Source organism: Anser anser, assembly GCF_964211835.1.
Source record: "Anser anser genome assembly, chromosome: 4".
In the NCBI taxonomy this organism is placed as follows: Eukaryota; Metazoa; Chordata; class Aves; order Anseriformes; family Anatidae; genus Anser; species Anser anser.
The window spans coordinates 19195718-19267806 of NC_139724.1; positions in this window are offsets into that span (position 1 = coordinate 19195718).

Genomic DNA, 72089 nt, shown 5'->3' on the forward strand with positions numbered 1-72089 from the left:
AGAAAATTGGGATTGCATTGTTTTGGCAAGTTGAATCAACCCAAAATTATGTGTGATGGGTGGAAGAAGACAAAATAATTTCTTTACCAATATTGAAAGAACATAGTATAACGAGAGAAGGAAGAGCAGTTAATGTGTCAAGAAATAGAGAGCTGGATCCTCTGTTGGTAGAAATAAACTTACTTCACTGATTTAGGTGAGGTCTGTCTGATTACTTTAGCAGTGAAACCTGCTCTTAAATGGAGATTCTTGTTTAATTTCCTTGCATCATACAGAATAATTGCCTAGTGATCTCAAAGTGCCTCTATTAAAAGCCTGGGAATTAGTGAAGAGGAAAAAGTTTGCATATTCTAGCTTATCTCCCTGCCAATACAGATTTTGTCTCCATGGTATGGCTTCTAAGTCCTTGTCCAGCTGTACTGGACACTGTACTGCATTTCACGTGTCATTTGCTTCTGAGACAGGAAAACTGTGCCAGACACAAAATTAAAGATTATTGGCAATAAGGTTCTTTCCTAGTATTAAGTACATATATATATATAAATCATTTACATCACTGCAGCATTTTTCTGTCATTCTACTTCTCCTAAAATGTTGACAAGTAGTTTTATTCTTATTTTATCCTTAGACAAATTCAGTTTTAGTGTTATTTATTTAGTTATTTAACAATAAATAAATCCTTAAATTTATTTAGGAAGAGCTGTCTGGACTTAACGTGAGTTCCTTGCTTGTGTCCAGATGGGAGGGTGAACATTACGTACTCCAATCCTGGGTATGCACAGCTGCCTGATATGCTTTCACTGGAACACGAGAATAATCAGCTTGCATTGGTAGATTTGTTACACTTTAATATATCTCTGTGTTTACAAAACATTCAGTATCATGCGGTAATGTAATCAAAGTCCTCTATCTCTCTTCATATCTTTATGGAAGTCATGAAACAAGAAAATACCTAAAAACTTCCTCTGGGGCATCTTGCTTACTGATCCCTGAGTTTATACTCATTGCTTCTTATCAGCATCCTTTGTTCGTAGTCCATCTGAAATCATATTTCACATGGCAGTGCTCCCTGAGCTAATGTTGTAATATTTTGCTTGGAGACCTTTTGTAAACCTACTTAAGATCTTGATATAGTTTGGGTACTGTGTCCCCTCCAGCTATTATGTTTTCACGTGTAACATCGAAAAGCAGTAACGCTTCTCTGTCATGATTATTTGTTTTTGAACACTTATTTCTTCGGCCTAAGAATTTCTTATTCTCTGGATGTTTGCCTATTTTTAACTCACAATGCTGGTTCTGGTTTTTAATGGGGATACAAAAAAAAAACAGATTGCTCAAGATCAGCAGTGCATCAAATCCAAGTTGTTGTTTCCCTTTCTTGCTCTCCCTACGCCAAGTCTCCTCATATATCCGTTGTATCCTCCATGTATCCATTACTCTTCAAATATAATGGCAATGGTTTAGTAAGTTTGTTAATCAGCATCCTTGAACCTTAGATACATACATCAGCTAGTACCTGTGATTTGCTGATAGCTTTTGTGTCCTTTCCTGCTCTATCTGAGGCCTCCACTTCTTAACATGTTAACAATTCTCTTTTAACCTCTAGTAGGTGAAAATAATAGTTTGAGCTATTATTTTTTCCTGTGGCCTCTGACTTTGACAAATTCTCTATAGAATCAGTACTGACATCAACTCTTTCCCATCTTATTTCTTCTGCTGTCCTTCTCGCTTTCCCTAAACCTCTGACCTTTCCTGGATCAAGTACAAATAATTTTAAATTCTTTAAAATTTTAAACTGAGTATAGTAGTTATGTTGATCTCTTAGGACAGTTTTCTCAGCTTCTCAGATCCTTCTGCTATGTAAGCAGCAAACATGGTTTAAGCAGCAAACAAGAAAAACACCTGTAGAAACAGACCTTAGAGATACAAAATGTCTTTGCTACAGTCACAGTCTGAACAAACTGAACTCTTGATCCTGAACCACCTCTGGTAGCTCAGCTACATCACTGTTCTCCAGGGAGAACAAGAAAGCTCACACACACAAGGCTCACAGAAGCTAAATCTTACCTGAAGCCTCTTAATTCTGTTCCTTAAAATGCAGTGCTCCAGAAGTTCACCATATCCTCCTTTTTAATCTGAACAGTGAGCAGCGTAAAATAACTTCCTTTCAATAACCTTAAGTGACTCTGCTTTGCTGACTCAGTTGTGCACTGATGTTCATATTTGCAATTGTTCTTATAGTTGGTTATAGTTCCAAATTTTTATGGTATGTCCACCAGAACAAGGTTATGCTTAACACAAGCTTCATCTCCACTGCATACTCTCGGTTTGTCTTATGCTGTGGTTAAACAATGGTTTCACCCATTTGTAGGCAAGTGTTATTTCAGTATGCATAGTATTTGGGAAAATACAGGTGACGCGTGATTTATGTGATAACGATCAGTACTAATTTATATATTGGTAATTGAAATCAAGACAATCTGAGTATCAGATGAAAAAGTCATGAGCTGTGTTGCTCTGACTGTGATTTCAGTCTGGATTTGAATTTTTCCATCACATCCTCTATAGCTTGTGTCATAACAGACAAGCCTTGGAATACTGAGCACTTAAAAATACACAAAAGTACAAAGGAAAATAACAAAAAATATAGCAAAAAATACATGGGAAAAAGTGTTGTTTCAAGGACGGGAAATCATTTGACAAAGCTGTAGGTAATTTTAATGACTAAGAAGTCATTAGGCCCAAAACAAACGTTACCTGAGAGAGCTCAGTAAAATCATTAGTAAATTTACTCCTAGCATTTTGAAGACAGTATTTTATTAGTGAAGCCTTCAGCTTTCATTATTTGTACAGATATATTCTGTACAAGTCAATATTTGCTTTCAACCAACAGTGAAGACACAGAAAAATAATTCCAAACACAATGACATTAAAAATATTTTGCATAATGTTATATTCATTATCTTCATAATTACAGCCATACTAGATGGCCTGGTGCTTTTCAAGGTACAAAATCCAGAAGGAGTCTGGTTTCTGGAAGACAGAAAAATAGATTGCTATAAAGATGGGTGACATAACATGGGCTGAAGCTCAGATCCTCAGGGTTGCTTCACTGACTAATGTGTTTTCGGGGTGTGTGGAAGGGAGAGATATCTTTCAATAAATATATGCTTGCCAGAGGCCTTTGCTAAGGATTACATTTTTGTAGCTCACAGCTATCCTTGAGCCCCTGAGGAAACGTGCTTGTGCTTTGCCCCACAGAGATACATTTACTCATCTTGTGCAAGCTGCTCATGGGACTCATTACTGTAAGCAGGAGAAAAATGTTGATTCCTGTCCCCTGTGCACTGCTTTTAGCCTGCTTGTATCCGATGTCAGACTCAGACTCTTTGTCTCTCCGTCTGGGTAAAGAAAAAGGATTCCACTGCAAACATGAAGTATTAATGGCTCATTGCATAGCAATAAATGCCTACTAAGGATATATTTATTTACTATTAATACATACATCTGGTCTTGAGCAGTCCTTTTAGTCAAGCAAACCAGAATATATGTGACTCAGCACTGACTCTTAGTAAACAAGTCACAAGAAGACACTAAATCCTGGGGCATGTTAATTTATTTTATTTCATTTACCTAAATCAGGTAATGATAAATCTATGTTTAGATTTAGATTTAGAATTAGATTTTAGATTTAGAATTGCAAGGAGGAAGATAAAGGAATTAAAAACCCTCAGCAGTTTTAAAATGACTGAGGTCTTGGTTCAAAACCTAGAACCCGATCATGTCTTTCATTTGACAGGAAAAGTCTGAAGCATTTTGAGGGCCATTTAGGCTGCACCTATCAGTGATAAAGAGAATAATCACTGAATCTTCCAGCCTAGAAAGTTACTTGAGGAAATCAAAGGATTTAGATGGAGAAAAGGAGACAAATTATTTGTTTGTTCTCTAGTCCTTGTAGGTTTGTTAGGATTAATATTATAAGATCCTGGATAAAAATAAAGCTATAGCAGTAGGGTCTGATGATCTGGTTTTCATTCATTAAGAGGGTTTCCCTAAATTCAGATGTAAATTAAATTTAGGCTTTGTGTCTGCTCTGTTGGAATCTAAGCCCTCCAGCTCAAAAACTAACGTGAACGCTACTGAAGACCAGCAGATAGAGAGAAATGATGTACCCTGATTGCAATCAGAATCGTGAATTAGAAATTGATGTACTGTAGAATATAAAAGTAGGTATTCAGCAGTAAATCAGATGAGAGGAAGTTTATGATGGCAGTAATGATTAGCTTGATTTTTTTTTTCTGATGACTCTTACCCAATAAATCACTGTATATTACCAGCCAGATATATTTTCAGAGATGTAACTCACATTTGGCTAAATTTAGGATAGTAAGGAAGCTTTCTTCAGTTTTTGTTTGTTTATGTGTTTGAAATTTTAGTACCTTTGAATAAACATTAACCAAGACAAAGAGAAATCTGAGTTGTAAAAAGAAAGGGAAGAAACTTCTGAGTAATTCTGATATTTATAAAGAATTAATCATACACTGACATTTCCAAATTGGAAAGTATTATTGACTTAGAATAGCAGATATACATAGCAAGAACTCCTGAATATCATGCATTTGTTCAGAAATCTAAATATAGATGGTAAAATTGCTTTCAGGTCATTGTCATTTAAAAATACATTTAAAAATCATCTGCCTACCAGTAGAAAGGATGATGACTGCAGAATGCTGAGCCACTGCTGTGTGGTCATGCAGGAGAGATCACATGGATTTAGTACCATCAGCTTCCACCTGCCCTTTCTGCAGCTGGTTGCACTTGTAGAGGCAGAACTGAAAGTGCACTGACTCTGCAGGCAGCTTGGCACATGTAGGCAGATCTCAATCGGTTTTGGTTTAAACTGATATGCCACATGAACTAAAATAGCTAAAGAGCTGCCATAAACTCTCGTCAAGTCATGTTATCTAGAACTGGGTTTAGCAAATTCCTGAATTGCCATGGAATGATTATTTTGGGCTTATAGGGATACACCTTCAGTGCAACAGAGAATTTTCCCTCAGTGCCTCATGAATGCACCTAGTCATGTTAGCATTACTCACGGAATCCACAAACTTTCAAAGAAAGGGAGTTCAATCCACATATTTGATTGAAATCATGTTTATCTACCCTACAGACCCATCAGTATGCTTTTTCTTTCAATGCTGTCTACAGAAAAATTGACCATTTATTTTCTTGTTCTGAAAAGTAGGTACTGAGGACACATTCACAAAACTATTGAATTATCCTATTTCTGGGGATGTGTAACCAGGACAATCGCTTTCCTTGGCCATCTTCAACCTGGAATGATCACACTGACATAAGAGCTCAGAATAAAATCTTTCAGTCTGTCTTATTGCATCAGTGTTCATATACTAAGACTTTGCTGCTAGATGAAATTAATTGCTGACAGCCAGTGTTTGTCATGAGATGTATTTTCACACTGTATAATATAGACAATTATACATATATATAATATAATTACATATACATATGGAATACAACAGCTATTCAAAACAGATGAAAATTGTCCATATAGGTGGTTCCTCCCTTGTAGGAGGAGTGTTAAAAAAGACTAAATAAATGAGTCTACTTTTTATGATTCTAACATAGTTTTATTTGCATTTTGCTGTCATGTACTTGTGAAGGCTTCTGGTGTGACAGACATATCAACATCATGAAGTTATCAAGTAGTATAAAACAGATTATCTAATAATTCAAAAACAAGACATACATGACATGTTAAATCAGTTTTGATTTGCTGAACTCTACCACAATTATGCTATAGCCAGAAATCAATTTTTTAATGACATGATACAACACTTACTGAGAGATTTACTTGAGAAATTTGGGTGCACAAATTTTTCATGACTAGACTTACATTGAAATGTATCTGTTCACCTGAGGAAATACATACATGTTTAAAAAAACAAACAAACAAGCATAGTTTGTAGATGTGTCAACTTAAAACTGACTTTGGCATACTAAATAGAAAAGACTGACTTTATACCCTATATTTCTTTCCTCAAATCACAGACGTTATTTAATTGTATGGTATACAGGCTGACAAATACTTTAAGTCTACAGTTTTCCTGAATAAAGAATGTAAATTCATAGGGATCATGACACAGTCATGTCTTACTTTTCACAAATATTTTGGCTCTTCCGCAAATCTCAGTAACTAAAGACAGAATGCAGTGTTCTGGAAAGATCCTAGTCATCTAAAAGAAAATGGTAAAAACCAGTTATAACAAAACTTACTAGACCCTTTTCTGTCATTGGGTAATATGACTGAACAGAAAGTTGCCATCAGCCCAAGCTTCACAGCCACAGTAGTTATATCGACTTTGCTATGACAGTACTTCATTTTTATTGATTACACCTGTGATGAATTTGGCATGTGCAGTTTAAATGTGATGTTTGAGTGCATTTTTGAAAACTCAAGTGTGTGCTTTATATGTTTTGAGATCATTATTTCAGATAGCTCTGAGCAGCAGGAGATAAACAAAACCAATTTCCACCTGTCAGGAAACACATTGTGTGGCTTGTCTGCACTGGCCTATTTTGCTCTCTCTGATATGTTAGATTTTTTAGATCCAAGTGTCAAATCCAGGCTTTAGTTTTTTTGCCATAACCTGAGTTTCTCCTTCATGACACACAGGACTCTGCTCAGCTACTGTCTTTCTGTTAAATTACTTTTAAGAAGGAGAAAATACATTTTGAGATACTTTGGTGATGGTCAATAGAAATAAACTTTGAGGTAAGACAAACAGCTATTCGACAGACTTTCTTTAAATAGCTGCTCTCAATCCCTTCTTAATGGAGTATTGCTGAATTCAAAGGGAATTAATGTGGGGTAAGTTACTAACTGATAATAAGACGAAATTGAAATGTATTCCGAAGTACACTAGGACAGGTAATTATGCTTATATGAAAAAGTGGAATATTTGGATCTAGTAGTAAGTAGCTACTCAACTTACTTACTTGAGGAGCTCTGGTTGAGCATTCCATATCTGGGTCGATCCTGATCTGGTTGCTGGGTCCCAGGCCACTGAGTCCATGAATAGAAAATGCCCATGTTGTCTTCACTGCTAAGAGAAAGGGTAATTATTCCTTTCTTAAGGTTCTCTGACAGAGCACTTAGGTATAGACTTCCTTTTACACTGTGGAAACGGGACAATGGGTCCCGTTTCCCAACATCTATGACCAGGGCTGTCCTTTAAAGCACATAAAATCAGCCTACCCTCCCCTGGCACAACACCTTCATGAGACATCTATGCTAGGTTTCCCTGAAGGCAGCCAGCAGCTGGCAGCCAACAAATGCAGAGTTTGCATAGGATTCTGAAATGCTATTTCTCTCAATAGGGTGAAAAATAGACAGACCCAGACTAAAACTGGGTCTTGTATATATTTCCTTGTCTGTGTTTCCTCTTTCCTTTTGATCTTTGAGAACAGATCTCTGGGATCTTTCCTCTATAAGCTCATGCTTTGTGTCCCAATTCATGTTATTTTTTCTACATATCTCATATTGCCTGGCATAAGCTGATCTGCCAAGTAAGCTCTTAAAGTGCAGTGTGCTTGTCTTCTCTCTTTCACCTATGTATACGAATGTACACATATTGCAGAAAAATAAGATGACAAGGCAAGAGAGCAAAATATATGTATAATTTTAAATACAGTTATGCATAAAGCTGTATATTCTTTTGTATTTGAGATCTAAATGTAGTTTTCCAAATTTAAAGGTATATATGTACTGTATTTTATAAAGTCAAAATAAGAAGAGTTTCTGTCTTTTACGACAGCATATTGTCCCTGAACTTTCTGATGCTTGCTTTTGGCTGTCATATGTGATCTTGGCTGGGGCAGGTATAGAGAATTTTTCTTTCAATAAAACTATATTTCATTTTTCAAACCCTTAAAGGAAGCCATTGTAAATTGCCATAGCTACAAAATATTTTGGGCTAGAATATTAGATAGTGTAAATCAATATGAGTCCTATGATAGTAATGTAACTCCCATGATTTTATGAAGTAAATACAGAGATTACTGCACACAGATGTCTTTGAACTTTATTTTTCACTAGTTGTCTTTGTAAGGTATTTAATTTAGAACTTAAATAAATTTCTCATCCTCTTTGAGCACAGCCCTGCTAAATACACTTTTGAGTAAGTGCTGGAAACTTCATATTTAATTTGACACAAAACCTTCTATGAGTTTCCCAGAAAAAAATGTCCAAAATTAGTCCAAATTTATAGTCCAAAATTACAGATGCTTGCAACTGTTTAAAAGTTATTGAATATATAGACCTTCCCTTTGAATTGCATTCTGAAGCCATTCTTACCTGACATTACTTAGAGGATTGTCATCGAATGACCTGAAATTGATTATACTTTTTCAAAAATTGCATTCTTTTAATAAACTTTTGCAATTAAATGTGTATGTTTAAAGATTATCTTTGAGTGTTTGTGAATAACTTAGAAAGATAGTAATAAATGGTAATAAAAATAGAAAACTCGGGGCTGGATTTTTTTTAAAATATATTATTTTTGCATTTTGTGAAACATTCTTTGTTGTCATTTAAAACTACTTAAAAATCAAGACACAGAAGACAGACCAGATCAAAAGAGATTTTTTGTAATGCAGAGAGCAAAGTACATTTAAAGCCAACCTGGCCCATCCAAGCATGCTGACTGCTACATGATACAGTAGAGCTCTATGCTGTGTGACCTGAACTGATGTTCTGAATGAGATAATTCTGGTTCCAGCAGCAAGCAGCCCAGTAATGCCAGCTTTGCAGGATGCGTGACCTTGTTTTCTTAGCTAAAAGACTAAAGCAGGATGTCATGCTAAGGCGGCTGTACTGCTCCCTGTACACATCCTGCCTTCCTGAAAACTGGCCTGAGTACCAGTCTGTGGCATAATTTTATGTTCTTTTGACAGACTGAGTGCTCTGTAGAGAAAATATATGTAGTACCAGTTCTTCATTTTGGTTCAGTACTTTCTTAGGGAAAGATTTCATTGAAGTATTTATAGATTATATGGTTGAATCATAGCTAACTTACCTATCAATCATTTCCTATACTGGGCTCTTTTCCATCTCTGTCTGCTTCAGAGAAATGGAAATGAAGGAATAGATTCTGTGGTTTTGATTGCTTTAAATAGGAATATCTTATCTTAGTGCCGGAATTAAAATAATTAAGTAAAAGTCTTTCCAAATTTGAAAATCATTAAAAAAGATCTTTGACCTCATAGAAGCAGGTTTCAAACCAAACATAGGACTGAAATCCTATAACTGGAAAACATATGTACAAATCTTTATAAGGTTTTCAACAACTGCATTTGGCATAAGCCCTCTCTGTATGTATGTAAATATATACGCTCAAAGGAATCCTGTAAAATTTTATTTCTGTCCTTGATTCTGATGCAGACGTTCATATGGAGATATTGGGATAAAATCAGTTATCTATTTATCATTTTGTGTTTAAGAATAGATTCTAACATTTGATCAGATGACTGTCAGTTTTCTGCATATTCTTAATAAAAAGAAGAAAAATATAGACATCCCAATTTAAAATTTGATCTAAAATTGATAGAGTTACTGAAAATAAGGAGGGTTTAAGTGTTTTTATCATTCCAATCAGATAGGAAGTTTGTCAAACTACCTAATTAAAGCCATGTTGTGAGCTCATTTTGATCGTAGGTAGTAACCAAAACATGAAATCCTAGATAAGAATTACTTTAGGAAAAACACGTGACTTAACTAGCATTGCAACTGACTCAGAAGTTAAGAATTTTTTTTTTGCTAAAAATTCAGGAAGGTCCTGAGTGCTAACTACTTGGGCTGAAGGAGTATAGCTCTTCAAAAAGTGGATTTTCCCTGGATGTGAAAGAAACCTCTTGGCATACAAGGCAGTCTTTCAAAGTACTATCTGACTCACAATACAGGTCTTTGCCAGCCATGCAAGCTTTAATGTTTCTCTATTTTTTTTTCCTCACAAAAGTTTCTGCTTTGCAGCATTTTTCCTAAAAATTAAAAAATAGCAGTACTGAATTCCTGTTCCAGAATTCTGTCTCTTTCAAATCCAACAGCTGCCTTATAAGCATCCAGCTATCCTTGCAACAGAAAGTCCTAAAGAGAGAAAAGGTGACTGCCATTCCATAGTGATGCAGCCATGTTTGTGAATTAGGGATCTTTCTTCACTGGGGCATCTCTCCTGCAAGCATCCGCAACTGTGTTTTATCAAGCAAATTCATAGTTTCAGTGATGTTGCTTTTTTGAATAAGATTAAATATTTTCAGATCCCAATTTTGTAAAATGTGCTTAAACACACAGTGAACACCAACATATTACACAGTTTAAATTAAAATCATAGAGACCTTCATCAGTGATTTCTTTATAAAATAAAAAGAACTGAAAATACTAAAAAAAGCTTACATATAGTACTTTTCAGGATCTTGAATCCATGGAAATACTGTTTCTATATGCCTTTTTTTTTTTTTTCTTCTGTATTTTTATGGTTAAAAACAGATCCTTAGTGAAATTATCTGTATGTCGTAGTCCCTCACATAGAATACAAATCTCCATGAAATCCTCATCCTTCTTTATCTTTTTTTTTTCTTCTTACTTTTTACCACCATCACAAGGTACAGTCCAGCAAAGCACTGAAGTGTATTGTAATAGTGAAAAACCTATGAATAATCAGAGTACTTGAAAGATGACTGTTTACACAAAGTTAGCATTGTGAATGTGTGCATGTATGATCAGGACTGGATCCTCCTAATCTACAAGAGTAAACATGCTCTTCAAACTTGCAGACTCAGTTCTCTCTGGTAAAATAATAAGATAAAAATTCAACAGGCTTCCTGAAAAAATTTTACTGAGAGGATGAGCAGACACATCTATGTTTAAAGACTTAAATAGACTGAAATACAGAGAGTACTTAACATGTTGAGTATAAATACTGTGTTGCGAATAATACTTTGAAGATCACCTACTTCACCTGCTTTACCTTGTCAACGTAGTATACTTGAGATGTTTCATCTATTTCAACAGTAAACGGCAGTCATAGCTTATAGCATAAGAAATAAACAGGGACTTTAGTTAGAATAGTTGATTTTACAGGCTATTTTAGAAGCTCCTGATAGAGTTGTTATAGCCAAGGATATGTCAGCATTTCCATTTCCAAAGGTTTATAACCACACTGTAAAAATGAGCTCTAGGCTAAAAGTTGCCAGATAAAGTCTCAACTCGGAACCAAATTGTTTTAAAAAAATACAGTTCCATAGTTGTATTTTCTCTTCTGTATTAAAATGGCATGTTTTAGTTGAGTTGCAGTAATGAGATACGCATTTGATATTTTGTTAACAAGAATAGTTCTGAGCTGCTACCTAGAGCCCTGTCCTCAATGTGTCAGTGGGAGCACATCATGATAAAAGAGGACAGATTTTATTCACAATTTCCTGAGGAGGAACATAACAAATATAGCTTTTTTTTTTCTTTTTTCTTTTTTTTTTTTTCTCCTGTGTCTATGGAGGCCAAAGAGCCCCAAGTTTAACCCAAAAGGCACAGTGACAATTTCAGAATACCCATATTGGAAACTCAGACAGCTAACCTAGAGGCTGCTTCTGAATTGAAGTTGCTGATTTTTTTTTTTGTGGTTTTGTTATTTATTTTATTAATTAATTGTTTCAACATGTCTTTAGCTATTCCAAACTTAGTACAGAAAATATTTCACTCCATTATATCCTTGGCCAAGTTCTACACAGATTTTCCTCCAAACAACAGTCATTTTCCCATCTGTATTCTCACCTTTTGAAGGCATGCTAGATAGAGAGCAAGAGGTCTCCAGGTATACAAACATGTATTAGATTATCACTACAGAAATTCACTTTAAAATGGTATCTGGATATTTACAATATCTTTTTGAGGACATGCAAATTCCTTGTGTTTGAAGGATAGTAATTAGAAGGCTAGAATGAACAGAACAGAACAGAACAGAATAGAATAGTTCAGTTGGAAAGCACCTACAAAGATCATCAAGTCCAGCTGCCTTAACACTTCAGAGCTAACCTAAAGTTAAAGTGTCTTTATTGAGGGCATTGTCCAAATGTTTCCTGAACACTGAAAGGCATGGGGTATCAACCACCCCTCTAGGACTCCTATTCCAGTGTTTGACCACTCTCAAGGTAAGGAAATGTTTCCCAGTGTCCAATCTGAACCTCACCTGGTGCAGCTTTGTGCCATTCCCATGTGTCCTGCCATCAGTTTCCAGGGAGCAGAAGCCAGCACCTCCCTCTCTGCTTCCCCTCCTCAGGAAGTTGCAGAGAGCAATGAGTTGCCTCTCTGTCTCCTTTTCTCCAGACTGGACAACCCAAACGTCCTCTGCCTCTCCTTATAGGACATGCCTTCCAGCCCTTTTGCCAGCTTTGTTGCCCTCCTCTGGATGCTTTCAAGTAACTTTTTTATATTGTGGGAACCAGGAATAGCTAGCATATTAATAATATGCCATTTGTGGCCATCTCAGATATCTCCACATATGCTGATGAAGTTGTCCCTAGACAGAGAGTATTATGAATATCATCCTGTCATTAGCACAGTTGTACTCTGCATGAAATAGACAAACAGTCTAATACATCAATGTGAAAGACCTACAAAATAAATCCTATCATGGAATGGATAGCTATTATGTTGTATCTTATAAATAGTACATATTTTTAGAATTGTCTAGATACAGAATCATGTAATGGACTGAATATGTCATTATAATGAACTGGGAAAAATAAGTGCATTAACACAGAGAAGGATGTTTCTCTCAGTCCATTTATATGAATGGAAGCAACAAAGGGTTTTTGTAATTGTTTGACACATTTACATCTACTGTGTGTCTACTTGACAAGTTCATTCATCAAGCATATCGTACAAATTGCCCATCTAATCATTAACATGGTTATTTTTCCATTGCATGCAAAGCAGTATGAGAGCAAATCATTATAATGTACCTGAAAATCTTGTCATAAGGATATATGTCTAATAGTTCATCATATTGTTTATTCAATGGTACATATTACAAAGTCATTCAGACAATGGTTCTAAAGCATTAATCAAATAGATCCTGTATTCCCTATTAATTGTACTGCTCTTTTCCAACAAGTGGCTATCTGTCATTTTCCATATGACCCTGAAGAGCCCAGTATCCCATCTGTTACTGCGTGGCATTGTCCCCTTTCTGTGATGTTGAAGATGAGGGTCAGATATGGTGGATTTCAATAGTCTTGCCTTAAATGGCTGCTAGAAGTAGAGGGGAGGATTGAGCACTCTGCCATGTGATATTTTTCTCAAATGCACAGACAAAACATTCTGTGTATACAAGTCTATACTTTTTTTCCCTAACACTCGTTATCATACAAAATGTTTTTTTGGTCATTTACCCCATATTAATGAAAAGTACCAATGTAGGTCTGTTGATAAGTAAAGCTGGTTTTGCATTATCATATTGCATTTCTGAGACAGAAACCACTACAAATGGTTCAAAATAAAGGGTGATAACCAAAGCTGACATACAAGCGTTTTACTGTGTTATGATCATATCCTTTTTTGATAATGCCATCATACTTTTAAAGTACAGGGGATTGTAATTCTGTATCCTTTCCAAATAAGTTTTAACCAAAGCAGATCTAACCACCCCTTAGATGTAACAGCATGTTCTTTGTTTTATACAGTTGCTTCTGAGTGCTGGAGAGGTCCCAGCGTGGGACCCAGTATGCAAACAGGCTACACAGTCTTGTGTATCTTGTATTTTTCCATTCAATTTTGCTTTCCTGTGTTGCAGACTAACATAGAGCTCAGATTTCACTGTCTAACTTTTGATATGTGACACTTGAAGAATTTCTGCTAATAATTCCTGAAAGTAAGGAAGCATTCAGCAGTGAATACCATAGGTTCTGATCTGTTTGCAAGAACTTACAAGAGTTACGGGGAAGAGAGCACAGCAGCTGATAATAACAATATTTTCAACTGCCAGAGAGTTAGTACTAAATATTAATGACATAATATAGCTATGTTATACAACGTATACATTGCAAAATGACTTTATATAGGTATTAATGCTGTGGACATGAACTTCTAGGGAAAGTACACAGATACTGAAAAAGCTGAAATGTCTCTAACTATTTTCATCTAATGAAGAAATATAATTGCTATAAAAAACTATTTAGTTTCTTTCATAAGTGCCTTACTTTTGATTTTATATTTCTTAAAAATTATATGGTGTAGTAAAATGTAAGAATGTAGTAAAAAATGTGTGGAATAGCAGCCAACAGATTCCGTGCTGATGAACAAAATTTGCTGAATATGTCGCAGCTCAGAGAATAGTGACAATGTGTGGCTATGAAAAGTATATAAACTCATGAAGCAAACAAGTTAATAATGTCCTTTCTTACATATAATCATAATAATTTCATTTAAAAAAATAATCTTTGAGCATATGGGTATATTAGAAGAACAACTATCTGTTATAGTACTGATAAGATTTTTTAAAGTGATTCCTACCGCTCAAAGGCAATTGAACTGGAAGTCGTGGATCATAAAATGTTTCATGCTAGGTTGCTGGATGGTATTGTAGTTTAGTACTTCACTGCCTATGCTCTATGAATAGTAGAGCACATAGCTGCTACTTTGAATCTACGTGTAATGGGTGCCATGGTGTTAGATGTGTCATTTAAAAACAAGACTCCGCTCTTATAATCAAGCAGAACTTCTTTATTCTTACTTCATTTGAAAGTTGAATTGTGTACTGTAAGGATAGCTTAACCCACACACGATTTGTTTTAGGCTTTGCTTGTGTTTTGGCCATTATCTTTTCCTGCAAGGAAGCAGAATGGCTCCTGTGTTTAACGTGTTTTACAATTCTGTCCTCTTTGGAAGAAAATCATAAAGGAGTTCATGATATAGCAAGGAGCTTCTTCAAGCATGGCTCATAGGTCAGGCTGAGGAAGCATACCTCCTGCAACATTATTGAGCATCTGTTCAGTGGTGTCTAATCTCAACAAGGATTCAGTATGCTCAATCACGTACTAAGTAGAACTCCAGCTGGCTGAATGAGTTCTTGAAAGGCAAGTTTGTATTTTATAGCTAGATACACAGAAGTGTGAAAAGTCCCCTTTATCTGTATTTGTAGTGTCAGCCTGGAAAGGTATATCAAAGGTCTAAGGATATTCTGTATGCACCATCCTCTTCAGAGTTTGGAAGCAGAACAAGCAGTAGAGAAGCAGTGCTAAGGTTAATAATGTGCTATGAATACATGAAAGGAAATGGAGAAAAAGCAGCTCAGCATTTGAACTCTACCCTCATGGCCTTTGCAACAGGTGAAAGGTTTCCAGGGACAGAGTGGTCCCAGATAGGCAGTGATATTTTCAAGACTGAGTACCAGAATTCCTTCTGTTATACAGGAATAAAGAATACAGTGTGTCCAATTCAGCACCTAAAGTGAGAAACTGGAATTTGCGCGGCAGTTCGCGCAGGCAGGGCGAGCAGGGAGGGCCCCTCGCAGTGGTCTTTCCCTTTGGTACTTGTAACCTGCCTGCGAGGAACCTAGTCATGGTATCAACCAGGCAGAAAAACATGGCCTTCGCATCTCTTGCGGCCTCTCCAGCCGCAGTCACCGATGTGGCTACTCAGACGGAGGGCTCGGGGAAACATGCAGCCATCCAGGTCTTGGGCTGCAGGGTGTGCCCAAGTCTTCTGTCGGTATCTGACAGCAGCAGCGAGGGGTATGCCTGTGGGAGGTGTGCCCAGATTGAAGAGCTGCTCAGCCAGGTAGCGGAGCTTCAGGAGGAGGTGAGCAGGCTCAGGAGCATTAGGGAATCAGAGAGGGAAATTGGCTGGTGGAGGTGTACTCTACTCTCTCTGAGACAGACTCATGAGCCTGCCATAGCACAAATGTCTCCTGCTACGCAGAAGACAAAAGTTCCCTCATCCCACCAGGCAGTAGGAGGAGACCTAGGCCAAGGGCGGGAATGGAGGCAGGTTCCTGTTCAGGGTGGTAGGCAAGCCCTGTCCCTGCCCACCTCACCTTCCCATCTACCCTTATATAACAGGTATGAGGGTCTAGAACACGACAGTCAGAACAACGAAGTAGACGAAAGCCCGTCCCAGTTGGAGAGGATGCCTAAGGCAAGACAACCTATCCCCCGCATCGCTACATCAATTGTCAAAAAAGAAAGAAGGGTTATTGTCATGGGGGACTCCCTTTTGAAAGGGACAGAGGGTCCAATATGCTGACTGGACCCAACCCGCAGAGAAGTCTATTGCCTCCCTGGGGCTCGGGTGAGAGACCTCGCTAAGAAAGTCAAGCACCGGGTACGGCCCACCGACTACTACCCGCTACTGGTCTTTCAGGCTGGTAATGACGAGGTAGCAACAAGAAGTCCAAGAGCGATCAAAAGGGAGTTTAGGGCTTTGGGGCGACTACTTAAAGGATCAGGGGCACAGGTTGTGTTTGCCTCTGTCCTTCCGATAGGGGGGATCGATGCTGACAAACAGACTCATCACATTAACACGTGGCTTCGGGACTGGTGAAACCAGCAGAATTTCAGGTTTTTTGACCATGGGAAGGTCTACGTGACACCAGGCCTGCTGGCACCAGATGGGATGCACCTCTCAGAGAGGGTGAGGATTTTTGCTCAGGAGTTGGCAGGGCTGATAGATAGGGCTTTAAACTAGAGTCAAAGGGGGAAGGGGATAAAACCAGGCATGCCGGTGATGAGCTAAGGGATGGTGTGCTATAATCAGAGGGACTGTGTGCTAGTAAGGCCCTTTGGTCGGCTACACAAGGTGCTGCGTGTAGGGAGGCGCATTTGAAGTGCTTCTACACGAACGCACGCAGTATGAGGAATAAAATGGATGAGCTAGAAGTCTTGGCCCAGTCCCTTAGCTATGACATCATCAGCATAAGCGAAACCTGGTGGGATGAGTCCTGTGGCTGGTGTGTTGCAATAGATGGTTACAGGCTCTTCAAGAGGGACAGGAAGGGTAGGCGAGGTGGTGGGGTGGCTATGTGTGTGAAGCATGGGCTGGACTGTGTGGAACTTCAAGTTGGCGATGGCAAAGTTGAGAGCCTCTGGGTAAGGATTAAGGGATGAACAAATAAAGGGGATGTTGTTGTGGGAGTCTATTACAGACCACTTGGCCAGGACGACAATGCCGATGAATTGTTCTTTGCAGAACTAAGAGATGCCTCGAGACCAACTCCCCTTGTCCTAATGGGGGATTTCAATTTGCCAGATGTCAACTGGGATCACCACACGGCTGACACGAGCAAGTCCAGGAGGTTCATAAAGCACCTAGATGATAACTTCTTGGTGCAGGTGCTAAGAGAGCCAACTAGGAAAGGTGCCTTCCTAGATCTGTTGCTGGAGAACAGAGAGGGTCTTGTGGGAGACGTGGCAATTGGCGGCCGTCTCGGTCATAGTGACCATGAAGTGGTTGAGTTTAGAATTTATGGTGACAGAAGGAAAACTGTCACCAAAACTTCAGCCCTGGATATGGGGAAAGCAGACTTCAGGCTGCTCAGGGAACTAGTCAGCAAGGTCCTCTGGGAAACTGCTTTTGAAGGCATTGGCGTCCATCAGTGCTGGTCATTCTTTAAGCACTGCCTCCTAAAAGCACAAGATCAGGCAATTCCAAAATATCGGAAGTCAGGCAAGCGGGGCAGAAGGCCGGCCTGGCTGACCAGGGAACTTCTGCTGGAGCTTAGGCGAAAAAAGAAAGTGTATGGCTGCTGGAAGGAGGGTCAGGCGACGAGGAAGGAATACAGGGATGCCGTTCATATTTGTAGGGAGAAAATTCGTGTGGCCAAAGCCCAACTAGAGCTGAAGCTGGCCATGTCTGTGGGAGACAATAAAAAAGGTTTTTTTAGGTATGTGAACAGAAAAAGGAGAACCAAAGAAAACAGGTCCACTACTAGATGGGGAGGGTGTCCTCACAGACAATGACATAGGCAAAGCAGAGATGTTTAACGCCTTCTTCGCCTCTGTCTTCAACACTGGTGATGGGCTTCGGGACCCAGGGTGCCCTGAGCTGGAGGACCATGACAGTGGGAATGACAAGCTCCCAACCGACCCTGAATGTGTGTGGGAATTGCTGCTCCACCTGGATCCATACAAGTCCATGGGTCCGGATAGGATTCATCCCAGGGTGCTTAAAGAGCTGGCTGACGTCATCGCGGGACCTCTCTCAATTATTTTTCAGTGATCTTGGGAATCTGGAGAGGTCCCATTGGACTGGAAGCTGGCAAATGTTGTGCCAATTTTCAAGAAGGGTAAGAAAGAAGATCCTAGCAATTACAGGCCCGTCAGTCTCACGTCAGGGCCTGGTAAAATTATGGAGAGGATGATCCTTGAAGTTATTGAAGCACACCTGGGGGACAATGCAATCATTGGTCCCAGCCAACATGGGTTCATGAGGTCCTGCCTAACAAATTTGATTTCTTTTTATGATAAGATCACCCATCTAGTCGATCAAGGGAAACCAGCTATGTGATCTTTTTGGACTTCAGCAAAGCTTTTGACACGATTTCCCATAGGATCCTACTGGACAAAATGTCCAGCATACAGCTAAACAAAAACATCATAAGATAGGTGAGCAATTGGCTGACAGGCAGGGCTCAAAGGGTCGTGGTAAATGGGGCCACATCTGGCTGGCGGATGGTCACTAGTCGGGTCCCTCAAGGCTCCATTTTAGGGCCAGTCCTCTTCAATGTTTTTATAAATGATTTGGATGTATGACTAGAAGGTGTTTTGAGCAAGTTTGCCGACGACACCAAACTTGGAGGAGTTGTGGACTCAGATGAGGGTGGAAAGGCCTTGCAGAGAGATCTGGACAGATTGGAGAGCTGGGCGATCACCAGCCACATGAAGTTTAACAAAAGCAAGTGCCGGGTCCTGCACCTGGGACGGAGCAACCTTGGCTATACATACAGACTGGGTGACGAGACGCTGGAGAGCAGCCCCACAGAGAGGGATCTGGGGGTTGTGGTTGACAGCAAGTTGAATATGAGCCGGTAGTGTGCCCTGGCAGCCAGGAGGGCCAACCGTATCCTGGGATGCATCAAGCACGGCATTGCTAGTCGGTCGAGGGAAGTGATTTTCCCGCTCTACTCTGCACTGGTGCAGCCTCGCCTCGAGTACTGTGTGCAGTTCTGGGCACCACAGTATAAAAAGGACATTAAACTGTTGGAGAGTGTCCAGAGGAGGGCGACGAAGATAGTGAAGGGCCTAGAGGGGAAGACATATGAGGAGCGGCTGAGGTCACTGGGCCTGTTCAGCCTGGAGAAGAGGAGGCTGAGGGGGGACCTCATCGCAGTCTACAACTTCCTCGCGAGGGGAAGTGGAGAGGCAGAGGACCTATTCTCCGTAATCACTAGTGACAGGACCCGTGGGATTGGTGTTAAGCTGAGGCAGGGGAAGTTTAGGCTGGACGTCAGGAAGAGGTTCTTCACCGAGAGGGTGGTTGCACTCTGGAACAGGCTCCCCAGTGAAGTAGTCACTGCACCAAGCCTGTCTGAATTTAAGAAGAGATTGGACTGTGCACTTAGTCACATGGTCTAAACTTTTGGGCAGACCTGTGCAGTGCCAGGAGTTGGACTTGATGATCTTTATGGGTCCCTTGCAACTCGGGATATTCTATGATTCTATGAATAATTTAAACAATTTTGTCATATCTTGTCTCATAAGCTTGATATTTTTCCTGCCTATCCTGCATTTGTCTAAGAGAGAGACCAATAAAGGGAAAGGTGTCTTAAGACAGACCAAATTCAGTCATCAAATGCTTTGTCATAGCCCTGCGTTGTCAATCTATTCTAAACATTATGGCAATAAGTCCTTTTATTAGCCAGTATATACATATATATATATATTTTTTCAATGTAAAGGTCATGGCAGCATAAACATTCCCTGTAAAGGGCGAATTAATGTAGGAACTCTTCTGCATCTTTAAAGTACCAATGTAGTCTTGAAGAACCTGCTAAAATATCAAGTTTATTATGACTACTGTAAGACACTTTGCCTTTCACAATAAGCAATATCAATGCTTGCATCTGAATGTTTCTCCTCCTACACTTTGTCTCGTCCTGCATTCCTCATTTTATGTGGAAATGTAATGATGTATCGTCAGGGAGATGGACCAGTTAAAGTAAAACTACACCACTAATGATATTTTCTACCTTACCTGGCTTTAAAAGGCTTGTTTTTTCAATCAGAGACTTCATAAGTAGAGAATTACATTGTGCTGCTTTTTTTTTTTTTTTCCCTCATATTCCACAAGTTTATACTAGGAACTCTGACTTTTGCAATGAATGCAATTAGACAGCTAATGGATATTTCAGCTCATATAAATATAAATTTACATGCTTCTTCATGAACTACATTCGATAAACATTTTGCACTAAAGCAGGTTTAGCAGGGTAGTTCTGAAGTTTCTGAGTTGAATGAAAACTAAATACATCATTACTTGTTTCACTTCAAATTAACAATATTCACATCCTTTCTCTTGGTTGTGCCTTTCCAAGATGGAAAAGGGCTGACTTTCAGTTGCTCTTTGCATGGAGTTCTTTCCCTACAAGGAATCATCCTTGCTATTCTTCCTGTTTTATTCTTGAACAAGCACACAATATTCAAGGTGTGAATGCACTGCTGTTAGTTTTCCTTTCCTAATACTATCTTGCTTTCTATCTCTTTTATCAGCTGCTTCTGTCTAATGTTGTCATAGAATTACTGATTATAATCCAATTATATCTGTATTACCTTATGTTTATGTATATTGTGTTTCATCTGACATTTGGTTATCCAGTCAGTCAGTGTTGTAAGGTCTTCCTGCAGTAATCCCTGGGTGACTTTTGGGAATTCTCTTCTCACTTAGTATCATCATGTACCCCTCTCTCACCTGTCCAGAGTATGCTGCACAGACCAGGCATTCTCACAGATCATGTTGAAAAGCCAGGGGCAATCTGCCTCCAAAATGACAGTAGAAATTTATTCTCTGCTTTCAAATTGCAAGGAGTTCTTTAACAATTGAAGAAATTGTTGTGTGAAATCTTTAAAATTTTAATCATCCTGAAAACAAATGCTTTCCTTGACCAAAAAAAAAAAAAAAAAAAAAGTTAATTAACTTTAGATTGGAGAAATATTATGTATTAAAGAGTTTAATAGAGCTGCAGAGTATTTCTGACTGAAAAATTATTTTGATGTTTCAATATTTTGATCGAGATATAAATTTTTGCCCACAAGACCTTTTCGGTGTAACAAAATCTACCTTGTTGTGCAGGTAAATTTTGGATTTTTTTCCAGCATTCACTAGGAATAATGCATAAGGGCACAGCTCACTGTCATATAGACATAAAACATACCTTTTTTTTTGTTCTAGACTAGCCTAGTTCGAACACCAGTCAGATTTCCTGCTTCAGGCAAAGCTTCCTTAGACATCCTGCAGATAAACCTATTTATCCACAGACCCTCTAACCCACATACCCACAAAGATACACATAGAAGTAATATTAACATTCAGGTATCCATATATCTTTGTTTCTTTCTTATTCTATCATATTACTCCAATGAAGACTCTGTTTCCCCCTTTCAAGAAACTCCTACAGTTCTTCTGAATTTCTTTTATACATATATACATCTCCCTCTTTTTTTTTTCCTTTTTTTTTTTCCTAGACTTCATCAGCTAGATGCAGCAATTTTACCAAGAGAATCATTTAGAAGAGCTTTTTTAAAAATCAGCTCCACTACGAAATACAACAATAAGAGATAAGAGATACAATAAGAGATGTATAGGGTTAAAAACAAAACAAAACAAAACAAAACAAAACAAAACACCATTTGTAGACTACAGGTAGACATTAGAAAAGTTTTTGATCCAATTTAAAAGGCAATGCTTCAACACAACTTCTGGAAATACTAATAGCTTATCACATTTAAAAACTCTTTCAAAGGCTTATGTAATTATTGTTCTTCCTCTGTATTCTATACATTTTCAAGATATAAAGTAAATTAAATACTATTATTAAATATTAAGTGCTGGAAACTTCAAGATTTTTGCAAAGGTTAAACAAAATTGTAGAAGCTTTAGGGTAACACTGCAGGATTCCATTTGGGATTTGATATAATTGAATTGAAATCTGGATATGGCTTCAAATTAGTATTTTTTTTCATGTCATGAGACACTGAATAAAGGGAGAAAAAGAAGTCTTCATTAGGCTTAGATCATAATCTAATGAAAATATTTCCATTGATTTTTTTTTTTTTTTTTTTTTTTTTTGTGGAAAATGAATGAGGCCTGCTTGTGGTTTTATTTTTCAGGCTTCCCACATGTATTCCTAACATGTTAACATGTTGAAATAGTTCCATTGATATTTATCAGAAAAGCTGGGAAAATAGCATCCTGCATGATGGTAGATTTCTGATAATGAATCTTTAAGTGATACCCTGTTTGAGCAAAAATGCTGTTAAACTTGTGAGCAGAATGACATATGTACAAGCTGGAAATGTGTAGAATTAACCATTATTGGTGTCATTGATTTGTATGAAATCAGACTGATATATGCATTATCAAATCATCAGATAATCAAATCATTAAATCACTGAAATATATATATATATATATATAAAGATGAAGTGTGTCAAAGATAACAGGACATTGTAAACAGGAAAGAAAATGCCCAAACAGAATGACAGGTGCATATTTCCACATATGAATATATATGTCTGTATACATGTATTCATTCCTAGCTTTGATAAATTATTTGCATAGAAGTCAAACAGTATAAATGTATTAATATTATAAAACTATTTACAAAAAGATATTTTTCTGGGTAGACATGCAATTGTAGGCAGATCCAAAGTTCAGGAATTCATATATGTATATTACAGATTTGCCAGCAGACATTTCCTTGTTTCTGTTTTTTCCTTGTGGTTTTCAATTTTTACTTACAGCCACAATATTTCTGTTGACAAATCTCCTATTTTAAGAGCACCATTGCCTTCTCAGCAATTCTTTCATGGGATTTGTTAGTAGACAAAGCTTTAAAGCCATTTCTTCAGTTAGCATTATTTGTGGAAGATATAGTTATTATCTGAACAGACATACCTACTGTACTTAATCAACAGTAAGATTCTATCCCTCAAATATTACATGTTATCTCAAGGGATGAATTTTTCTATATGGCCAGACCAGTTCTAAAATGACACTTGTATACTTCAGTTTTCCCATAACAGTGTGGTAACGCTATAACCTTTCAAACATAACTCTGCTTACAATGTGTAGGCTATATACAGAGCAGTGATGTGTAAGTTAAGCACGCCAAAGACCAAGACCAGCAAGTGTTGAAAGAGTAATAATGAGCCAAAAGGATTGATTTAGAAAACTAAATTAAACAATGCAATTTTCAATGGCACTGTGAAAGTGGAATGATATGAAATACAGATTCACAGGAAGCCAGGGTCTGTGGTTTGTTCAGGTGCTGTTGAGCTGAAATGGCTCTGGGTGCGGAGTAATGCTGTAATTTATGGTCATCATTTAAAATTTTGCTTTTGTTTCTGAATCAGTGTCCTTCTGGTTTTGGAGCTTTAGTGGTATTGTGCAGTGTGTGTGCTGATAATTCAGTATTGAGAATTGCCAAAACACAGACCTGATTTATTTGTACAGCGAAGCCAGGGATGATGATGTAATGGCTTTATTTCAAGTACATGTACTGATTTTTTCTTTTCTTTTCTTTTTTTTCTCTTTTTTGTTCTTTTTTTTTTTCTTTTTCTTTTCTGATGTATTAAAATTTAAATGTTCTCTGTCTGAAGCTTTATTATTTCTCTCCTCAAAATGATTAACAGACAGCAAAATACTGGGGGAACAAGGACTTTTTACCAAAGGTTTAAGTAATAAAACTACAATAAGACCTAATAAAGATTTTACACTTATCAATGTTATATATTACCATTAAAAACAATCAAGAAAAAAGAAACACAAACAAAACAACTAAAAAAACATGCTGTTTGGAAAGGTGGTGAGGAAATTAATTGGGCTCCTTTCTTTGAAAATTATGGGTGAAAAGGTTATTAACACAAAATTTTATGACATACAGGCAATCACATGATCATATGTTCACATTTGTGTACAGCAAAATTCCTATTCCATCCTGCCTGCTTATATCCTGTCCTTGTAGCACAATTGAGGGAAGAGTTTATTATTTCCTATAGCATTCAGTGCTAAGATTTCCTTGGGATATCAGCCCCTACTCTCTGTCAAGAGAAAGTAATATCCATAGATAGTGTAGATATATCTTTACTTTTTATTTAGAAGTTTTACATGCTTGGTAAAAATGATTGCTTTCTTTCGTAATTATTTTTACCTTTATTTCTGGCGGCGGGGAGGGGGGGGGAGAGAGCAGGGAGGACAGGTGGGATCCCCTTATTTATAGGATGTTCAGTACCTCAGGCCTTTCATACTGCTTTTGATACAATGAAAGTAAAAATGCTCCACATAAATTACCGTGCTTAGTAATTTATGAGTCTGATTGCCTTAAATGAAGTTGGCCTACACTGAAAAACAGGGTTCCTTTGACTGAAAATACTACGGACCTCTAAGTTGAAATGGCATATGGTTTTAGAAAGAGGGGTGGAGACTGAGGAGCAGTTCTACACTAAAGAGTAGAAGGCAAAAGCATTTAAATATTGAGTGTTGAAATTGTGTTTAAAACTTGGAGAACACATTAAAAGTTGTTCTCAAGGGAGAGTCAACTTTACCCAGAACACAAAAGCTTTCATTTTCTCTCCCACAGCATAAAAAGTAAGCCCACAAACAAATATGAACTTGCGGTCTTGTCTCAAAATGCTGGTAGTTAAAAGCTGCTGCAGAAACCTATGTAATGCTTTGGCTTCTTGGAACATTGCATGTGTCTAGATGAATAGAGCTTGAAAGCAATAGATATTCTTCCACAATTTGTTTCAGTAATGCAAAGTTTCATAAAGAATAGGTGCTATTCAGTCATCATAGGAAAAACAAAAGTTCAACACTACTAACAATTTTGTTTCTAATACCTATAAGATATGTTTTCAGATAAACAAATAGCATCAACATATTTTTCTTTTCCCAGTGATGAGATATTTGATTTATTGTTTTCCTTGGATTTCTGTTCAGCTTAACACTCCCGACAGTGCATATATTTAGGTGATATACGTATCCTCCCATCAATTAAATTTTGCCTTTCAAATAATCCACAAGATAGCCAAAAGAGATCATCCTGACTCCAGCATTAACAATAAAGACTTCCTCTTTAAAAAGCCTTCAGTTTGGGTATATGATTAAAGACTTGATGTATATAATCAAGGAAAAACTGAATGTGGACAAAGAGCCCCTTGAGTGTTTAATTACAGGACAGGTGGAAAAGATAATTATATAGTTTCTTTGGCTAACTCATTAGTAGCCTATAATTATCAACTAGAATCTGGCAAAAACAACAAACAAACAAACAAAAAACCTCCAAACCAATGCAGCCCAAACCAAACCAAAAAAAAGCAACGCCCCAAAAAAACAAAGCCCAAAGCCCCCAAACCAATTTTTGGCTTGAGAAAAATGCACAGACAGGTAAAGACCACCTTGTCCAAGTAAAGTTAAGGTATGTAGAGACCACCTTGTCCAAGTAAAGTTACTCATGTATTTAAGTAGTATTAGGGTCTGGTAAATCCACCTAGAAGTCTGGAGCTCTTTTGTATTTCTTTGTTAGAAATACATTTTAACAAATGGTTGCCAGTTTTATCTTTGGCCAGAAATTTGTTTTAAGATGTTGCCAAAGCAATGCAAGCATAAGAAATTAGCTTCTTCAGCGGAAAATGGTTTTTTAGAGGAAATAATTTCCTCTTTTTAAAGAAATCTTTTTAGAGGAATCTTTTAGAGGAAATCTTTTAAATTTGACACCAAACGCTTAAATTCTAGGGACTGCCTCTTTTGTTTGTGAGTGATAGTGATATTTGTGATATAGTGATGTTTGTGATATAGTGATATTGAGCAGTGGTGCACTAAAGCAATGCAAAATTAAAGAGTTTCAAGATCTGATTCTCTTCTATGCAAATTAATGGAAATTGTGCAGATGGCTTCTGAAATCTAGTTTAAATTAGGATAAATGCCTTACAAAATCAATAATTTATAACTAATAGTTTGAATACTACAGACAACACCTGGAGAGATACTGTACTATTAATCTTTAAAAAGAAATACACACATTTCATTCATTTCTTGAACTTCCTCTATAAAAGCTTTCACCACAATCTTCACATTTACAAGCTCTATTAATGAATTGTGTTCTAATATCAGTGAATTTGAAAACCATAAACACTTTCCATTTAGTGACAATAGCATCTTAATATTAAATCAGGGTGGTCTGGGATTTTGGCCACTTATTTAAAACTATGATTGCATGTTAGACATAATTAGGTTTCTAATTGGGCATTCAAATTTTGTTGGTGTATTTGAAAGTTCGATTAAGATGAAAGATTGTACTGTAATACGTTTTCCCTTTTTCTGTAAATCAAATTACATAGGGACAGCAGTGATTTGGTATGTAACCACTTAACAAGGACTTTAATAATATTTATTTTAAAAAGCTGAGGAAAAGTTAGGGTATTTTTACACAGCTAATGGTATTCTTTCGACTGATTAAATGCTTTCAGAAATGGTGGATTCAAAAAGGGTTTTCATGAATGAGAGACCCTCTTATCAAAAATTACTTTTATTTTTGCTCGTCAGTTAACTTTAACATTCCTATGTATTTCTTTACCATTTCTCCCAGTTCCTATGTCTCCATTTTCTGAGATCATTAGAAGAACATAATTTTCACATCCCTCTGAAGAATGTCTGGTAGCAGAAGTCATGAATTTAAGGCTCAAATTAAATCTTCCACTAGGAGAATGGAAAGATCCATTCTCACTTTTAAAGGTGAAATGGAAATGGTGTCAAGAGGATACTTTTTTTTTTTTTTTTTTTCTTACAGTGTGGGGAATGGTTGTGATGCTGCAGAAAATTTTACTGTTTATTTCTACATGCAAAATACACATACGAAAGTAATTGCTTTCCAAATAATGGTTGCACCTTGAATAGCAGTCAGAAGAAGCTCAGTTTCCATGATTTTGGGTTGTGGTTTAATAGTTTCAGCTTCTAGTTTACATGGCCTAAGTTAGATCTATATCATGTCTCAACAGAGTAAAAATTTATACATTTTTACTAATAGTTATCATCATTTTCTCTCTGACAGAATTTAACATCTTCATTTAAATGCTTTTTTTTTTTTCCAATTAGCTGCAGAAATAACGTTTCAAGACAAATGCATTTCCAATTCTGCTGTGAAACGCAATAGCAAAATTCATGCATTCATTCAAACCAGCCTGTAATTTTCCAAGATAGCATCAGGAGAAATGTGTTAAAAGCGTGTAGAACAGAAATATCACTTCTGACTTACTGCAGAAAGATTGAAGCTTAAAAATTTTTTTTTTTTTTTTTAAATTGTAGAGGATCAAGTGAAATAAGCAATAAACACATCAGCTTGGTGTCTTCACAACAGACCTATGTTTTGTTTTCTCAGTTTCAGATGCAAATGCTTTTGATCACTTATGATCTCACATTTATTCAGATGGCCTAAAGTTAATGGACCATGTTACTTCTTTTCTTTGTCTGAGGTTGTATTTACACAAGATTTCAAAAGAGATTCTTATTCAGCAGTGTAATCAAAGCAGCTGCTTTCTGTGGTTAGGTCTGTCTCTCAGTTGTAACCAAATCAGTCAAAGGATGTGTTTGCTTTAAGCAATCTTCATGGCAAGCCTAAATAAACTTCCTGGCCAGGACCTCCTTGTCAGCATGCACTTTAACTTTGAGAGCACTAGACATTCTGGGAGCACAAAAACTGTGAAAGACCAAAGGAAAAACAACAGCTACACTATTAGTTAAAGAAGTGAGATGCACCTATAAGTCAATTTAGTTTCCAATCTTTTCCTGGGAAAGATTCTTCAGAGAGGCTGTAGGACCTCTGTTTGCAGATAGCCACTCACTCACTGCTCCCCCTTTCTCCTAATGATATATAGGCCAAAGCATACAATTTCCAGATAGGCCTAGTGGGATGTAGGATGTAGTGGGGTGAAATGCTAGAAAAGTAAATTGTGAGAACTGCTATGTAGAAAGAAATAGCATGTTTGTCTTACATGCCTGATATGCACAAAGCTTATTGTTTGGCAACAAGGTAAGCAAAACAGGTGGAAGCCATGTTAGAGCCAAAAAAGTACTATATGCAGTTTTGTTTCCTTGAAACCAGTCTAGAGCACCGGAATCTGTACCCTAGTCTCTAAATACTTAATGGACTCATACAGGCTATTTTACTGTTGAAATGTAAAACCTTATCTGGCTTCCAGACCTATCCAGGTCTTCATAATTATTTGTTTAAACATCTAAAGGCTCAAAAATGACTAAAAAAAACAGTGCCTGGAAGAGTGAAATAGAAACTTATAGGACAAAGAGCTGAATATAGATGGCTGGAGAACATAACTATCAAACACAGAGTGCCTAGCTCGCAATCCAGAAAGAAACTGACCAAACCCTGGAAATTTGTGATGGGTTTATAGTGAATAGAATGATTTAGGAAGAGGCAAATGTTTGCTTATAGGATCACTGAGAGCAGGAGAGACAGAGAAGGCTTTGAATTACAAATGGAATAAGAGGAGTAATAAAGGAAAAGTCCTAATTAGTGCTGCTTTGATCATATGCTGTAAATCAAGAGAGAGTTTCCTAATTAAGTCACTGAACAGAAACTAGGAAGAGCCCAGATTCAGTTCCCAGCTCTTCCACTGCAACACTAGCTAAAGAATGACAAGTCATGTAACACACCTGGATTTCTAGGGAATTATCTTCCTTATTCTCCTTCTCTATGTGCACTTCTTTTGTTAGGCAGACAGAACAGCTATTGCCTCTTTTTAAGCTATACTCTCATCTGCAAATTGAATTTGATGAAGTCCTATCAAGCTATCAAATCTGGGGCAAATTCAGGTTAGCAACCTGTCTGCGAATTTTCTGCTTTAGACCCATTTCTGGAAATATTTGGAATTATATGAAAGTGGCAGAAACAATTAGAGAATATTAAGAAATTGGAAACCAATTTGTTCATGAACAAAGACAAGAAGAAAATACTATGAAATAGTATATTGAAACAGGTTAACTGCATTTAAATCCATATTCATTAAGAAAGCCATCAGCAATATTGAGTAATATTTTACTCATAATATTATAAATATAGAAAATATAAAAAATATTGTAAGAATGGAAAAAGAAACCATAGAAAAACAAAAAAAACACCCTTGTATCATCAGTATGGTTCTTTACTGTCCCAGGGCACTAATTGTCCGTTATTCATAATTAAAACAAAGTTAAGGTTTGTTCCAGGTCCCCCCTGTGGGTTTTGTCCAAGGTAGCAGCTGGGAGGATGGCTAAATACTAGGCAGTGCTTATAGTGTTGTAAGTTTGAATGAGGCTTTGGAAAACATGTAATGCAGTGTGTCCAATGTATCAGATAGTGTGTTTTTTTTTTTTTTTAAATATTTTTTATATATATATAACAGCATAACGAGTATAGGTACTAATCACTTTGGGTTTGCCAACATAAAAACAGTGAAGTCTATGAAGCTGTAGCCATGTTTTTAGCTCTTAAATTATTATGTATATTAGTACTTGAACCAGTGTATCCTATTGGCAATGAAGGGACGCTCTGTCTAAAAAAAGGACCCAGAATTGCAGTTTAAGTGACATTTCTGCCAAAATGAATGTCTCATTTCTTTTCAAAGGCTCTTCTCTCTTTCATTAATAGTCAGTGGGAGGAGCTTGAAGTGAGTTACTGGTCAGACACGTTCTTTTCACTTACTTTAACTGCTATAAATCTAAAATGAAATGAAATGAAATGAAATAAAATGGAGAGCAATTTCAGGTGCTATACAGGATAGAGCTGTGCTGAAATCCAAGAAATAAAATTTAAAAAAAAAAAAAATTGCTGAGAGGAAAGTCAAGGAATTTTAAACCCGTCACTACAGTCATTTAAGTCTCATGACAAAATATTACTTCTCCCATTTTACAATGAAGTAGCCATTTCTAACCCAAACATGGGTAATGTCAAATCAGCACAGCAGTAAATTTAACTCTTGTTCATTAAACTACCAAAATATTTTAGGATGTAATCAGAATAGGCGGATGGTTTCTCCTCCTGGGAGCTCTCTCTTTTCACACCATACTTACTTTCTGTTTAGTGATGCAGATGGGCAAACGCATTCTGTTTCAGGTGTTTCAGAAAACAGTCCCTTGATGCAGATTGGAGATGAAACCAACACCTGCTATGTGAAGCTTTAGAAGTATATATGTGGTTGCCATGTTTTTCAATGTTTCAAAAATATATATTTCTATAAATATTTAATGCTTGCATTGTGCTGGTCAGCTATCAGTTTTAGGCAGCTCATTTCTGTTTCACATGCTATACTTACAGTAGCCATATAGTCAGAGTACATGTCAAGTAAAAGGAACAGGTCACAAGATGAAGTTTTAAAGATGTCATTGTTCCTCAATTTAGGACAAAAAAACACATGCCATTTGATAATTGATAATTCATCATTTTTGCTGGGGAAATATTTTGAATGTGTGTTTAAATAAATGCCTAAAATCTGGCTCCTTTTCAAAATGCATGTTCCCTAACAAAGGTAACTCCCTTGATAAAGTATAAAGCTCAAATGTTTATTTGATTGCTTCTTTTTCAGACTAGCATGTTTGCATTCTAAAACTTGTACGCCAGCTTTTAACCATGGTATTAGGAAAGAAATACATGGTCTGGTTTTTTGTTGTTTCAAAATCCAGGGGAGGGAAACAGGGCAGAACCACCCAAACTCATCTGCGATGAAGAACAGGTGTGAAACATTAGGTAGCATTACTGTATTATTCATAGGATTTTGGTATCTGCATTATTATGAGGTATACACTTCCCATGTATACTTGGAGCTCAGGGAACTTTAAAGTTCTGCAGGTATTCCAGTGAACCACAGACTACTTTTCATGGGAATGTCATGGCTAGGATTGCAAGCTAGTATTTTCAGGATTCACATCCTGATACTGCATTGTGTTCTTTGCCTTATGGTGGAACTTCAATGAATGTTTGTACTCTAAATATTGTGACAAAGTTGTGGCACATCATCACAGTGCAGTGTCGATTCACAATTATGTTGTTACTCTCCAGCTTCGTTAGATAAAGTAATTTTCATCTCTCTCTTACAGGTGGTCACTGACCTACAATGTGCATATTCCATCAGATTATTTTATTTTATTTTATTTTATTTTATTTTATTTTATTTTATTTTATTTTATTTTATTTTATTTTATTTTATTTTATTTTATTTATTTTTTTGGGGGGGGGGGAAGATGGGAAATAAAAAGTCAGAATAATAAGCAATAAGGTATGTCTGATTTACAGAGGGAATCTTAGAGACAGTTTGAATCCATGTATCAAATAAGAACCTTCAAAGCCAATTGACCATTCTGTAGAGAATGGTTCTCTTGCACAGTAGGAGGATTTCAGATGTGAGCTAACCAACACAAATCTAATGATAGAAAATGCAACCATGAGTTCTGAATTACCAACCAAGTGGAGACGCGATGATATTGAATACTAGTTGATACATAATATTTCTGCATAATTAACTAGAAGCCAATTTGAATGTATGCTTTTTCTATATAATCAGCAGTCTCTACTTCTGATTTTCCTTGTCTCACGAATAATTTGGGAGACTAATTAATCAAATATTGCTGCAATATTATTAGCAAATTTAATAAGCAAATTGTTTTTGAACTCTGTTACGAAGTTGCCTGTGGCTATGTTAGATTATAGCATATAAATTATGTACTGAATTATATTTTGACTGGCAGAATACTTTATTGTAGATCAAAATCCTATAAGTTCATGTGTACTGCTGATAATATACTCTAGAAAAACTGGCACATTTCTTATTCAGAGTAGTCATTCTCTTTCATGCAAGATGAAAGTTTGTAGGTACAAAACTCAAGATATTCCCTATTAAATTGTTTTGGGTTACCTATCACATTTTAGTTTTGTCTAATTGGAGTTTTATTTAAAAATAAGAGCTGTTAATTAAGAAGCTGGCCAAAGGAATGGGCAAATTATAATAATCAGGTTACACATGAAGGTTCAGATACAGATTTTGAATATACCATTAGGAAGTGGATAGAAATCTGATGTTTGTTTAGAACAAAAGAATATTTTAAATATTTGTTTATAAAAGATATTCATTGGAATTCTCAAACTGCAGTATTTTTTGAACAGTGAGAAAACGATGAATAAAATACATGGGGTACTTTGCAGTAGGGTATATAATCACTGCTATATGCAGTGCATAGCCAGTGCCTGTAGACACAGTTGTAAAACAAGGTGATGTCATTAAAATGCAGATGGTAGTCCTTAAGCAGCATACACATCTTCATATTTAGAGACTTAGGTAAGACTTTCTGTACAATGTAAAATAGTTGAGGGGGAATCTTCACCGGTCATCAAGTCTAAATGATCTTATATTGGAAGTATTTCCACTAGAAGTGAGGCTGAGACTGTTGCTCTTCTAGCACTGCTATAGGTATTTCCAGAGCTCCACAGTTCAGAGGTGCTAAGTATAGCAATCAGATTTCACATAGGCTTGTCCACAATTTAATGGTTTTGTACTTCAGTAAGCCATAAAGTTTAATAGTAGTGTTTGTTTAAGGACAGAAACATGTTTATATACTTTTCTGGACCAAGACCATTAACACCACCACCGAAATATCTGAACAGGATAAGTGAGGCAATAAATAGAAGAACATTTTGTTGAGGCAAGTTAGTATTTGAATTGCCATTCTGTTGAACTAAAGTCAAGGGAGAGGAGATTGAAAGTCAGATTTCTGCTGCTTTCACAAAGAGGTATGATGCTTTGCTCCACAAGTAGTTGTAACCAAATCACGCGGAAGCATGCTCTAGCTCACTATTATTAGACAATGTATCACAATTTGGCTTGAAACAGCTTTCAGAAAAATCACACAGGAAGTTTGTGTCGGATCCTAAACAGTCATTATCTGACTCTTAGCCAATTTTTTAATGATAAGACCATCTGAACTCTCTTAGTTTCCAGTCTTCTATTCCAGAAGATTACTGCTTTTTTTTTTTTTTTTTTTTTTTTCCCTTTCCTCATGGAGTGTGAATTTCAATAATTACATCGAGAAGCTGTAAGTGAGGGAGGAGAAAATACTGATGAATTACTTCCAGTACAATAAAAGCTTGGGCTATTAAGATTGATTGTTCCTTAGTCTGATAGGAAACTTCTGAAATATTGCCTTATGTTTTATTCAAAAATGTGTATTTTTAAGCTTGTATTTGAATATTGGCAGGTGAATCTGGTGCCCCCGCAGGTCTCATAGATTTTGAAGAGTTGAATTCATACAACATGATCTAATTCTTGTTTATGAGATTATTAGTGCTGCCATGAAATTAACAGACTTATATTTTCCGAAAGAATCATGAGTTTAATTGAACTCTCACTACTTTGCTTGGTGTGGCTTTCTTGGAGTAAGAGTATGTACAAGAGTATTTTCCTTATAACTTTGGTCCAGCTCTTAATATATGCACATTCTTTTATTAGAAGCAGAACTATACAAGAGGATGATTTGTGATTTAGAGAGTGGCTCTAATGCTGGCATCACATTGAAGCATCTGAATTGCAAGAAGTTATTTAATCCTTAAACATACTACTTAGTTGTAGCAACTATGCTAGCTAGAAGTGAAGCAATTGGCTTACTCATCTGTACTGCTAGTTACTGAATATTAGCCAGTTACAACAACCACACACCCCAATGACATATTGCAGGTTGACAACTTGATTAAATCCACATACCAATCAAGCCATATAGAAGAACTGAAAACTTTTCTTCTCAGGGTCTGAATCATAGTTATCAGGGTAATTGAAGCTGAGCAAGGATCTAGCTATGCTACTGTTTTAACTGCTCCAATATTCAATAACTTTCACATTTCCACCACAAAAGATCTTGAACTTACCATCCATGCAGAAATCAGTTCAATAATCAGTAAAATATAGGGAAGTATAGTAGTTTAGTGTATAGCACGTAAACTAAGAAATTAAGACTGAAAATAAGGAGTAACACTTCATTTCCATCGCAGAATAATTGACCATCTGAATCAGAATTTGACCATTATAGGCACACATCTACAAATCACACAAGGTCCTTGACAAAGTCTGTAATGTACAGCATGGGGAGTTCAGAGGTCTACTTCTGTTTCCCTGGTTCCATTTTTTTTCTGTCACTACTCTAATTGAGGCAGCTCTAACTTTGTTTGAATGGAAAGTGGTGTAATGGAGTAGCATGCTGCAGCTAACAGCTCATGCTTTCCTGTGCTTTTCGTGCTACAGTGACACTTGGCTGAGTTAAGCTGAAATGGCTGTTATGAGCATGACCTACATTTTTTCCTCCAGCAACGAGAAACTCGTCTTGCCAAAGGAAGCTCTCTTCTCACGTATCTCTCTCCAAATCTGGCCAGATCCCTGTCTGGTAGCACATCAGCTGCAACAGGTGCTGAACATATCAGAAGGCTTGGGACTCACTTTCCATCTGAGAGTAAAAGACTTTTTAACCACTTCTTATTTTATGGATAATCTTATGATGATTCCTCAAAGCTATTTCCCCAAAGAAATGAAACACTAAAGAAGAACTGAGGAGCAGAAGCAAACCTGCATTCTTTTAGGTTTCTGAACCACTTTGTTCAGATAAACCATCTGCTTAAGTGCCTGCTTGTTATCTCATTATGCTCTTTTTTTCCTGAACGTTATCTGTCTGTCATAAGACAGAATTCTAAACTTGGTAGTGCATCATGGGTGTTCTCACTTGTGTCAAATGTACTAAGCTACCAAAGCCAGTCATAACAAGACATCATTTCTAATGGAAAAGGTGGTTTATGTCTGTAGAAAAACAATATTATTTTCTATCTGGTCACAATGACACATCTGTTTTATGCCTTGATTGTTACAGCAGAAGCATTATTTTATATTGAATTTTCAATTTTGTTATTTTATCTTGTTTCTCTTCTGTATTGTTCAAGTAATAAACCCCCTCTTCTCTGAGAAAAGCCTCTTTTATATTTAGTCTGGAGGGTGTGCTACCAAGCTGTCTTTCAACTGGCAGAATCAAATACTACTATATGCCATAAAATGACAGTCAAGTATCATCTGAGAAGAGAGAAACATGCTTATTTCCTTTCATATCCAGAGAACTAAAGGAATAACCATTACCTTGCTTATAAGAAAAAAAAAAGTATCTTATTTCTTTAACAAAGAAAGTTTTGTAAATTGTTTCAAGAACCTTTCTCTGATTTTTAGAAGTAAGTAATACAATGCTGTAATCTTAAATATGCTAAATTGCAGTTGCAATACCACAATTATCACCTAGTCAGGCACATGATATCATCTCCTGTCCTCACAGTTGATGTCCTCAGGCTTTCAGAGGTTCAAAATAAGGACTATTCCATGTCAATAGGGCTTCTGTTTAATTGAAGTGTTTCAGGGTCATAAAGGAAAACTTTCACAGTAGGCTCAATGAAAATGTTAGAAAATTAGGAATCTGATTCATTTTCTTGATCTTCCCCCTCCCATTTGCATTTTATCTTGAAATTCTTCTGATGCCCCACTTTCCTCCACATTATACTCCATTTAGCAGCATACCAATATTTTATTTTACATTCTCTCGGGTTCCATATGTTGGTCCAAATTTATTTATTTTCCTATGCTAATAAGTCAGTTATGCATATCAATAAATATACTAAATGACTTTTTGTAGGAAATAAAATCTAAGAGGCTGAAGAAAGTGTTCAGTTACTTTCAGGACATACCATAGTAAGGATTGTTATCTGGCAAGAATTCTCTGGCACATCAAAGAGCACATCAGTGTAGTCAACCAGCCTTCAGTTCTCCATTTTTAAGCCAGGTAGACATATATTAAGCCACAGAGCAAAAGAACTTGTTGCAGATTTTTATTTATCTCATAATTTCTCACAGTTAGCTACTTCTACAGGTTAGTACTTGTAAAGTCCCGTGAGGGCCTAAACTCCTCTTCCAGAGATCCATAATGTTGATTGGAATCATGTTTTTCCACTACCCTGCATTTATGCGTAGAGTACAAGCAAATGAGATGTAGAGTGAGGTGGGAGCAAGGCATGGGAGTAAGCCTTCAGTCCGACACTTCCTCTCCAGCCAAGCCAACACATAGTTTTTCATTTCTGTTCTCCTCCACCATCACCGATCCAACCTATTCTCATTTCCAGACATAAAATCAGGAAAAGGAAATGAAAGAACAGAATAAGTTATAGCAAATGTTAGTTCTTTGTTACCAGGAAACATCATCCCCATGTTTAACTCATGCCATCAAGAGTGTACATTTAATAACACATATTGGGGAAAAACTTTAGGTGCTCCCTAGTTTTGAAATCAGGTCACTTAAATACATCTGCTGCTGTTTTGGAAAGGTCTGTCTACCATCTAATAAAAACGAGGTATTAAGAAACAATTCTTATTCACTGCTGCAGAATTCACTGTGATCCTTATAACCATCCACATGTAACTTTGTACAACTATTATTCTTTAAAAAATAATTCTGCAATTTTTGGTTTTAAAGTGATAGGTGACAAAGGCTTTCAAGTTCAAGCATGAAATAATGCTGTCATTTTAACCATATTCTTCCTTTTACTTTGTTGTGCAATGTTTTCCTAAGGCAAATAAAAAGCTTCTTGACAGTCTTTTAAATGCTGTTAATTGTCATTAGTTATTTGAACTGGTCTTAAGCTGATACTGCTTTCAAAGTCTGAACCACTTCTTTCTGGGTCAAGGAAGACACAAATATGTGTAAAAAGTAAGAGAAAAAACATCCAGAAAATACAGTAGCCTCTTTTGCTTATTCTCACTTGGAACCTCACTATTGGATGACATTAGCTCAGTACAGAGTCTCATTAGCTACTCTGAGACCTGTTACATGAACATCGGGATGCTTAGGGCATTGCTTTTGAATGCTTCGTGGGTCTTGTGAGAACAGCGTAAAGGATATATTACTTGGCCAAGCTGACTTCCTATTAAATGGAATCAAAAATGACATGTTGAGGGCAGGAAGGGATAGGATGTGTGAAAGTAAGTGAAGGAACAATAGTCTCATCTTCCAAATGCTTTTTGAATTACACTTGAAGCAAATGGAGGAATGTTTCTGTCTCTCACCTGTTCATATTCCAGTTCCATTCCTGATATAAAGAAGTTAAAATGATCAGGGATCTTAAGCAATAGTAGCATCATAACTGATACAGGCTGATTCATATCAGCCCTGATGAGATTATAAAACTAATCGATGGTAGCTGTTTGCAGATGACATTTTTTTTTATTTTCTGCAGTAAAGTCATGCCTGGTTATAAATATTCACAGTCATGAATCTTCAGTTGGAAACAACATTGGTCCTTTATCATCACCAGAATGAAAAAATCCAGGCATAAGTTTTAACTTATTTTCATGCTAGTTTGTGATTTTAGCAGAACTTTAAAAAACAAAACAAAATAAAAAAACACATTTTGTCTCTTTTGATATAGAAAACCATCCTCATCAGTGTTCCTAAATGACTTTATAAAAACATTTTATGCAGTAAATTGAGCTAGCCTTATTTGTTTACTTACATCAGCTCAAAAAATACTAGAAAGAAATTGTTTAGCACACTAAGCCACATACAGCCTAGTGAGGATTATGTGAGAAGAGAAGAGTAAGGAGTACCTAAGAAATACTCAAACATGTTTCTTAAAAAAAAAAAAAGAAAAAAAAATGAGAGAGAGAGAGAAAGAAAACTCAACAAAGCAGCTGGAAAGCTGGAATAAAACAGTGACATTACGCACCTGCTTAAACTTGAACACGCAGATATTGAGATCTGTTTTAAATTATTAAGGAACTGGAATAATAAGCAGGATGAAATTCCATTTTGGTTCCCAGGAAAGAAGGGCTTTACACTTGCATAAAGAATTATTCTCTCCAGCCTACTAAATGATGCAGAGATTTACAGAAATGTCCATAAGACAGAGCATAAAATAAATGATTGGAGAGTTCGCAATTCATTTGCTATGAATATTTATCTTTCATTTTCTATTCTTACCAAATAATCATAGACAATGTTTTTATTATTGCCAAGTGGTTACTAGTAGCTGAAGTAAGCCCTATTTTTAAGACATTAAAAGCACCAAGTTTCCTTAGTAATGAGCAACTTTAAGAATCAGTACTTTTTGTTCAAAGACTATGGACTTTCTGTTACAAGAACTGTCATTTGATCCTTATTGCTCTATCTATGTAAGCTCATGTGAATTGTGACTTTGCTGTTTATGCCTGTATCTGATATACCTAGGAATAATGATCTTCCAATTCATCACACAATATGAAGTAGAAACTCTAGCTAGTGTGTTGCCTTAAATCGGCACTGATTCTGTCTATGCTCAAGTTATATTCATGAGTAAATGACATTACTATTTTAAGAAATACCAGTAATTCTCTTTTCCAAGTATAGCATGGCATCAGTTAAAAGAAGCATTGTAAATCTTATTTCCAATTAGCTTAAGCCCTATAAATGTTCATGGAATGCCCTGCTAAATCTGCTTAAATTCAGAAACTGTCTACCATTTGCCAACTGGTAGTTCCTGTCTGGAGATTTAGCAATAGATATCTGTGGGATGGGAAAAAGCTGATTAAAGGTGAATAATGGAGACCAAGTCCCCATTAACCAGATCTGAAGGCAGCATCTAACAAATGACCCCACGTGATATTTAATAGTGCCCAGTTAGGCAAAGAGCAGTAAGTAACAGATCCTGCTGCGTGTGAATGACAGTACAGAAGTGTGTGTATCCTATCAGCTTTGGGTTTCCAGTGGACTCAGTGACTTTTTACAACAAAAACCCCTTATACTTCACCAAACTGATAAATAGATATTTAGTACAGGGAGTTATATCAAAGAATGACAGTTTGGATTCTGATAAAATGGGCATGTTTAGTTAATTGCACAAACAGCAATAAAAAAGTTACCCTCCAGGAAAGGAAAGTTTAAAGAATGTTATCACACTGGAACAAAAAGTTTTAAAAAGTTGAATCTTTATATTTCCTCTTGTATTAATCATTCTGTCTATGAAGAAAATTGCTGAGGTAGGTGCCAGCACCTCTTTTTTTGTGCAGTTGAGAATAAATCAAAAAACATATTGTGGTTGATAGGAGTCCATTAACTACGGTGAGTCTTGTGTCAAGAGTATTCTGCTTTAGCTATAGCAAATTCCTCTACCCATTCTCTCAGGAAAAAAAAAAAAAATCCAACCCTTCCCTAGATAGCAAAGAGCATCGACAATCCTTTGAGATGATTCTCCTATTTAAAATATACACACTGGGAAGCTGAGTTATAGGCTTACAGTTCAAACTTACTCCATTCAAGTTATCATGTCTCACTAAGTACATAGACTTCTTTTAAGAAACATTAAATTCACATTTATTTTTGCGGTTTCTGAAATCTGTGGGTATCATTCACATAACTGAACATCTTCAAAGCAAAATCATTGCATAGCTACATAAAACAAACAAACAAACAAACAAACAAAAAGCCCTATAGGTTTTCTTCTGTGGATTAGATAAAGAATGAAGAGGCTTACTGTTTTACTGTGGTGAATTTCACATTAGTAAGATAAATAACGAAAAAAAAGCATTATATTTTTTTCTGATTCTTCCATCTACACACATTTTGTATAATGGCCAATTTTGAATTATGAGACTAGAGTTCTGCTGAGGTGTTCTGCTGACATCTTAAACCATACAACCAAAGCTCAAGTGGTTTATGTTGTCATTTGAATCCCAATATAGGAATGTACAGAACTATATAATTCATGGTAAGCTTGTTTATTTTATATAATATTATGTCGTCTGAGTTACTGATTCAGTTCCTTCTTTTTCCCATTGGGGCTATGCTTCTCTTTCTCCAAAAGCTTTTTAACAGCACAACTGAAGCAGTATTTTGTTATAAAATAAAATACTTTTCTTGTAATTGGCAGATTTCTGTATTGAAGGAAAAGAATGAGAATTTCTGGGGAGGGAAATGTAGATGTGAATATTTTAGTGGAGATAAGGTGAATTCAAGGTTGAAACAGTTCATGAAAACTGGATCAACACAAGGGAGAATGTAACAGCTAGGAAAGAACAAGCATCTTAAATGAAAGCATGGAACAAGATGAACTGCTGGTCTGAAGGGTATCCCTTTTAAGATATTTAAGCTATTTGGAGAAAGCCAAGGTATTTTCTTATTCGCCAAATGATGGATCTGGAAAAAAACATCCAAATTTAGGTTTGTAAGTACAAGCTTCTCTTAAGGTTTAAAATGTTTTAAATGGTATACCATGCTTTTTGAATTTGGGAACTGGAATTGGAAAGAACCATTTTTCCAACATGTCCTCAGAAATTCTTGACCCAAATCGCTGTTTGATAGCAGCTTACATGAAGCTTATATGAAGCTGTTGGAACTTATGTGAAGCTGAAACTGTGGAGAATTATAAATTCTTGCTAGTTATTCATTTCTCCCCTCCTCCCTATGCATAAAATCCAGATGTACATCTCCATGGCAGTACATAACAGTTTCACTTTTCTTAGTCTACAGACCTTATGCATTTTTGAACAAGGAAGAGAAAGTGTCTGTCTGAAAATACGAAGCAATCAAGAAATAAGCTGATATGTGCTCAGATGGATATTAAGATAGGCTACTTAAACAGCTTAAGAATATCCAGTGAAAATTTAATTAGTGAGTGTGGCCTCCCTCTAGTACACTTAAAAAGTTAAATTAATAATGCAATGCAAATCCCCTATGATCTCATTCTAACAAAATATACTTCTCATTTAAAACAGCAACAACAACAACAAAAAGGGGAAAAACAAAACAAAACCAACCAACCAACCAACCAACCAACCAAACAAAAAAACACAAGCCAAACCAAAAAAAAAATCCAACCACCAAAGAGCAGTGTAGCTCATAGCCTTCACAGAAGTTGCTCTAGTAGACCAGACTATTTTTAGAAGGTGATGAGATCTTAGGCTTTCAAACACACTGGACATGATAAGAATCCTTTAGAATTCCTTCTTTTAAAGGAAAGATACCAGAAAACAGCTGATAAGAATTTATAATTCTGAAATGATACTCCTGTTTGTTTAAAACTGTTTTCCTTTTGAAACAGAACTTTGGCTGATATGGTAGATTGTTCTCCAGTTAAAGTATTGTGCTTGGATTGTTGTGAAATTCATAGCTTCGACTCTCGGTAGTGATATGACAAAAAAAAAGATCATCAGAGAAAAAAGTGAGGAGTCTTTTTTATGAAATGGCACCAGAGGATTTTTCTTCAAGGAATATTTAAAGTAGATGTGTTTACTGCTGATACACTATGTCTGATAACAGTAAGCAGATTAAGTATACACAGAAGATCTTTTATGCCAGCTTTCTTTGAGTGAAGGGTATTATATTTGTAAATCAAAGTCTAAATGCTGACAAAGGGAGCAAACTGCATAAGCCTATTGAAAGGTTTATATCTTCAAACAGCATTTTTATTTGTCTGTAACTTGACCATTCCTTCAGTTCAATTTCAGAAACAGACACTTGAGGAAATGCTTCCCAATAACAAAGCTGAGAAATACTGAGAATCCTGAGAAATACTTTTTGTTTGTTCTCTAAATTTTCAAAATGAAAGGATAAAATTCAGAATTTATTTTTACAAATCACTGTATTTTTGTAAGTAGTTACATCTTCTCTGAGTTTTATAAAGTATAAAATAAAATTTTAATGAAAGCCAAACTTCAGTCTAGGTTTATAGAGCTACAGTAAAATAAATCCAGTGTGATTTTTTTTTTGACAGACAGAAAAATACCTACATCCTCCTATCTAGTAGCACTGCATATAAAAAGAGTAGACTCAGTTTTTATGTGTTGAATACATTAAGTTTACCTCGGAAAGACCTTTGAGCAGCGGGATCATATTGTACTTGAAAACATTTATTGGAGCTTTTTTTTTTTTCTTTTTTTTTCTTTTTTCTCATTCATTCAATTGCAATGACATGAAAAAAATTGTTTCCAAAGTCATCACAGTGTCTAGCTGTAGTATGCATTCTCCAGTCCTGAAAAAAAAAAAATATCTTTTCAGTTGTTAAATAACATTGTTTTATTTTGACTAAGTATGACTTTAAGAAATAGCAATGAGGATGGTATGCTTAGTTTATACTCTCAGTTCCTTCCTCTTTCCGTAAGAAGCTGCTTTGTATAAATAGCCTGTAGGGAAAAGACATTAAAGAAGTTTTATGATCATGCAATCATGGAGTGAAGGAGGAGAAATAGAGTGGGCAGGAGTGGAGAGCAGACAATTTTGAGGAAGAAAGCAAAAGACAGAATTCCTAGAAATCTGTGGAGAGGGAGACTAGTGCCTGAAGAGAAGGCACTACTGTTGTGTGAGGCACTCTGGTGAGAAACTAGTTCTGGCTAGGAAAATATCTGGAACAGGGAATAAATGCTGTTGCAAGCTAGAAGCAGGCTAGATGTAAGGCTAGATGCAGGCCAGACAACAAATTGGAGGAGAAAAAATTGGGCCAAGGAGACCCAAGTCTCTGTCCAAACAAACATCGGGGCTTTCAATAGAATAAATTGAGAAAACTGAGGCCTTAACAATATATAATGATGAAGACCAAGTCTAGGAAAACTGATTGTACTTTAACAGAGAAAGGTTGGACTGAATACAACACAAAATGCTAGACTTGGACATATGCAACAGAAAGATTTAGGCCTTATAGAGTACATTCCTTTTTAAAAACTAAGATGGAATCCAGTCTCAATACTCAATCCCATGAAATCCAGTGGCAAAATGTCTCAGGACTGTAAATACAGTTTTGTATGAAATGGGATTTTTTATGAGACTAACGTTGGTAATGTATTTTGCTAAGCATGTTGAAACCACGATGTCTAATGAGCCAGAACAGTCCTACATGCATTTATGCACAAGACGAGTGATCTTAAGTGTTTTTACATTATCAAGACTCTAGTTAAAATGCTGTGCCAGTAGTTTAACTATGGGATAGAAAGAATATTTGGAAGTCATCTTCCAGACAGAAAAAGTCACACGTGCCTATTTCAAGTTAGCTCTCAGTTTTGTAACGGTATTTCCCCAACAGCTGCTTTACACCAGTTTCCTAAAATATTCTTGTCTAGAAAAGTTCTGTTTACTAGAAATAGATGGATACTGTGCTCCATGTGGAGCAGCAATAAATCACTGGAGACCAAAATAAAGGTTGAAAAGTGAAAAAATGACAGGAGCATTTTCATTCATTTTAGTCCTAGACATCCCTAGGGTTTATGCAGTATAACATAAGCAGCCAAGCTCTTTCCTGTACAAATTGTCCTGAGTTTTGCATGCAAGTTCTAAAACCCTCTGCTCGACATTTTCTTTCAAGTCTAATTCACAGAACTGTCATTTATAAATTTACAGTCCATGCTGCAGATCATTTTGAACTGTGTGCGTGGGCTGGATTGTTATCTCATTCTAAATAGACTGTAATGGACAGTCACATCCTACATCAGCTCATACAAGAGAAATGAAAAGGTGTTTTCTGTTTATGTATCATTCAGTTTAGTGTGAAATGGGATTTTTTTATGAGATTAAATTGGGGATGCAAACCAATTTTTAGTGCGTATTGCAACTCTAACCTCAACACATTGCTAACTCAGTTAGGTGACAGTGAAGTTCAGTCAGCCACAAAAGACATCCCAAGGAAGAACACAAACCAAGATGAAATATTGATTTAATGTGTGTAATGAAAGACAAAAGAAAATAAAGTAGCTGTTTTATTAAATCAGATTCTAAAAATCAGTTGTACTTTACTTCCTGATCTGAGGACTAAATGTTTCATAGAAGTAATATACACAAATAATGTACCTTGATTATGATCACTCACATTTAGGTTTTGATAAGCACGCAAAAGCTGCCCTAGAAACCTTATGAAAGGAAAAGACAAGCATTTAGTGACTGAGGCAGTAAGCAGAGAGGATGGCTGTATCCTTAGCAACATTGTCACTACACAAACACTTAGCAGAGCTCAGTCCTGAAACACATTTTCAGACAATCTGACACCTTGGCTTAAACCTGCTGGAGTGAATTTCCACTCCATTACACTTAACTACATTACTTCTTGATACAGTGGTGTCACCTATCTGTACTGTAGTGAATAGTTTGGATAAGAGCAGAAGTTAAGCTCCCAAGTTTTCAGCGGGCATTACACAAGCGTGCTCTGTGTAGTCAAGGATGCTTGAACAGCTTTTGATGGTACGCGTACATGGATCAGCTTCTAATTCCCAGGCCAAACCCTGCTGCAATTCTGACCCATGCCATACTAAATCAGTTTGAGCGTTACATTTTTTTGGATTCTAGATGGGTGTTGGAAAACAAATATGATAGGATGTAAAGATTGAGAAAAAGAAAAGTTAGCTTTAAAAATATTGAACCAGTAGAGTAAAAATGGATCATGATAATGCTGAAAAATGACGATGAGGAGTCAAGACTAGAAAAAAATGAATGTAACACTTACTAAATATTTTCTGCTTCAAGTAGTTTATAATTCTTTTCTACAAAGACACAGCTGGTGTTTAAATATGAGTTTGAGAAATATAACCTGGGCACAGTATCACTAGCAATGTCACAAAAGGAAGAAAATATCTCTATAATAACATAATCGTTAGTATGTTTTCTGTATTATGCCTGTTTAATATTATACGAATTTGAATTATGCCAATTTAATAAAAAAACCCAAACATTAGTCTCCTATGTACTTTTATTTTTTTTTCCATCCTATTTTTACATACTTTCCTTACTCTTTAGATGTTTAGAAGTTTTTTAGCTTGATTATACAATCAACCTGATTTGGGAATAAACTCTGACAATCTTCCTCTGCCATGAATATGATAATATAAAACTTTCATACTAAAGCTGTGGGTATGACCAAGTATGTGAATACATAAATTCATTAAAAGGTCATTTATTCATAGAAGAAGTCACAAAAAGGAAAAGGACTGAAGTTCAGCAAGAAAATCCACTAGCATTACCTTCTCATTGCTCCATTTCTCACTTCAAAGTGTGAAGGAATTGGAAAAATGATTAAAGTTGTCTGTTAATTCCTATATAATTTATACCATACATCTTGCTAAAATATTTGTGAAACTGAAGCTCCCCAGGAGAGACATTGCTGCAAAAAACTTAATGAGTAGTTGTGGGTATAAGAAACATTACCAATCACTTCTTGGTGCAAAATAAATAGCGTAATTTATGCAGTTTGAAGTGAAAAAATGTTTTGTATTGTAGGGCTATAGTGAATTGATGTATCACTTCACTCAGAAATTCTAAATACGTATCTACTATTCAATACAAGATACTTCTAGAGTGGTATTCCTTCCTGAGTAGAGCATGGCAGAACCTCGGAAATCTTGACCAAATTCATATCAAAAGAGTAAAAAAATCATGTCACTCTCAGATTGAGGGCAATAAAATGAATTGGAATTGAACAATATAAAGCTGGCTGCTGAAGGAAGTACGTGGGATTTCCTTGGAAGACATGAGCCCTAGAACCATTTGCTTTTAATCTTCAAATCTGGTGAAAGGGAGCAGAAAGGGATAGCATAAAGAAAAATATTCTGAATTACTCCACAGTCAACGCACACAGAATGGGGGTCTGAAGAATGTAGGTACAGTGTATGAGCTTCCAGGTGGCCTCAGAGACCTTACTGCTGCTGGTGATTTCAAATACAGCCAAAGTGAGAGCAAACAGTCTGTGGGTGTTGCTCCTCTGACACGCTAGGAACAGCTATAAGTCTGCTCCTGCCAGACAGTAAAATGTTGACACAATGTTTGGATAATGATTTATAAAACTGTTATGACTATCAGTTATTTTCACTGTCTCATGGGCATATTGTGAAACTGTATATGAGGGCTGAAGATAATGTTTTGGCTACAATACGGAATCACAGAATGATTTGGGTTGGAAGGGACCTTAAAGACCATCCAGTTCCACCCTGCTGCTACAGGCCCAGATACATCCCACTAGACCAGGTTGCTCAAAGCCCCGTCCAACCTGGCCTTGAACACCTCCACGGATGAGGAATCCAATACATTAGAGAATTTTACTATCCTGGAGTATTTATATTTTAAAAATAATTTTATAAACTTATGGATGGGGACAAGATTAAAAAGTAAATATTAAGTAAGTAGATTGTTGGAGAAGTAGATGGTATGGTCCCAGATGAAATGCTCTGTAAGAGAAATTAGCTATTTTTATGTAATAATATCTTAATTACCTTGTTTACCTCTGGTATATGCAAGCATAAAACTTCTTATGGAATGGAAAGCTTTAGTTTAGTTAAAAATTAGATAGACCCTCAAGTACTAGTGCTTGAAAGTAGTGTCCCTACTCAAACTAATTTTGCTGAGCAGCAGTAATCCAGAGGCTTGCTTAGATTTGCTGTATACCTCAGCATACAGCAGCATTTATATTGCTAAGGCTGCAAAGAAGTGTGCCCTGATAATGACATTTAAAATCGCTTGAATTTAACAGCTTTTTATATAAAGATCATATTTTTCTTAGGGCAAAAAGTAGGATATTTCTGAAATATTTAAACTTTAATATTTAGAAAAGCATCAAGCAAGGAAAAAAAACACAACACAATTTAAAAACACAAAAATATTTAAAAGGTCACAAACATCTTGCTTTAATGACAAACAGGAACTTCATTGGCTTAGAATTTAGTCTTTAATTATATCCGTATCAATTAAGTTTCTATTTCTGAAAGTATGAAAACCATACATTCCAGTGTTCAAAGAAAATCTGTTTTGGTTTGGGAGCCTTCATAACACTTAAAACCTATTTCATGCACACACCCTTGTGTTTTACCAACCTTTACACTGGCACCAAGTGTTACTGGGCAGTAATGTGGAATGGAATTTTTCATTTGAGCTCCGATGTTTTGAAAGGCACTGAGCACTCATAACTGCAGATGAAGACAAAAGAACACGTAGATCTCTAACACTCATAAAATTCAGCTCAGAGGTGCATTTATAATGGCTTATAGTTGTGAGGGTGGAAAGGAGCACGGCCATCATTCTGACTCTACAACTGCAAGTAGCTCCAGAGACAGAGGTGAGCAGGAAATAGGTTTTCCCTGTTCTATATCACCAATATTTCAAAACTTTTCCCACTTTCCTGGCTAAATGTTAAGATTGTGTGAGTATATAATGTTTTAAAATACAAGAAGAGGTGCATTTGGTTTGAGAATGCTTGTACGTTCAGCTGACGTGGGAACCAGCATCCTACTGCCTGTTCCTACGTGGCTTTCAGCAGAAACAAGAACACAGTCCCTCCTCTCCTGCTTACATGTTCCCAGCAACAACTACTGGATGAGAAGAAAAACAATCCAGACATATCATCTATCCCTCTTCCAGGTTTTCATCCTAAATTTTGGAAATATTTTCCTGAATAAAAACATTTTTTTTTAATCCTGAAATATAGTCCTCCCAAAATATTATTTAAAGTCATGAAATCTTTCTATACAGAATATATTCCAATTTTCAAACATCACTGTCTTCCAAAAACAAAAACAACCAAAGAGACAAAAATCTCACAATCCCAAACCCTAAAAATTTGTCCTTCTCATTTAAATTAAACCAGATATTTATTAGTTATTGAAAGCATTTGCACTTCTGCAGGTGACATTTTACATTTTGGTTTCTTTAAAGTGTCTCATTTTCTACAGATGAAACCCCAAGCTTCAATGATATTTATGAAACCAGTTATTTACTACTGGTTTGCCATCTATTATTTTGCTTTATTCTTCTTTATAGGTTAGTCCATATTCTCTAGAATAACTGAAATAAAGATGACAGGTACTCTTAGTACCTGATTTTCCATGACACAAAGAGTAATAACAAGTACAAACTGAAATCCCTGGCATACCTAAGGTATTCCTCTTTTCCGGTAGTATCTAGGGTACAATACTCAAAGAAAAGGTTCGGATGGTGAAGCCACACCTCTTGGCAGTGTCACCCATCTGAAAAATAGTATTTTATTATTCAGAAATGTAGAGTCACTTTGGATCCCTAAATACATTGGTCACATTTTGTTCATGGAAGACTTTGCTGTTTAATCGCTCTTTAAAAAGAGAGAACATTGCATTTAAGTCACTTGTGTTTGTTTTCTCACTTCTGCTGGGTGCAATCAGCTGCTGTAAAGATGAGGTGATAATGGGGTGGGGGTGATAGAGTCTCAGGGACTCTGCTTCTCTGTAGATAAATTTCATTTACTACCATTTCTGTGCAGAACAAAACACTGAATCAGCAAAGCTGAACAAGGTTCAATTAAACTGACCTGCTTTGTCTATTATTTCACTGAACTTTAGTTGTTTAAAAAAAACCACAAACACCTACACTTTTTTATTTTTTATTTTTTTTGTCAGTGAAGCAGAAAAAAGTTTAAGAAGTGATACTATTTTTAAAAGGCCAGCAGTGATAACCTTAATAGATCTAAGCATGTTATCACTCACTCTACAAGACGGTCATAATATATCTTTCTTTTAGCTGTTTCTTGATCTTTCCATAAGCATACCGGAGAACTTCATAACTTCACTCGAAAATAAACCTCCATCACAGCACACATTTGCAAAAAGGTAGTTTCTTTTAGTGAAAGTAGCAGTGATTTTGATGCACCATTTCAAGAAGCATTTCCCCTCCTTCCTTTAAGCTGACATTGATCCAAATAGCCAAGACTCGCAGGTGTTCAGATTTAGCTGTGAAGCATTTGATCTGCCCACCCACAAAGAATTCCCTTGCAAACACAAAGCTATTGCTGCAGTTCGCCAGCTTGCTATTGAGTATAACAGCCACTCATGATCACTTCATGATCACAAAGCCACAAAGGAGTCCTGAGGCATTTTTCTGCATGTCTAGATTACCTTATAGTGCCTATTGTAAATTAAATAGTCCCCCTTTTTAGCCCATTCAATTGCTTCAAACCCCTGGCTCTGCTATGATGTGGATAAGGCTAATTGGGACTGGTTTGTAATTCAAATAGAGTTTTATAGATATCTGCACTGAATTAAGTAGACTCATGGAAATGTTTGAAAGAGGATTTACTACAAAAATCTCCGCACATTTGTTAATTCACACAGAGGAACAGCATCTAAATTATAATTTAACTGGCAGTGTCTGCTGTACCACTGAGTCCCTTTGCATGTGGCAGCTTACACCTAAGTCTTTGTGAGCAGCACAGCACAGAATTAGGTTGGAATCAGTAACTGTAAACTTCAATCACAAAACCAACAGGTACGCGGTGTTACTCCAACAATTATCAGTGCAGGCATGTTACACTTGGTTGGTTCAGGCAGGTGACCTAAAAATAAACGACCTTTACCTCAGGCTTATAGTTTTTATTTCTCATTATTGCATCTTTCAATTCACAAAAACTCCGACTTCTCATTCCCTAGTGGTTTGTTCTGCAATTAAGACTTTTGCATTGTTTTAACTTAGTAGTGACTGAATGAGAATAGTGACTCCTTTGTGTCTCCTGTGTCCTCACTTAAAGAGCCTTAGCCTGAATTTCTCTTAGATTTACCTGTGAAAAATGACGGGTTTCCCTCCTGGGAAGCAGACTCTGCCCCAGGTCAGATAGGGAATGAGACTGATTCAACTGTCATGCAAACTGCTGAGGTTTCCCTGCTTTCTAAAGCAGGGAAAATCCCAGTTGTATGGAAAATGCAGACAGGAGCTGCAAGAATACATACAGCATTTTGATACTTTGCCAAATGAACTTGTGTAGACCATTTTTGATTCACTATGCCATTTTCCTAACAGTGAATGTTTTTATGTTCTAACAGCTGGTTATTTCTTACTGCTCAAAATAACATGTAAGTCTAGTATCTAATATCTAACAGGATTCCATTCAGGCTGAAAAAAAAAAAAAAGGCATGGAACTCTTTCTTCTATCACATGTTGAAGCACAGCTTTTCCTTCTCCACAATATACCAGAGAAATCTGAAAAAACAGTTTTGAAGAGTTTCAATAAATCACCATTAAGCAATCAGAAGCAATGCATGTTTCCATCCATTCTTCAAATCTAAAAACATGAGAAGTATCTTCCTCTGCAGTAAGAATGATGTAATGTTTCAACATCTCTTTAAAATGCTTAATGAATAGGGAGGATTTATCTTTTATGACCAATCATTTAGAAGGCTTCTCTCTCTCCCAAATGTTAATATTCTGCTAGAGTAAGCTAGTTGCATATAATGTGTTTAAAAAACTCTGAAGGAGCTTATTTACCTATCTGCCAGCCACATGTAGGTTCCATAGATTTAGCTTTAAATAATTAACATCACATATCAAAAACTGATCTTTTCACACAGGAACTCATTTTTTATCAGTCTTGTGATTAGAGAGGGAATCATAATTTTAGTCATTTTTTGACAGAAGATCTTTATTTTCTCCTGTTTCCTTCTGTAAAGGCAGATATATCTTGATATTAACTTATACTTCTAGTGAGGGTCACAGAGCACTGGAATAGGCTGCCCAGAAAGGTTGTGGAGTCTCCTTCTTTGGAGTTATTCAAGACCTGCCTGGACGCCTTCCTACTCAACCTGCTTTTAGCAGGGGGGTTGGACTTGGTGATCTCCAGAGGTCCCTTCGAACACCTAGGATTCTGTGATTCTGTAATATTAACAAATAAAATAGCTAGGAGGCTAACTAAAATATCAGATAAATTCACTGGGTGAGTGGAGGGTGAAAGGCATTTTGTATATTTTCTAAAGACTTATTTCCCACTTTTTTCTCAATTCTACTATGTATAGTATCATGAAGGAAAAATTCTGGAAGTGAAAATATGACTGCCATGTTAAAAGAAGCAAGGGCCCCAAACCTGAAAAAAAAAAATATATATATATATGTATATTTATTGTGTGTAATCTATTTAACTTCTCTAGCCATTCTAGTAAAACTGCTTTTTTAATGAAAGTATCACATGTTGCATGAGACGAGATATCTCACATTCTGGTTATTTCATACCTCAAAGAAGTTATCCTGCAGACCAAATTCCCCATTGATATTCATAGTATTTTAAAGGTCAAAGACAAGTAAGAAAAAAGTCAAAAAAACATTTCAGGACTTGTTTACATATGACAAAGAAACCAGAAGTAGGAAGGCAGCACAATTTGCTTATCTTTACAGGTCACCTTTTTTAATTTGATGTGCTGTATACCATCAAAATCAGAGAGTTCTGAGGCTAATAGTCTATCAGACAGATTGCATTCAAGAGTCTTTTGAAATATGGTTTGTTAATAAATGAAGTCAGAAATGATTGCTTTCTTACAGTATCCAATTTTTGTTTCCTTCAGAAGCAAAATGGGAACATTTCATGAATAACAAATGGTATTCAGGTAAGAAAAAAATGTTATGAAACTGTAGTGTTAAAATACAGTAGTGAAAGGAGAACTACAAAAACCTTCAGGCATCTGGTTTTGAGGTTCAGTAAAATATTAGGACTGATTCTACACAAAGAACTGCTCTTTATTTTCAAATAATCAATTTTTTGTCAATTAAAATTTAAGCATTGATAAGCACACATACCATTACAATTATGGGATTTATGTAGACTAATTTTGTGACTACATTATGCATAAAAAGACATAGTGCTGTGTAAACTTAACACAAATTTTACTGCATTGCTATTATGCTATCACTGGAAATGAAATCAAATAGTTAAATATTTTTGAATATATTTTGCTTAAATATTGTAATATAAAAGATGCATTTTTTTCCCCTCTGGGACTGGTGTTTCCAGCAGTGTATAAATTTGAAGCGCTTCCTAGACTATTCCTTTTTAACAACTGTCTTCATTGTGTACCATTCACTCATAGTATTGCTGATTATTTTTGCATCTGTAGTTTTACAGTAAAGCAGCAACAGCAAAAGCAAATAAACATACAAACACCCATTATGTAGTCACTGCTGATAATTGATTTATACATCTAAAAGTCTTAAGTACATGGTTGAAGGCTGAGAATCTGTGAAAAGAGATTGACTGAAGTCGGTAGACATAGAAAGGACACAAATTTACCACACTATCTGGTAGCTATCATAGTAAACTTACTACAGTGTGCATTTAGATATTAACAGAATAGTTTTGACCTACTTAAGCACCCCCTCCCCTCTCCTCCTATCATACTTTTTTTACTAAAAATTGCTAAAGGGTTATAAAATTGAAGTAGCAGATTAACAGAACCTCAAGGCTTAGTTTTGTTACTGAGTAAAATTTTGTTTGGAAAGGCAAAGTCAAAGGGAAAATGCCTAAAAGCTCCATTTATTTTAGCAAACTGAGAGAACTTGTGATCTCAGGTTTCAGCAGAGTTGCTATCAAAGGTTGCCACATAGCTATTTTTCAACACTATGCAAAATATTTATTAACTAAGGTACAAAATATACCTTTGCTGAAGGGATGAGAACCTCTATCCCAACAACATAACCAATAGGAATCAACAATCTCAAAATGTTCTTTAAAGTTCCTCTCACCTAGTACAAAGTAAATAATCCATGCACAAAAAACACTTTTTAGAATAAATTATGAACACTAACTTTTGACATTGACTTCTACTTGTCTGGGGTTTCATCTTTGCCTCAGGGTTTGTCTGGATGATAAAATACTGGAGGATGCTAAGATCAAGTCAACATTAAAAAGTAATCAGGTTCAGCCTAGGTAAAGATAAATCTGCAATCTAAAGTATTGCAAGCAGGGTATAATGCCCTGTTCAGAGAACCTTTAGACTGCACAGAAGCATAGGAGAGAAAAAAGAAAATATAGGAAAAAAGAAAATTAATTAAACCTCAAAAGAGATCACAGATTAATTGTATCTTAAAAATGAAAAAATTCATTCAAGGCAATCAAGGAACAGATTTCAAGGGGGAAGAAAAATATACCTACTGCATCTTGCATAGTAGATAAGGGAAATAACAAATGTGAGCTTGGATGTTCCAAAGTAAGACAGACTAGAGAGAAGTTAGACACATACAGTTACTCACTGTTAGAAGGGACAGTGGCTTATGCTTTGTCATTAGAGGTTTCCAGGAAAAAAGAAACCAAGCATTCAGTCAAACTGGAAGTCTATATTTCAGTCTGACACTGCACACTAGATTAGCCAGTCCAGCTCTCCCTAGGATGTTCTGCAGTAGCGTATGTATTATGGACATCATAACTGAGAGAACAGGACCTACTGTCTTACTAGCAGACCTAGGAAAATGTTTCAGGAGCTGCTTATGTTCCACTAATGAAGAAGCTAAATCCAGGTGTGAGAGGTCTGTTGATACATTTCCAAAGTAGTGGTATTACAACCATGCAATTTTCTCTCATGCAAAGAAATAATATATCTTGCAGTTCACAGTTTTCTTGAACAGTTACATTTTCTTGCTTACACTTCATTCAGTTATACATCTGTCGCTGTGTTGCTTCTTTTCCTTTCTGTAATAAGCAGAGTCAATATGTAATATATTCACAGTTGCAGATTTTAGGAATGTCTACGCTATTCGTTTTACTTTTTTTTTTTTTTTTTAAATCACTCTGTAGACCACCTTCACAGATTCTCCCCTCTCAGGGCATGTAATTAATAAGGTGTTATCCTGTCTTTCAGTTCATTAACAAGGACATAAATTGAAATTATTCCTAATGCCACTCTTTGTCACATTAAAATTAACAACTGAAGCTTGATCCTCTGCAGATATGCAATGAGAAGACCTAAAAGTCTTTACATATCAACATTTGGCTCTAAATGCACTGCACCTTTCTCTATGCTTTTTTCCTTAGCCAGTATTCAGTCTGTGTAACAAGTGCCCTCCTTCTCTTTTCCAACTGAAACATATTTGAAATGGTTAACTAGTGTAAATCTCTCAGTAACAGCATCAGAAGCGTCTGACGGAGTTTATCCAGAATAACTGAAAGGAGATTAGTTCATGTGCTGCTAAGGATGTAAAACTGGTAACTGTCATATTAATGTGTGAAGAATCATGAAGGAGAAGTGTGGTATAAAATGTTACTTTTGTACAGGTCTGTCAGAAAACTGCTAACAAAGTGTTTAATAAAATTGGGAAGAATTAATAAACCTGCTCTTCTATGCCTTGTCTCTACTCATGCTATTCATTATTTATTTTTCTGCAATTACTTTAGGAAGGAACATCTAGCAGTAAACACCATACCTCAGTTTTGCACTATGTGCATTTGAGGCTGAACAGTTGGAAGAATGGAAAAGTGCAAGGATAGATTTAATCAAATTTTGTACATTACCTGTAGTATCTATCTTAATTGGAGATGGAACTGTAGTGGTTGAGCCCACACCCGAAATGAGGAGGATCTATAATTATATTAACTCTGTACATCAAAGGACTTAACTTTTCAGATATGCTTGTGCTCCTTTAGTTCATCTTTCTTTTTTGGCACACCATGCCATAGTAGTGTGTTAAACACACTACTACATTAGTTCAGGAAGGAATTTTTCATCTCACAACTTTGTGAGGAATTCTTAGAGGAATTTATTTTATGATTTTGTCATTCTTATGACATGTTACACTTTCTAAGGATCATTTGGGGATTTCACTAAATAAGCTCAGCTTTTATTATGCTTTTCAGCTCTTTTGTGGTGCACCATCATCACAATAATAAAGCCACAACTTTATAATATTTTTATAAGACTGTAGAAAATGTTTTTGGCTTATAATGATTTGGCAGGATAGTTTGTGGGTCCATGCATTTGTTGAACAGACATGGAGTGAAGACAGAATCTGAGGATCCATATCTGCAGTGCTTGTCTATATTGCTTTATTTCATTTTCCACTCATAACTTCGAGCATACACGGAGCATGTTTCAGCCTCTGAAAGCTTGAAGTCTCCTTGGTTTTTTTTTTTTTTTCATTGAATGGATCCCATTCTACCATATTTTTTCTTGAAGCACTTCAATCTGTCAAGCTTAAGGACCCTAATTTGGAACAAAAAGATAGATTGAAACAGCCACTTAGAACTTAATAAGGCATAAAGACTAGATTTTTAACTTGCAACATGCAAGTCAAGGGAGCAAATCAATGATTTCTTAGGGGGGAGGGAAAGGCCCTTCCTAAACCTGAGGTGATTATTAAGAACCACAGACCTTCAAGCTGCATGAACTCCAGTGTTTAGAAAATGCCATAAAACACTCTTTATGATGTGAATGTAAATTCACACATAGAAAAAGCGAGAGAGAAACAATTGTCGTCTTCTACCAACTTCTATCAAGATGATGTAAACAGAATGGGAAATATTTGTTCTCCGATTTTCTGCCAACATGGCAAATCTCAAATCCTTACAAATTCCATGAAATTTCTGTCCACCACCAAAAAGGTATGATCTTATTCCTACACAATTTACATGGAAAGAGAAAGAGACAACTGTTTTTTAAACAAAGTGGATATGGTCTAACAAAAAATTATTGACACAATACTGCATGGATGATTAATGTATTAGCTTACGCAAAGACAATATAATTTTGGGCCATTTGAATCAGCATTAATTATATTTCAGAACTATGTTCACAAGCAATTTTAATTGTGCTATTTATTTATTTTAGGACCTAACAGATTTTTCTATTGTTTTCAAAAACTTACCATGGGTTTTCCTTTTCTCCCCTCCATTCCTAAAGTTTTGAGTTCTCAGTAAAATGTCTGTCCTTGGAGAGTATGGATTGTTTCATTCTATACTATTAAAAAAAATGTACCTCCTTGCAATCCTCTATGAGACTTTTATGAAGTCAAGTACTTGGGGATAATAAATAATACAAGTCATCTGTTCCCTGCTGACTGTTTTGGTCTGTGAAATCTAACTGCTTAGTTAAATTTCACAGGTATGTTTCAGGAAGTCAAATGTTTTTAGTCCATAAAGTCTACAAAACCCATTGCCTACAGGATCTGTAATCAGGTTTATACTTCAGCAAGATGATTTATCTCTTGGTGTTTAACTGAAAAGAATATTCTCTTTCATGATTTTCTCCCCTTGATACATACTCTCTCTACATATTGTTTTCAGAATTCTAATAAGAATTTCATAAATTTCACAACTGTGCATATTCATCTGTTTGCAAACTATAGGTCTGTATCATCTTTCACATTCTTCTTTACACAGGAGAAACTTGAATAGTCTCTGAGAGAATGTTTAGTATACCATTACTGTAGACCTATTGTATTACCTATTACCTATTGTATTTCATGAAACTGCAATCAAAATCAAAGTTTCATGTGAACCATGTGAACTGAAAAAAGTTTTTAGTGTTCTCGTGTTGGTGTGAGATATCCTACCATTTCCTTTGCTCTTTTCTATAGACAAAAAAAAAAAAAAAAACACAAAAACAAACAAACAAACAAAAACAAACAACAATGACAAAAAAAAACTCAGAAGAGTTTAATTGTTTAAATGATAGTTATATAGAAAAAAAAAAACAACAGTTAATTTCCAACATCTGTGTTTCCTTCCTTTTATTTTTGTTTGCTTGCATGTCTTAATAGGGATAGATATATCCTCATGGATCCCCTGGTAACACAAACTGACGGGGTCAGAGGCAGGAAGGACCATAGGACTTTCTTTTATTGTCTAAAGGATGGACATTTCACATTAGGCTGTGGATGTGGTAAAGGCTGTGGATGTGGTTTACCTTGACCTCAGTAAGGCTTTTGACACAGTTCCCCACAACATTCTCCTCAAGAAACTGGCTGCTCGGGGCTTGGACTGGCGTACGCTTCGCTGGGTTAGAAACTGGCTGGATGGCCGGGCCCAGAGAGTTGTGGTGAATGGAGTCAAATCTGGTTGGAGGCTGGTCACTAGTGGTGTCCCCCAGGGCTCGGTACTGGGGCCGGTCCTCTTTAATATCTTTATCGATGATCTGGATGAGGACGTCCACTCCACCCTCAGTAAGTTTGATGTAGTAAGTTTGATGTAAGTAAGATGATACCAAGCTAAGTGCGTGTGTCGATCTGCTCGAGGGCAGGAAGGCTCTGCAGGAGGATCTGGATAGGCTGGAGCGATGGGCTGAGGTCAACTGTATGAAGTTCAACAAGGCCAAGTGCCGGGTCCTGCACCTGGGGCGCAACAACCCCAAGCAGCGCTACAGGCTGGGAGATGAGTGGCTGGAAAGCTGCCTGGCCGAGAGGGACCTGGGAGTATTGGTTGATAGTCCGCTGAATATGAGCCAGCAGTGTGCCCAGGTGGCCAAGAAGGCCAACAGCATCCTGGCTTGCATAAGAGGCAGTGTGGCCAGCAGGCCTAGGGAGGTGATTGTCCCCCTGTACTCGGCTCTGGTGAGGCCGCACCTCGAGTACTGTGTTCAGTTTTGGGCCCCTCGCTACAAGAAGGACATGGACGTGCTCGAGCGAGTCCAGAGAAGGGTGACCAAGCTGGTGAGGGGTCTGGAGAACAAGTCTTACGAGGAGCGGCTGAGGGAGCTGGGCTTGTTCAGCCTGGAGAAGAGAAGGCTCAGGGGCGACCTTATCGCTCTCTACAGTTACCTTAAAGGAGGCTGTAGAGAGGTGGGGGTTGGTCTGTTCTCCCAAGTGCCTGGTGACAGGACAAGGGGGAATGGGCTAAAGTTGCACCGGGGGAGTTTTAGGTTGGATGTTAGGAAGAACTTCTTTACCGAAAGGGTTATTAAGCATTGGAACGGGCTGCCCAGGGAGGTGGTGGAGTCACCATCCCTGGAGGTCTTTAAAAGACGTTTAGATGTAGAGCTTAGGGATATGGTTTAGTGGAGTACTTAGTGTTAGGTCGGAGGTTGGACTCGATGATCTTGAGGTCTCTTCCAACCTAGAAATCTGTGATACTGTGATACTGTGATACTGAGTGATTATTTCTTCCAGCACTAGATTTGGGTGGAATGATCAAGCAGCATATCTTGAAGCATATTTTGAAACATTACTTGGGCATCTCTGTGATTGTTTCTAATTTTTCTTGTTTTGTTTGACCACTTTCAGTTGTTTTAAATGTAGTTTTGAATAGCAGAATATCAGACGCATATTGAGGAAAAATTCTTGTACTTATTAATATACATATTATTTACAGATAATTTTTTCCTCAAATAGTTGTCAAATCTGTGTGATAGGTATTCAAGCCCACCACTCCCTCTCCATCATTCCTTCTCCCTACCCCCCCACCCCCCCCCAAAACAAGCAAACAAACAAACAAAATACCTATGTCCACTGGTCCAAATTTTCCCTACTGAATTTCAAAACAAAGAATGAAAGTCCTATTAGTATTTCATGTGGAGTTCACTTTCATGCGTTATATTCTAAATGCATATTTTCGTGTGTTAGCTGCAATATTGTATGGCTAAATCATTTAATCTCACAGTCCCATAATAATTTTGTAGGCATAGCTACTCCTTTGACTAAACAAAACAGCAATCCCATCACTGGAATGACAACATGAACTTTATAAACTGTTCAAGACACAGACCATTTCATCTCAGTGAATGACACTCACCCAGGTGCCTATCAAATAACTAAATAACTGCCGTGAATAAACTTCCTTGAATAAACAGAGGTGTTTTTTAAAACCATTATTTTTTTTTCTATCTGGAAACAGGTATGCTGAATGTTTGTGGGAACAAACTGGGAAAAAAAAAAAAAGAAAGAAAGAAAACAGCAATCTATAACAACCTTAAAATCCTACGTACTAACCTGTGACCTTTGAAATAACAAGGTTAGACTAGCAAATATAAAACAGAAAAATTTCCTGAGCTTCCTAGGTCCATTCTGTTCAAATTAAATGAGTGAAAACCCCAGCAGTCTCTTCCCAATGTGTTACCATTTTTGTTTCCAGTAAAAGTTAGTAATTATAAGTATGAATGAAAAAAATATACACGTGTCAGAAAATAGTTTAAAATATTATAAAAATAAAGTGTTTCTGTTTTACACTCAATGTTTATTTCTACTGGAATGGAGATTGGGGTTAATTATGAATAATAATATTCATCCCTACACGGGGAGAAGGGCAAAGCACAAGGATCATTGAACACTACATTTTTCCAATGTTACCTAATTATAAGAACACCTGCACTGAATAACTTTCTGCTGATCTATTTGCAGTGTTTAATAGTCCTTAAAATTCCTCATTTCTTAATTGTAATAGGCCAATGATTTTTGCACATTAAGTTATGTAAGAAATATATTGTCAGAAACTATTGAAAAAATATATTTTTTTTTACCTACCTTGTTTCTAACTTGTGGTTTCTAGCTGTGTTCTTATTTGAGATCTTTGCCAATAAGTCCATTAAATATTAGTGGGTACTCTGGGTCATTTTGGTTAATGGTGAGTTGTTCTCTTTTGTCTTTGCAATAAAGAACTCATTCTAGGGAAAAAAACAAACAGTCACTCACCTAATCAGAGAAGTTATTTGCATGCCAAAGAGCAGTTTCTCTTCTAAAATGTTGAATCAGAAAGTCTCCCTCTCCTTTTCCTTATTCCCCTCCTTCTATCTGTCTTTATTATTATTATTATTATTAAAAAAATATAAATATATAAATTTTAGTACATTGTACTCTATACCCTCCAGTATGTTGCTCAGATTCAAACATAGTATCTTCATTACTTTTGTTGCTAGAGAAACTGGAAATTATTAATTCTGGATGCTGAGAATTTAATTGTAATTAAAAAAAAAATATCATTTTTTTACACCCCAAGCATTAGTATTTAGTGATCTTTACAAAATCAGACAGAAATGTTTACAGTATCTATGAAAGAGTCAGACAAATGCTAATGGCTATCAAACTTCTTTTAATTGCTCATACCTGTTAAGTTCCTCTGAGGTTAAATAGAAAACTAGCTCTAGTTGTTAACTAGATGAAAGCAAGGGAGACGAAAGGAAGTCAGCAAATTCTTTTAAGGGTTTTTAACTGCCTTATTTCCATCAAAATCTTTTTGTTTTCGAAAACTGCAGTTTTAAGAGTTTGGCAATGGGAGTAGGTGAAGAGAAAGAAGTCTTGTTTTATACTGCCATATGAAAGAATTAGCACAGGCCAATTGTAGAGGTTTTTTTGAGGGAGCACTTGGAGAGGATGACGCTTAAGACATGCTGCAGTTCAGAAATGTGTTATTAGTTCAGAGCCTAGATTATTACAGAAGTTTCTGCAACCTGCATTGTAGAAAAGGTTATGCTATGCTCGCAATGATCCATTCTGAATTTAAGATTTCTTATTTAATATCTAAATTAATTAACAACTAAATAAAGATGCAGATACAATGGAGAGGGTCTAAAGGAGGCCACAAAAATGATCAAAGGGCTGGAGAACCTGATGTATGAGGAAAGACTGAAGAAGTTTCTTCGTGGAGAAGAAAAAGCTCAGGGGGACCTCATCACAATACTTCAGTACTTTAAGTACTTTAAGTACTTAAAGGGTGGCTACAGAGAACAGAGGTTCTTTCTTCACAAGGAGCCATGTGGAGAAGACAAGGACTAAAGATACAAGTTTCGCTGAGGGAGGTTTTGTCTAGATATAGAAAGAGATTTTTTTTTTTTTACAGTGAGAGCAATCAATCACTGGAACAGTCTCCCCGTGGATGTGGAAGAATCCCCATTGCTGGAGATTTTCAATATGCAATTGAACAGGGTTCTAGATAACCTCATCCAGGCTTTCTTTTCATGTGAGGTTGGACCTGATGATCTTTTGAGGTCCTTTCCAACCTGGGCTATTCTATGATTCTAATTTCAGCTCCCTGTCTCTTCTCTGGAACCTTCCTGAGTGCTGCTGTAAGCATCTGTATGGCTCCTTCAGCCGTGTGGTTGCTTCCCAGTCTATTCCCTTTCCTTCAGTGGTTTAATAAGACGCTGGATGATACAGTTTACTCTGTCTGAAAAACTGGTGTTTGCCTGTTTGGATCAAAGAGGGTTCCCATGGGAGGGAAAGCCCCCAGAAACAGTCCTAGTACACCAGTTATAGGAAGCTATATAAGTTCCTTTACCTTTCCTCTTGGACTGTATTTTAAGAGGTAGCCTCAGAAACAAGCTAATGATGTATCTGCATAAGAAGAAAAGAACTATGGAATCTAAAATAAACATGAAAATTGGTCAAGTAAATAAAATTATGTAAGCCAAATTAATGAGATTTTTAGAAGAATCTTTAGTTTCATCTGCTTTAAAGAAGAACATTTCTGGATCAAGACTCCAAGTTAGCATCTCCTAACCTGGAATGTTGCTTATTTTCTAGCTTTGCCTGGATAATAACCATATTTCACATGCCTGGAATTTTCCACTTACCCTCTTGGTATGAAACACACAAAAAAGCAAGGTCTTCGCTGCACATCTGTAGTGTATTTTAATAAAGAATCAATAAGTATTTTAACAAAGAATCAATATTTAATATTTTATTAAATCTTATATTCTATTATTACAATAAACAATATAATTAATTCAATATAATATTAACATATTAATATTTTAATAAAGAATCAATAAACTTAATTCTTAACATAAATGTCAGTGTACTGATAAAGAAGGCAGTGTCTGGAAATCCACACTACTTCCGTGTAGATCTTAAACATGCACTGTAACCGCTTACAGACAAAGAGTGGGTTAATGTAGGGTGTATTTCAGATATCTTTAAAAGATATAAGTCTGTAAGTACTTGGTTTAAGTGAGATAGTAGTCTCAAAGCTTGCATATACTTTATATTGATTTAGATTCCATTTGATATATATATTTACCTGGATATACTTGATTTTCAGCTCATAATTCTTAAAACTCCAGTCTAAGCACTTGAAAAGAGAATATTGTCATCAAGTGTAAGATGGTCTAGCTCACCAAATGTTAGATATTGTTTTCTGCACTGGAGCAAGTTATTTTACAGAAAACATGTAGACATTCTTCTGTCAGGTTTACATTCAGTTTTCTCTCTTCTCTCTCCCCTCTCCATCTGATCATTTAATCAGCTATGAGAGAGTGAGAGAGAATGTTGCTACCCACATTATGTAGACTGAACTGGCCCTGGTCTGAAGCAATCTATTAATATTGGTGCAAAATATTTACACTTCTTACCTGCATGGACTGAAAGTGAGTAGCCTCTTGCCTCTTTGAGAACACCAATGTTCAGGTTTGCTCATGTATGTGACCTGCTTTGATCACATTTCAGTAGGAGAGCTCTGTCAATGATTTTAGAAGCAACTGGGGAAAACCAGATTTGCAGATTACTCTGAGTCCCTCAAGACTGGAACTTTCTTATTTAATTACCTAAATTTCTCAAATGGTCATTTAAAAATTGTATTTCTTGTCATGTGTCATAGTAGTAGCTCTTTCTGTAGGCTGGTATCCTTAGTCAAATGAGATAAAATTTTCCAAATGTGATTCACATACTTGAGATATCTTTTGTGATAGCCTTAATGTTGCTGTTGTTTACCAGGCCTCTTGCTGTGATAATTGCTCTTAGAACAGTTATTTGCATAGAAAAAAACTTAGGTTTTGTTTAAGCTAGCTGTAGCCTGACAGCTTGAGTTCTTTCTAAAACTGTTCAAAGCCTCTGGTCATATACTTTTCCCCCTTTCCACCCACTTCATGTCAAAATGTCACCTAAACAGATGTTCATACATTACAGAGTTTCAAAAATGTGTATATTTTCTACTGAAACACCCTGAATCTTGGACATAAACCAAATGGCAGTCTGAGAAACACAGTATCTGAAAGAGGTTTTGAATATGCACCAGATATATATGTGTTTTTAATGACAGCTGCCAGAATACTGAAGATGTAACAAGTACAGGAAAACATTTGGCAGCAACCACCTCTTTTTGAATTTTTCCTCTTGTAGTTAGTGGAAGATATTCTCTTCTTGCATATCAATTTAGTTTCTTTAAGTTAATACAGAGATGATGACTTCTGTATTCCTCTCCTCTCCTCTCCTCTCCTCTCCTCTCCTCTCCTCTCCTCTCCTCTCCTCTCCTCTCCTCTCCTCTCCTCTCCTCTCCTCTCCTCTCCTCTCCTCTCCTCTCCTCTCCTCTCCTCTCCTCTCCTCTCCTCTCCTCTCCTCTCCTCTCCTCTCCTCTCCTCTCCTCTCCTCTCCTCTCCTCTCCTCTCCTCTCCTCTCCTCTCCTCTCCTCTCCTCTCCTCTCCTCTCCTCTCCTCTCCCCTCCCCTCCCCTCCCCTCCCCTCCCCTCCCCTCCCCTCCCCTCCCCTCCCCTCCCCTCCCCTCCCCTCCCCTCCCCTCCCCTCCCCTCCCCTCCCCTCCCCTCCCTTCCCTTCCCTTCCCTTCCCTTCCCTTCCCTTCCCTTCCCTTCCCTTCCCTTCCCTTCCCTTCCCTTCCCTTCCCTTCCCTTCCCTTCCCTTCCCTTCCCTTCCCTTCCCTTCCCTTCCCTTCCCTTCCCTTCCCTTCCCTTCCCTTCCCTTCCCTTTCCCTTTCCCTTTCCCTTTCCCTTTCCCTTACCCTTACCCTTACCCTTACCCTTACCCTTACCCTTACCCTTACCCTTACCCTTTCCCTTACCCTTACCCTTACCCTTTCCCTTACCCTTACCCTTTCCCTTTCCCTTTCCCTTTCCCTTTCCCTTTCCCTTTCCCTTTCCCTTTCCCTTTCCTTTTCCCTTTCCCTCCCCTACCCTCCCCTACCCTCCCCTACCCTTCCCCTACCCTTCCCCTACCCTTCCCCTCCCCTCCCCTCCCCTCCCCTCCCCTCCCCTCCCCTCCCCTTCCTTCCCTCCCCTTCCCTCCCCTTCCCTCCCCTTCCCTCCCCTTCCCTCCCCTTCCCTCCCCTTCCCTCCCCTTCCCTCCCCTTCCCTCCCCTTCCCTCCCCTTCCCTCCCCTTCCCTCCCCTTCCCTCCCCTTCCCTCCCCTTCCCTCCCCTTCCCTCCCCTTCCCTCCCCTTCCCTCCCCTTCCCTCCCCTTCCCTCCCCTTCCCTCCCCTTCCCTCCCCTTCCCTCCCCTTCCCTCCCCTTCCCTCCCCTTCCCTCCCCTTCCCTCCCCTTCCCTCCCCTTCCCTCCCCTTCCCTCCCCTTCCCTCCCCTTCCCTCCCCTTCCCTCCCCTTCCCTCCCCTTCCCTTCCCTTCCCTTCCCTTCCCTTCCCTTCCCTTCCCTTCCCTTCCCTTCCCTTCCCTTCCCTTCCCTTCCCTTCCCTTCCCTTCCCTTCCCTTCCCTTCCCTTCCCTTCCCTTCCCTTTCCTATTCCATTCCAAGTGTTTACATTTTGCTGGTTCTCATTTCTTACTTTGAAGATATTTATATAAGAATATATAACAATAAATATATATAACAATATATATAAGTCATTCCTCAAGGCATGACTTATAGGGTAGCTATATTCATTCTGGATTTTATCAACTCAGCTGGGTACTCCCTTTCCCCTGGAAGGCATGTTTTACACTTTTAAAATTATACTACTTTTGCACAGTGCCAGAGAGGGAATACTTGTGATTGTGCTGAATACCCTTAAGACAGATACTTTTCCCAGGTGAAATTTTTACACCTTTCACATGCCCATATACTCAGTTCATGTTGAAGACAACATAATCAGTTTACTTAGTCTTTTGCTTTGCTTCAGTCTGACTCCTCTTTCAGTTTAACTGCCACCCTTTTTGGCAACGTGGCCTTGTATTCTCATTGCCAACTTCAATTAAATATAATAGTCCATTTGTTTTCTTTCAGACCGATATCTGCCTCTGAGGCAATGCTGTCCATCATTGCCATGAAGAATTCCTCCCAGTGAAGTCATTCTCTTTCCACATTTTTCACACTTGAAGGTTGTTTTGAACACTGCAAATAGATGTTATGTGCTGTCATTGCTTTCTCTTTTCCCTAATACCTCCTTTTCTTTTACCTTACCTGTCCAGAGCCTGTTTTCTGTGTGCCCTGACTTTGAGACATTTTTCATGTAACATTTTTTTTTTTTTTGTGTCATGTCATCTCAGGATCTGGGATAAACCATGCGGCTCAGTCCCTGCAGTGGTGATCTCTCTTGCTTTCCTGAAGCACTTCAAAAAATGCTGATCTTCAGAATTCATTCTTATTTGCTTCTGTTTTTCATCTTATTTTTGCTTCACTTCTTTGTTTAAAAATGCATAAGATGCATTTCTCTGTTTTTCTGCTGAGACTATCTTTGTCAAAATTCTGTGTTGCTGAACACAGATAAAGATGCAAAATCTGGAGGAAATCTTATAATCTTATTAATGGCTGAACATTTCTTCTTCTCCCCCCCCCCACCCCCCCCCCCCCCCCCCATGCAGCTATCTGACACTAACTGGCAAAACCAAAATGCTGGGGAAAATAATACAAAATCTGTGATGTGCTCAGTCTTGGCTATAAGCTAACAAAGATCCAAAGAAAGACTAGAAAGACTTTACTTACCCATTAAGTCTGTGCCTCAGGACAAGATATTTTGGTTGACCTGATCATCCTTAGTTAAAGCTTTGTGGTTGCAGTACTGCCCTTAGGTCTCTTTTAAGATTTCATTTTCCTAGTATTTTTTATGTGAATAGTTCTACTTTGGGGCAGAATGAGTCATTAATACTTAGATGAATAATATTAGTACAGTCCCTGAAGATCTTGGCAGGTATCTTTTTTTCCTTTTTCATTTTTCTCAGCGGAGAGCTCTTATTTCTCTTGCTTGAATTCTATTGGAAGTGTTGATACATAGCTCATTGTTCTTTCAGGTGTTACACTATAAATTGCAGGTTGTCTCTACACCATATGCTTGAAAGAAAATTCAGAAGTTTCTTTGGATTTTTTTGTAATGAGAGGTTATTGATCTGTCCTTGTATTCTACCAAAGCACCTATTTTAAACTAGTCCTCAGATAATACTGTATAATTACTGTCTATTTGGATTTTCTAAGCATTCTTCTGTATTTCATACACCATCCAGAAAGATGGAAACAAAATGGCTTTCTTTCCTTGTAGAAATCACGAAGGTAATAAAAAAGAACTTCATGATGTGGTTTAATAGAAGAGTCAGAGCAAAAGGTTTTGACACATCCCTTATTTGACCTTCACACCCCCACCCCCATTTTTGTACTTGTTTTATAACAACAGATATGTTGAGTGAGAAAAATAGGTCTCCTACCTGAGATTGTTCTCATCCATAAAATTTCTAGAGGTGACGCTGAAAAGTGTTGTCAAATCTTAAGCCTCAAAAGAATAGTGTTTTGCACCAGGAAGTGCAAGTCTGTTATTGTCTCAATAAAGGCACTCAGACTCTATAAAGTATAACTTACAATGCTATTTATTAGAGCTAACACAATAAAGAAAGAGAAAACAGTATAGAAAGTCTCGAGTGCCTACAGATGCTGGGAACCCAGAGCTGTGCAACTTTAAAAGGGTTTCCAATCAACCCGCAGCACATCGTGCAGGTCTCCCTGCAGAAAGAGTTACTCCATTTTGGTCATTTGAGCTATTACAGGATTTTTTAACAAGAGAGCAACTCTGTTGATAATTTCTACTGTCAAACAGGAAAGATGTTTGCATGAACTTCTTGCACTTTTAGATAAAGGCTGGTACCAAGTGCGAGTTGCCTCCAGGCTCCTCCACTACACTAAGATGGCTTAGGTTATCCTGAAGGCAAGGAGTTTGTGCACAACAACACTGGCCTGAAGACTAAACTGGACATGCAGTGCAGCACAGCACACTTTGGACTCGGTCCTAGTCAGGTAAACCATTGTGTGGATCACTAACTACCCCATTTACAATGGTCTACCAGCCAGGATCGCTACAAACAGTTAATTTTAGAAACTGTAAAGTTTGTCAATATTCATTATTTTTCTTGCTAACTAAAAGGCTGAAAATCATAAGGGTTTGGAAGATGAAATGTCCTTTCAACAACTGAGTGCCTTCCTCCCCCCAGGTGAGGACTGAGGCATGGAACAGAAACAGTAAAAAGCCTTGGCCTCATCCTTTGCCTGCGGTGTTCTTATTTTGTGAATAAAGGATTCCAGACATTACATAGTCAATCTCTCAGTGTCTCTGTGCATGAAGGAAGGACAACTTAAGAAGAATGTGAGCACTTAAGAAAATCTAGTTCTTTTGAAATCTCAGTCAAAATTCATATGCTTTCAATGGATGTCAGTGTTCTCGCCCTGCTTTTATAAAAACAAACAAACAAAAACACTAACAAACAAACAAAAACTTGCTTCTTCTGTATTTTTCTCAGTGCTGGAGCAAAACAAATTGAGTATAAGCTTTTATTTTCATCCAACCCACAAACTGCTTAACTATATTAACTGAGGGAAATCTGTGTTTAGAAATATGTCCATCTCAGAACAAGACATGCCTGAACTACTTTGATGATGTGTTTCAGGATGACAGCAGGCATTTTGATTGCGCAGGATTCAGACAGAGTTAGCTGTAGTTCATAAACTTGTTTCTTTACTACATTTATGCTATGCTTTGGGTTTGGGGATCTGGTTTAAAAATACTGTAACTGGGTTAGGACATGAATAGTAATAAACCACTAATATTTAGCTTGTTAGGTAGCAATAGAGATCAAATGCTTTACAGAAAAAGTAGGAATGGGAAAAGTCAGGAAGCCTGACTGAAGGAGAAAAAAATTCAATTTTAGCCCCTCCCAATTATACTCATTTTTTTAAGTGACTGTTCAAATGGAATAGTTAATGTTGAAAAGACAATTTGATTTTGAATGTGTTTTTTTTTTTTTTTTCCCCAAACACATTCACACTTTTCTTAAGGAATAGCTTGGAAAAAACAGTCATGTCAGCATCACTATTTAGAATCTGTACACATTCCCAGCTGTCCTCTGGGAAGAAGTATTATATGTAATGGATGCTGCTTCTGAATGAAGATGTATTGGGCCAAATGCTGCTCTCAGCTATGTCAGTACAATTGCCAATAGATTAAAGCCTGTGAAATGAGTGATTTTACAGCAGTATAACAGAATAGGATTTTGTCCTATTGTATTGAAATATGTAGGCACTTTTTAAAAAACATTAAGTTTTTTGATCTGCCTATAACTGCCTATATCTGCCTATATTATTGGAGAGCATCCAAATAAAGGCTATAAAGACTGTGAACGGTCTAGAGGGGAAGATGTATGAGGAGCAGCTGAGGCCCCGTGGTTTGTTCAGCCCAGAGCAGAGCAGGCTGAGGGGCGGCCTCGTGGCGGCCTGCAGCTCCCTCACAAGGGGAGCGGAGGGGCAGGCGCTGAGCTCTGCTCTCTGGGGACAGCGACAGGACCCGAGGGAACGGCATGGAGCTGGGACAGGGGAGGGTCAGGCTGGGTGTTAGGGAAAGGTTCTGCTGGAGCTGGAGCCTGCTGGAGTACAAGAAGCGTTTGGACAATGCTAACAGACACATGGTCTGATTTTTGGGTTGTCCTTTGTGGACTTAGGAGTTGGACTCGATGATCCTTGTAGGTCCCTTCTAACTCAAGGTATTCGGTGATTCTATGATCTATTCTGTGATTCTCTCATGTTCATGATAGGTTTCTTGTACCTCTTTGACAAAAGTCTTATAAAGTTCAGACTACTGATTTTCCCTTTCTTGCATCCCTTGCTATTTTAGATTTCCATAATTTGTTTTGATGTGTAAAAAAATATTTAACAATGCTATTTAAAGCATCCTTATTGGTGGCTAGGTAAACATCATTGGGATGAAGCAGGAATTAATGTAGCACAGCTATTGTTTCAGGCTTTCTGCCTGCTCAATCATGTTTGCACACATCGGTCTTGCATCTTGTTTTAAATGTTTTCTTTGCAACTGAAGCAGACACCTGTATTTCAAAAAAATAAATAAAGTTACAAGGCTCTTTATTTGTCAACACACTTCAGCAAACAGTGACCTTACATCAGCTCATATTGGTTTGTGCGTATGATGGGCAAATGTCCATAGTTTAGGCCTGTTATGGATAGTTGACGATGTAGAAATTGGAGTCCTGAAATGTGGCAGAAAGGAAAACAAATGAGAAGTTTCCCATGTGAACTCTTGCATTCAGCTTCTGGTCTCAACTGGAAGTGAGGCAACAGCAGTTTCCTGAATGGCATTTCTAGTTTTCCAGCATACAAATTTTCAAATATTCTAGCAATTTAGAAACTCAGTGAAGTACATTATTAAGTGGTGATATTAGCACTTGTATCTGTATGGGGAAGTGTTTAGTTTTGTTGTCTTTCAAATGTATCTATGTCTAAAAAAATTGCCAGAAATTATTCTTACTGCCATTACTCCATTATCTCATTGTATGAGATGAGATAAAACATTTCATTCATTTCATTACAATAAACACATTGTAACGTGTTTGATTTTTGTTCATATGTTTTTAATAGTTGAAGAACTTCATGATTTCATTTTAGGATATTCATGATTTAAAAATCTGGTATATTTAAAGTTTACTTGTAATTCTCACACCAAGTTCTTGTAGAGAAGAAACTTTTAACTTTGCCCAAATCAACTACCAAATATGCTATATTTTCATATGAGCTGCATAGAGTTAGTCAGTCCTTAGAAGTTATTTTCGTATGAGTACAATTCCCGTAAAAGAAGAATGGAACACAGATCCTGGGACTTGATATTTTGAATGCATGCAAGCATACCAAGGTGTAGTAGAGATATTTTCACAGCTTGACCTGTCTTTTTCAGCACTGATCTGTCTCCAGTTCATGCTTTTAAAGTAAAAAAATAATAATATTTGGCAAGAAATACTCGGAAGCCACAGGATATTTTTAAAAAATCTGGCATCAGCAGGCATTTCAGAATGAAAACATCATATTGACTTTTGGCCCTAATTCTTTCTAGTCCCCCTTTTTCCTCCCATTATAATTTCAGCAATACGCCGTGTTTAAATCTGGATTTTATTGATCATATAGGAACATATAGTAACATGATCCAGACCATGACACGAATAGTGAATTGACTTGATTTCTGTTCTTGGCAATGGTCATGACATATTTTTCAATTCTATCTTTGATCATTTAATTTTAGGAGTAAAGACTGGACTATGTCTAGACAGTACCCAACCCAAAAGGCACTAGTTGCAGTGGAGAACAATCCAGCTAGAACTACAGAAAACCAAATGCACACCCAAGCAAAATAGTAAGTCTGTAAGAATGGCTCACAATGCTTCTTAGAAATGGGAATATTCATGGTTTGAATGAATCTGAATAGCTTACCACTGGGAAAAGCAATTCTGAGATGCAAAACAATATTAGTTATGTATTAAAAGTGGGCAGGAAAGAGCCTGTTGGCAGTGAGAAATCAGCAGGTCCTACCAGCTTTTAAAATTCATTTCTTTTTCCCCTGGAAGAGCTTTATAATGCTTGTAAGCTGTAAATACCTATGAACCTGTGGTGCTCTCTTCTTTGTTTATTTGGTACAAATATATAAGCCTCTTTCACTTTTTTAATACAGAATCTTTGCATTTCAGTGTAATGGATCCCCTCAGGAAATTTTTTTTGAGGTAGCTGGTCCATTTTGTTAACTCTGCTGAAGAAGGCTGCCTTTGCTGCAAGAATGATGTTCAATCTTAAAAAAAACAAATCACATTAAATTCTTAAACAGACTGACACAAGTTGCATAATGCTTGTACAGAAATATATATTATCTATTAATTTATTATATTAATCTGTGTTAATAATTTTATATTAATATGTCGTTTATATTAAGACAGATGATTGGTAGCATAAATAGTATGCTTCACCATTAAGTCTTAAATGTAGACCTGTTTGTTCAATACATAATTTCTTATATTTCTGTCATAATGCAGTAAGAGTAAAAATAATCTTAATTCGTTGAGGAATTCAGCATACCTGTTATGTTTGACAAAAGTTAACTTCAGATCAGTTGTTCCATCACAAATACCAACATCTTTCTGTCTTTTTCCTAATGTCAGTTCTTCCTCCTGCTCCCAATTCTCAGTTGTATTTTCCTGTACAGGTCTTTACCCGCAACAAACACACTCAATCTGAAAGAATAACACATAATAATATTATCACTTGTATTCCTGCTTGGGGCTTCAATGAGGACAGTATGTGAACTACAAACTTGCATGGGGTTCAAGGATACTTAAGGCACAAAGAGGTTGCTACAATCTGAATATGTGCAAACTCTAGCTATTAACAATTTGCAAGTCTGTACAAAAATGTAGGCTGATTTTTCAGAAGAACATCAGGCTGGCCTTTTTTAATGGCTGCTCCCAAGCAAGAACTCACAAACTTTCTTTTAAATGGTTAAACAGTAGGACATTAAAGGTATGCTTTGTCAAATTGTCAGTTTTAAGATTTGACATTATAAAAATGTAATTTCCCCAGCCTAATTTTTGAAATGGCTGTTCTGACTGTATTTTCTCCAAAAGTGATGGCTTGAGGCAGACATCTACCATAGATAACATTAGCGGTTATATTTTGGGAGTTTTTTATTAGCAACTGAAAACGGCTTCCTTAAGAGGGAAAAAATGGGCTGTTTGAAAGGGGGCAGGATGAACAACCTGCTTCTAAAAAAGAAATGACTTAGAGTACAGAGTGTGCTTAGTAACTAATTACATCATTAGTAGTTAGAACTCAAATAGCTTAATCTGGATTTGCATATACATCATTGCGAATGTTCTTTAATGTGAGTAGATGGTTCAGGAAAAACACTGTGACAAGAAAACAATAAATTGATCATGTCAGAGTATGCTTTTTCTTCTGTAATCCATAGAAATCCCCCGGTGTTAATAAAAAGCTTTATTGAACTGGTACAAAAAGCAGGGTAAAACTGTGTTGTATCAAGCAGGACCATAAATACTGTTAGGCAAAACAGGAGTTAACTGTTTGTTTTCCTCATTAACTGTTGCAGAAGGAAACAGTTTTTCACTAATTGGCAGATATTGGCTTAAAAAACCCACA